This window comes from Nicotiana tabacum, chromosome 3, assembly GCF_000715075.1.
Source record: "Nicotiana tabacum cultivar K326 chromosome 3, ASM71507v2, whole genome shotgun sequence".
In the NCBI taxonomy this organism is placed as follows: domain Eukaryota; kingdom Viridiplantae; phylum Streptophyta; class Magnoliopsida; order Solanales; family Solanaceae; genus Nicotiana; species Nicotiana tabacum.
Window position 1 is genome coordinate 28,377,795 of NC_134082.1, and position 72,089 is coordinate 28,449,883.

The 72,089-nt window shown below is 38.1% G+C and overlaps 1 protein-coding gene and 1 long non-coding RNA gene across 2 annotated transcripts; one reads left to right on the plus strand and one right to left on the minus strand.

The window, feature by feature from the left end:
* Positions 1–29,568: 29,568 nt before the first annotated feature.
* LOC107806924 (uncharacterized) lies at positions 29,569–37,440 on the minus strand. The gene is made up of 3 exons (XM_016631196.2): positions 37,236–37,440; positions 31,954–32,185; positions 29,569–30,078 (listed from the first exon to the last, which is right to left on the minus strand). Exons 1-3 carry the CDS (start codon positions 37,346–37,348, stop codon positions 29,782–29,784), a joined length of 642 nt encoding a protein of 213 aa, XP_016486682.1. The 5' UTR covers positions 37,349–37,440; the 3' UTR covers positions 29,569–29,781.
* Positions 37,441–51,032: 13,592 nt separating this feature from the next.
* Positions 51,033–53,088, plus strand: LOC142174740 (uncharacterized). Its single transcript, XR_012703787.1, has 2 exons — positions 51,033–51,325; positions 52,801–53,088. It is a non-coding gene; the product is annotated as an uncharacterized LOC142174740 (long non-coding RNA).
* The last annotated feature ends 19,001 nt before the right edge of the window (positions 53,089–72,089 follow it).

Here is a 72,089-nt window from a genome sequence, read left to right on the forward strand (position 1 = left end):
TTTTTTTACTTGGCTTCATTTATTGTTGATATTACTGTATTCTGTGAACCTCTTGCGTTAAATGCTATTTGTTTACCGCTTTAATATTGTTTGAATTGTATATAACTGTCTTCCTACGCAACCCTTCTGAGTCTTCTGAAAATGGTGCACAGGTTCGCGTGACCCGCTTTTTGTAAAAATTATACCAAATAGAACGAGGTTGGGCAAGCGACAAGGCCGGGTAGACTTCAGTGCTCCCGGTACGTCGCCCCCTCCTCGGCCCCAGTTGTCCGCTCGGGTAGCCCAAGTCTAGACCAAAACCCCAGGATTTAAACCTAGAAAAACACAACTTCACGTCGGATCCCTAGTAGGAACGTTTGTGTGCATCATGTGCATTTGACTTAGGGGACTCAACACAGGGGTTGGGTCCATCTAGGACAGGTGTGCCCGAAATGACAGACCATCCTGATGCATTCTATGTGCTATGTGAATATTTATTTGTTTTGGCTTGCATGCTGATCGGCCAGGGAAAATAAAGCAAAAAAAAAAACCAAGAGTGATGTAGGGAAGGAAATAAAACCCGGTTCTAAAGAAAACCCTGGTATTCGAAAAACGTCCTGAAACTCTGCCAAAATTTTTCAAAAAGAGTTATTTCAAAAGAGTCAAACACTGTGTTCTTCCAAATGTGTCAAAACTGACCGAACTACGCATGTCTGATTCTCACCGGACGTGGGATACGTAGGCAACCTATATAAGGTTCGGCCTTATTTTTGAAAAACACAAGAAAAAGAGAGTCAGTGGTCAAGTGAATACAATCTGGATTTTGGTCAAAATAAGCCGATCCAGCTTCGGCAATGTCTTAAACCATTCTTGCCGAGATAGCTTTAGAGTATTTTTCAGTTGTCGAAAGGGTATTTTCGTAAAAGAACGGACAAGTTTGTGAAGTGTCATAAATAATCCTCCCCGACCTCAAAGTTCATGTGAAAGTGGGAAGGGGCCATATTTGCAAAAACAGTCATTTGGCTAAAATTGGCATATAGAGGAAGAAATCATGGTCCTTTGATTTGTTTTTTTTTTTCTTCAGAAACCTATTTACAAAAAGGTCTAGAGTCGACCCTAACCTTAACCTTCCACAGGAACAAATGAATACCATCCAGGATCCGCCAGAAGTGGTCAGGGAACAGGCTCAGTTGCACTTGCGTATGTGGTGGAATGATCTAGACGAAGATGGTCAGAAATGGGTGAAAAAGCAATTGGGTGCATTGAGATCAAACCACGGGAAGATCTGATCAAGGCTTTGGTAACTTTCTGGGATCCTGTCCACAATGTCTTTCATTTCTCAGATTTTGAGATCACCCCTACTTTGGAGGAAATGGCCGGGTACATTGAATTTGGACGGGATTTGAGGAAGAAAAAACTTATATTTCCAAGGGCTCCATCGGTGCACAAGTTCTTTGACCTCCTGAATATTAGTAAACAGACGAATAAAGAGCATGTGAGCAATGGATGTTGTGCTTTCCATTTCTTATACTTCATGTTCGGGCACTCTGCTGGTTTTGAAACGTATGAAAAGGGTCTAAGCAACAAACAAGATAAGGGCCTTTGGCAAATTCATCGCTGGTTCACATTTATTGTGGCATTCTTGGGGATCATGGTTTTTCCAAATGAGAAAGGGACGGTGGACATTCGTATGGCTAGAATTGCACAAATCCTCACTACCAAGGAAGATCATACACTTGCCCCGTTGGTGCTGGCGGTTATTTATTGAGCATTGACTTTATGCAAAGCAGGGGCTCAGTTCTTTGAAGGTTGCAGTATCCTTCTGCAAATGTGGTTGATCGAGCACCTTCACCATCATCCCAGATTCATGAGTTATGGTTCGAGCCCGGGTAACTTCATCACCAGCTACGAGGAGAGGGTAAAGGATTACAACGCACCAGAAAGGTTTGAAGCATGGGTCTCTCACTTCAAAGTTCTTAACGCAGGTCAGGTCGAGTGGACTATAGGATGGCTCCCGAGGACAGAAGCCATATATATGACTGCTACCAAGGGCTACTTGAGGTTAATGGGTGTAAGGAGTGCAGAGGGTCTTGAGGCAATTGGGATGGTATCAGATTGTGCCCGAAGATGAAGATCTAAGTACCCAGGTCATAGAGTTACATCCAGAAGCTGCATTGCCTGAGGCTAGTTCAACAGGATTGGAATAGCTGCCGGTACCTAAAAAATGGCACCCAGGTACCAGACATTGCCAAGGGGGAAGTAGATCCAAACTATGTTGCTTGGTTTGAGAAAATGTCTTGTGTAAATAACAAGCCAGAGCCCGAGAGGCCCGCCAAAAGGCCTCATGTTCAAGCCTTTGATGATAAAATTCAGGAAAGGTTAGCCTGAGGGGAGAAGGAAAAGGAATATAAGGCCAACATTCATGATCTGCGAGAAAAGTTGAGAAATGTCACCTTCAACAATGATTTACAAGCACAAGAGGCCGAAGGTGAGAGGAGAAGATTGGTGCGAGAAAATGAAGCTCTCAGAGCCCAGGTTCGATAGTTGAAAATTGAAGCCGAGAACCCAGGCCGAAGCAGGAAAGATGAAAGGCTCATTTATAACCTTACTCAAAAGGTACATGACTATGAAGATGATCTGCAGAAAGCTGAGTCTAAACTAGCAAAAGCACAAGCAAAGTTGGCTAAAAGTGCTGAAAGGTGTGCAGCTTTCGTTCAACAGATGAAAGAAAGATATGAAAGAGGGGTCACAGGTTGGGAAAAGGCAATTGGCAACCTCGAAGGTGAAATAGCTAAACAACCAAAAACTTTAAGACTGAAAGAGAACATTGTTACGCCTTAATGGAACGGTTGGAAGAGGACCTGCGGCACTTGCAAGAACAAAACCACGCTACCACTTAGGTCTTAGAGGCTAGATCCCGTCAGATTGGTCGTATGTTGCAAGAAAAGGGCATTATGAGAGAGAGAGTTCGAAGGATTGCTGACTACATTACCATGAAGTGCAGTGCGTGTGAGGATATGACTAGGTCCATGTTTTTCGCCATTGTAATGATCTTCGTCCATCAGATAATAGAAGAACTCTATCGGCTCCAAGATGACATGGCAAGCAGGCCCGCTGCAAGACCGGTTGGTGTTCCTAGGGCAGGGTTGGAGGCACTAATGTATTCGTGATTTTTACTTGAATCTGTATTTTCTTTCTTCGGGAGTCTGTCATCTATTTTCGAGTCTGTATTTTATTTTGTTGGAGTATGATATCTTATTTTAGAGTTTGTATCTCGTTCTTTCATCATAGTTTGTTAGTTTCTTTCGAGTCTATTAGTTTTGAGTCTTTGTAATAGCGTTTGTTTTTTATGAAAATTAAAAATCCCAAAATATTTTGTTATTTATTTTTATCTCTCCCAGAACTATGCTCGGTCTGATTCATGCGGGGTCATGATACGTAGGCAATCTCCATAGGATTCGACCGTAACCCTAAAAGAAAAGAGAAGAAAGGAAAAACTAGAGAGAGAAAGAAAAGAAAAAGAGAGAAAAATAAGAAAACCAAGAGAAAGAAACAATGGCAAAACAAAAGAGAAATGAGAGGATAAAAACAAAGAGAAAGCAAAGGCAAGATTGAAAAGACGAAAGGAAAAAGAAGAAAAAGGAAAAAGGAAAAGTCGGGATGACGCAAGCAGCCGATCAAATGCATAATAGAAACAGTTAACTGCTTACGTGCATTCATTCCCCAAAATGTGCGGTTACCAATCTGGTAAAGCCCTAATCGCTAACCAGGTTGTTGTTGATATATTGAGTCCGGCAGGTGGTTAGTTGATTGGCATTCTGGCAACTCACTCCTACAACACCCGATCAAAAGACAAGCTGAACATGGCTAACCAAGAACCAGAGGCAAGTATTGTTGATCCGTCAAAAGAGGTGGAAGAATTGGATGTTAATGCGATGAAGGAAGAGATGTATAAGTTAAAGCAGCAAATGGCTGAAATGTACCAGGCTTGGGCAAAGGGGCATCCACCACCGGTTTATCCCGCCAACCCTGCTTATATCCCACCATCGGCCCAACTTCAGGAGCCTCCCACTGTGAACTCATCTCCAGCCTTTCCCCTCTACCAACAATGCTATGGCACTACTTCCCGTAATTCCCAAGATCCACCACCCAAACAAGTCTCATACCCTCCTCCACCAGTCACGCCCGTCTTTGTGGCACCTCCACCTGCTGCATTACAACGATCTTCCTGTGAGCCTTTGTTCCAGACTCACGACAACTAGTATTACCCCCCCCCTGAGCCTACCTTTAAAGTTCCAGAACCATATTCCTGCACTCCTCATTTTGATCTCCCGGCAGAGACCAAGAAGCCACCCAAAAATCCCGAACATGAGGAGATGATCAGAAAGGTCAAAAACTTAGAACAATCGTTCAGAGATATGAGGGGGTTGGGAGGTCAAGTAAGTGTGGCCTATAAGGATTTATGTCTGTTCCCAGATGTTCAGTTACCAGCAGGGTTCAAGATGCCCAAGTTTGATCTGTACGACGGGCATGGTGACCCAGTAGCACACTTAAGAGGATTTTGTAGCAAGATGAGAGGGGCAGGCGGAAGAGATGAATTACTGATGGCATATTTCAGCCAAAGTCTGAGCGGATCGGCATTGGAATGGTATACCAAACAAGATCACAGCAAGTGGTACAAATGGGATGATTTGGCCCAAGCCTTCGCCTGCCATTTTCAGTACAATCTTGAAATTATCCCAGACCGTCTGTCATTGACGAAGCTTGAGAAGAAGCCCGGTGAGAGTTTCAGGGAATATGGATTCCGTTGGAGGGAGCAAGCCACGAGGGTTGACCCTTCAATGAAAGAAAGTGAGATGGTTGATTATTTCTTGCAGGCCATGGAGCCCACTTATATTGGTCATTTGGTGTCAGCAGTGGGCAAGTCCTTTAATGAGGTTGTAAAAATAGGAGGCATGGTTGAGGAGGGACTCAAGACCAACAAGATCATGAGTTATTGAGCAATCAAAGCGACCACCCAGGCCATTCAAAACGGTACTGAGGGTGTACTTGGAAAAAGAAGAAAGAGGATGTTGTGACAGTTGAGTCAGGAGCTTGGGTCGGATCCAGAGGCCCCTCACATTACTACAACCAGCCTCGACCCTATCACCAAACTTACCCCCACACTCCATAAAGCCCACCATAACACTATTACCCACCACCAGATCCCCATTTTTCCATCCATCATGCACAAACATACCCTCAACCTCCTGCCCACGCACAATGGCATGCGCCAATTCCACATAATCCCTACCTAGTTCCACAAAATACCTATCCACCCCCAAGAGCCTACCGAAATCCCCCTGGAACAAGTTTCAGGCCACCAAAAATGAGAGGTTGCAGAAGAAAAAAACTTTCACTTCATTGGGAGAATCCTATACCAGTTTGTTCCACAGGTTGAGACAATTGGGTATGCTAAGTCCAATCGAGCCAAAATTGCCAAATCCTCCCCCCAGGAATCTTGATCACTCTGTGAGTTGCGAATATTGTTCCGGTGCTCCGGGGCACGACATAGAGAAGTGCTGGCAATTGAAAATAGCTATTCAAGAGCTCATTGATACTAATCGGATTGAGGTCCAAGCTCCGGAGGCACCTAATATCAATCAGAACCCATTGCCAGCCCATCATGAGACAAATATGATTGAGATAGTGCATAAGAGAAAGAAGTCTTCGCAAACTGTCATGATGATTCGGTCCAGTGATGTTAGGTCATTTGAAAAGTCAACAAGTGTGAAGTCTGTGATCAAGTTGAACGGGACAAAAAGTGAACCATCTGTGGTGGTCAAGAAAGGGTCCTCAAGTGACGTTGCAGGGAAATATGAAAAAGCGAAAGTGGTTGTGCCAAGAGTGGCAAACAAGCCTGTGGTAGTTGTGGAGGGTGGCCACACAGATCCTGGGTCATTATCAAGCCGGTAACTCAATTACCGATAGTCAACAGCAAGGCAATCCCATAAAATTACGAACGAGTGACGGTGACTTACAAGGGGAAAGAGGTTAAAGAAGAAGTTTGTGAGACCCATGGTTTGACTCGATCGGGGAGATGCTTTGCCCCCGAAGAGTTGAGAAAAGCTAAGATCTCCAAAGATAATCCAGTATTGGCGAAGAAAGCTGTGACCGAGGAAGAAGCGGAGGAGTTCTTGAGAAAGATGAAAGTGCAGGACTATTCCATTGTAGAGCAGTTGAGGAAAACACCGGCTCAGATTTCATTATTGTCATTATTGATCCATTCAGACGAGCATCGTAGGCCTTTGATGAAGATCTTGAACGAGGCCCATGTTCCTGACAAAATCTCAGTAAACCACTTGGAAAAGATAGTTAACAAGATATTCGAGGTAAACAGAGTCACTTTTTCTGATGATGAGTTGCCTGTGGAGGGTACTGAGCACAATAGACCTCTATCTGACGGTGAAATATGAAGATTCCGTGGTTACTCAGGTACTGGTTGACAATGGTTCCAGCGCGAACATTTGCCCCCTCTCCACTCTAAATAAGTTGAAGGTGGATGATGAAAGAATTCACAAGAACAGTATCTGCATTCGGGGATTCGACGGTGGAGGAAAAGATTCAGTCGGGGACATAGTGCTTGAGCTTACAATAGGGCCAATTGAATTTACCATGGAATTCCAGGTGCTCGATGTGGCTGTTTTTTACAATCTGCTATTAGGTCGACCCTGGATTCATGCTGCCAAAGCGGTCCCGTCTACTCTGCATCAAATGGTCAAGTTTGAATAGGATCGACAGGAAATTGTTGTGCATGGCGAAGATAATTTGTGTGTTCCCAATGACGCCATTGTTCTGCTCATAGAGGTTGAACACGATAAGGGGGCATGGGTTTATTAGGTTTTTGACACGGTATTGGTAGAAAGAATCCCAGAAGGGAAGTGCGTGCCAACTTTAAGGGTAGCTGCTGCGTCTGTCATGGTAGCCATTGAAATGTTGAAAAATGGTTTTGTACCGGGCAAGGGTTTAGGTGCATCTCTGCAAGGTATCGTACAGCCGGTTTCTCTTCCTAAAAACTTGGATACATTTGGTTTGGGATTCAAGCCCACAGTCGCAGACGTAAGAAGATCCAGAATAATGAAACAGAGGGCATGGGCCCTTCTAAAACCGGTCCCTCGTCTTTCCAGATCATTTGTTAGGCTTGGTACCAGAAAGCGCCCAGTAACGACGGTTCCCAATTCAGTGGTTGATATGGATGGAGATTTGATTGAAAAGTTCGAGAGGTTATTCGCCGATGTGAATGTGTTGGAGGCTGGAGAGGGTTCGAGTAAAGTGGATGTGCAGTTTATTGGGCCCAGTGCAAAGATTAACAATTGGGAAGCTACTCCTCTCCCCACCAGGAAGGAGTTTTGTTCTTTTTATGCTGGCTTCAATGATATGACATGCATGAGGAACCTCCGGCCCAGTCTTAAAAGTCAATCTAATTCTGAAATAGTAATTCAAGAAATAGAGTGTGATGGTGAATCTGAATATGACGAGGATGAAGCCTTTGATGAGATTAGTAAAGAATTAAGCCACTTTGAAGAAAAACTCAAGCCTAACCTGAGTGATACAGAAGCAATCAATTTAGGGGACCAAGATAATGTCCGGGAAACTAAAATAAGTGTCCATCTTGAACCACAACTCAGAGAGGAGATAATTAAAGCACTGTTCTAGTATAAATATGTTTTTGCATGGTCCTATGACGACATGCCGGGTCTAAGCACTGACATGGTAGTTCACAAATTGCCCACTGACCCGGCATTCCCCCCTGTCAAGCAGAAGCTGAGGAAATTTAAAACTGATATAAGTGTGAAGATTAAGGAAGAGGTCACCAAACAGTTTGAGGCCAAAGTCATTCGGGTCACCCGGTATCCCACCTGGTTAGCCAATATTGTGCCTGTGCCGAAGAAGGATGGCAAGACCAGGGTGTGTGTTGATTATCGAGATCTCAACAAAGCAAGTCCTAAGGATAACTTCCCATTGCCGAACATCCATATATTGATCGATAATTGTGCCAAACATGAGATTGGTTCTTTTGTGGATTGTTATACGGGCTACCATCAGATCTTAATGGATGAGGAGGACGTAGAAAAGACGGCATTCATCATGCCATGGGGAACGTACTGCTATCGGGTCATGCCATTTGGTTTGAAAAATGCTGGGGCAACCTACATGAGGACAATGAAGACCATATTCCACGACATGATACACAGGGAGATCGAGGTTTACGTGGATGATATGATTGTAAAGTCTAGAAAGCAGTCTGACCATGTCATAGATCTGAGAAAGTTCTTCCAAAGGCTTCACAAGTACAATCTCAAGCTCAATACTGCAAAATGCGTGTTCGGTATTCCGTCTGGAAAGTTGTTGGGATTCATAGTCAACCGCCGAGGTATTGAATTAGACCCGTCAAAAATCAAAGCTATCCAGGAATTTCCACCTCCAAAGAACAAGACCGAGGTGATGGGTATGTTGGGGAGATTGAATTACATCAGCAGGTTTATTGCTCAGCTCACGACAACTTGTGAGCCTATCTTCAAACTGTTAAAGAAAGATGTTGCGGTCAAGTGGAGAGATGAATGTCAGGGAGCATTTGATAATATAAAGGGGTACTTGTCAAACCCACCTGTGTTAGTCCCGTTAGAACCAGGGAGACCTTTGATTCTGTATTTTACGGTCTTGGACAATTCATTTGGATGTGTGTTGGGACAGCATGACATCACTGGCAGGAAGGAGCAGGCCATATATTATCTCAGCAAGAAGTTCACATCTTACGAGGTTAAGTACACTCATCTTGAGAGGACGTGTTGCGCCCTAACTTGGGTAGCCCAGAAGTTGAAACATTATTTGTCATCTTATACTACTTACCTCATCTCTCGCTTGGATCCGTTGAAGTATATCTTCCAGAAGCCTATGCCCATGGGAAGGATCGCAAAGTGGCATATCTTGCTCACAAATTTGATATTGTCTATGTGACTCGGACTGCGATAAAAGCACAAGCATTGGCCGACCATTTGGCTGAGAATCCTGTGGATGAAGAATACGAACCTTTGAAGACTTATTTCCCTGATGAAGAGGTAATGCACATTGATGAATTGGAATAGATTGAAAAGTCAGGATGGAAACTTTTATTTGATGGGGATGCTAACATGAAGGGCGTTAGGATAGGATCCGTACTTATTTCTGAAGCAGGGCATCACTACCTTGTTACCGCTCAACTTCGTTCTACTGTACTACAACATGGCTGAGTACGAGGCGTGCATTTTGGGTTTGAGATTGGCTGCAGACATGGGTGTCCAGGAAGTCTTGGTCTTGGGAGACTCGGACCTTCTGGTGCACCAGATCCAAGGGGAATGGGAAACACGGTAAAACTCATACCGTACCGGCAATGTTTGTATGATCTTTGTCAGTGGTTTCAGTCAGTAGAGTTCAGGCATATTCCAAGGATCTATAATGAGGTTGTCGATGCTTTGGCTACTTTGGCGTCAATGTTACATCACCTAGATAAGGTTTATGTTGACCTTTTGCATATTCAGGTCCATGATCAGCATGCTTACTGTAATGTGGTAGAAGAAGAACTTGATGGTGAGCCTTGGTTTCATGATATCAAGGAATATATCAGGATGGGGGTGTATCCAGTACAAGCCTCAGGTGATCAAAAGAGAACAATTAGACGGTTGGCAAGCGGCTTTTTCTTCAGCGGGGGGGTTTTGTACAAAAGGACTCTAGATCTTGGACTGCTGAGATGCATAGATTCTAGGCAGGCCACAGCTATTATGACCGAAGTACATTTTGGAGTCTGTGGACCGCACATGAGTGGGTACGTGCTGGCAAAGAAGATTCTCCGAGCAGGTTATTATTGGCTCACTATAGAGCGAGATTGTATCAGTTTCGTGCGTAAATGTCATCAGTGCCAAGTGCATGGAGATTTTGATTCATTCTCCACCATTTGAATTACACACAATGTCTTCACCATGGCCTTTGTTGCGTGAGGCATAGATGTCGTTGGGCCAATTGAGCCATCAGCATCAAACGGGCATAGGTTCATTCTAGTGGCCATCGACTATTTCACCAAGTGGGTAGAGGCTAAAACGTTCAAGTCCATAACCAAGAAAGCGGTGGTTGATTTTGTGCACTCAAATATCATTTGTCAGTTTGGGATACCAAAGGTGATCATTACAAACAATGGGGCTAATCTCAGTAGTCATCTGATGAAAGAGATATGTCAGCAATTCAAGATTACGCATCGCAATTTCACCCCTTACCGTCCCAAGGCGAATGGAGCAGTCGAGGCAGCCAACAAGAACATAAAGAAGATACTTCGGAAAATGGTGGAAGGATCTAGGCAATGGCATGAGAAGTTGCCTTTTGCATTGTTGGGTTATCACACTATTGTTCGTACTTTAGTAGGGGCAACTCCTTATTTGTTGGTATATGGCACGGAAGCAGTGATCCCCGCAGAAATTGAAATTCCATCCCTTTGGATTGTTGCAGAAGACAAAATTGACGATGATGAGTGGGTTAAAACCCGCCTGGAACAATTAAGTTTGATTGATGAGAAAAGATTAGCAGCAGTGTATCATGGCCAGTTGTATCAACAGAGAATAGCAAGAGCATATAATAAGAAGGTGCGTCCACGGAAGTTTGAGGTGGGTCAGTTAGTATTGAAATGCATTCTTCCTCATCAGGCTGAAGCAAAAGGCAAGTTCGCCCCAAACTGGCAGGGGCCGTTCGTCGTAACGAGAGTGTTGTCCAATGGTGCTTTGTATTTAACAGAAATAGAAGGAAAATGTATAGAAATGGTTATCAATTCTAATGCGGTCAAAAGATATTATGTATGATTTCTTTGTTTAAATTGTATTTGTCCGTACTTGCCATGTTTTGAAGATTGGAATGACGAAGGCATTTTGTTCTACTATCTAAACACTTTATCCTTTGTTACCCCTTGAGCCTTATTGATTTCCTTTCATCCCCCCCCCCTTTGGAATCAGTAGCAAAGTTCAGAAATGCAAGCGCAAAAGATAAGTAAAGGAAGAAGAAAAAAAATAGAAAGAAAAGAGAAAGAAAAGAAGGAAAAGAGAAAAAGAAAAGAAAGAAAAACAACAAAAAGAGAAAAAGAAAGCAAAAAAGAGAAAGAAAAAAAAGAGAAAAGAGAAAATCACAACAACAAAGTAATTTCTATGACATGAACTACGATCGACCTGATTCCCTTAAGGATACGTAGGCAGCTTCACGGTTCGGTCCCATCAAAACAAAATTCAAAAGTCCCCAAGCAAAGAAACTGGGGCAGAAGTTGTGATTGTTGTAGGAAATCTGATTCCAAAAGTTGTAGTTTTGAACCTAGTTGAATTGTTTTGAGCCTTTGATACCCTTTCTTTCTAACCCTATCCAAAAGCCCACGTTACAGTCCAAAGAAAGACCTTCTTATCAGTCTTCGAGAGATGCCAAGTTGAGCAAGTAAAGGCGATTCATATCAGGTGCAACACTCTAGTCCAAGCAGGAAAATCAAAATGAGAGAGTCTTATTGGTGAAAACCCTCACGAGCGCCGTAAGGCGACTGGAGCTGAGAGAAATCAAAAATGAGAGAGTCTTATTGGTGAAAACCCTCATGGGCACCGTAAGGCTAAAGTGAGTTGAGATATGAACAAATGAGAGAGGCTTGTTGATGAAAACCCTTCAGGGCACCACAGGCCGAACAAGGTCAAGGTTTTGGTGAAGAAGTCAGGTTATGGAAATTCCGGGGCAACAAAGTATGGCAGCTGAAAGTTGATTGGCTGGACAGATTGGGCCGATTAATCCGAAATGCATGTCATGATCATTGATGTCAGCTGCTCCACTCAGATAAGTTTCTTTTCTTTTTCCTTTTCAGACAATCCTCCAGTTTTGGATTTTTTCTTTTTCCTTTTCAGACAGTCCTCCAGTTTTGGATTTTTTTCTTATCCCTAACTCTCAAAGTCGTTGCATTTCATTTCTTTTGGGTTTATTTCTCTATGATATTCCCAATGTCAGTTCTGTTTAATCAAATAAGAAGGAATTTCAAAGCCTACTACCAACTTCCAAAGTTGCACAACGCGCAGGGTAGCCAAGGCATTGCTAGAGGTAGTATGACGTGAAATGGGACATAAGGTGCTAGTGAAAGTTCCATCGACGGAATGATTCACAATTTCATGGGAGATGCAGAAGTCTAGTTAAAGGGGTCAGAGGTGAAACAACGGTTCGGATATAGAACATTCGGGTCATCCGAGGTCACGTGGATTGAAAATCAGTTAGAAAGCCAAGCGGTTCTTGGCCAGTCCAGGGGAAGTCAGTCAAAACGAAGCACGACAACAAGGAGGCCACTTTCAGCAAGAATGACATCAGCTAACCACCACATTTTAAACTGACAAGATTTTTCTTTGATTGAAACAGGGGTAGAAAATTTTGTTTGTTCCGGAGTAATCCTCCGTAGGGGAAAGGCAAACACCAGACAAGTTTGATTTTTGATTCCCATGACCCACTTGGATAATGGGGTTCAATTTAAAGTTTCAGGACCCTCCTGAATAATGGGACTTAGTTTTAAGATTTCAATTAGATAACAACATTTAGCGTAAGTTCTGCTATAAGGTAGTATAATTCAGCCGTAAAAGTTGTCACTCTTAAGATACGACTTGATGTTTGATTTTTAGGACCCTCCTGGATAATGGGATGTACTTTAAGACCTTCTTAGATGACAAGATTCAGTGGAAGTCACACCTTTAGAAGATATAATTTAGATTTTAAAGCCATCATTTAACTAGGAGTTTCAGGACCATCATGGATAATGGGATTTAGCTTCCAAATTCATAGAGATATTTGGTAACATGATTCAATTAACACTCACATATGCGCCCAGCACCAAACTGGGGCAGAAGTTTTCTTTGTTTTGTCTATTTTGTAGCAATCAGGCACCCACCTGGAGAACAAGGGAATACATTCACGTTTCAGCAATCAGGCGCCCACCTAGAGAACAAGGGAATACATTCAAGCTTCAGCAATCAGGAGCCCACCTGGAGAACAAGGGAATACATTCACGTTTCAGCAATCAGGCATCCACCTGGATAAAGGGAAAACATCTCAGATTACAATTCAAGGCGGCAACAAGGGGATTCCACCGGGAGAATACAAGTCAACAAGGCAACAAGAACCACAAGAGCAAGTTTGAAGATATAGATAGGATTTTGTAATGCATAGATCATAGTCTAGTATAGCTTCTTTTTATCATGGTGTAATAAGGGGATTCAGTAAGCAGTAGCAGCAGTAGCAGCAGCAACAACAACAGTGAAATCACAGCTTCATGGTAGTCTCAGCTACCAAACATTCCCGAACTACACTAACCTGATTCCTTTATAGCCAAGGATATATAGGCAACCTCGGAAGCAGGGTGCGGTCAAATCTTTCAAAAATGCTTCCCACGGAGTATTCAAACGGGCAAACAATCGCTCGTATCTGCTCACTTTATCTTTGCACGAAATATCTTCGTGTTTCCGGGCAAATAGGGGCAGCTGTGAGCACGTGATTTTTTCCTTATATGAATTACTCCCATAAATTCAAAACAAAATAACTTCTTTTCATTATTTGCAATTTTTGTGGATTTTGTGGCATTTTCTGATAATTATTTGCATTTGGTCTATGCACTTTTATTTTTGTTTAATTAATGAAAAATACAAAAATATGTTGCATTTACATTTAGGATTTGACTTTGCATTTTTAAGACTAATTAGCACATTAGTCGTTTATAAAAATAAAAAAAATATAGTTTAATTTCCACTTTTAGTTTTAATTTTCAATTTCGAGTAGTTTTCTTTTAAATTTGCTTGTTTAATTAATTGCAATAATTAGTATTTAGGCTTAATTAGTGTTTTTGATAGGTTAGTTAGGTTTTAGGATTTGATTTAGATTTTAATTTAATTTTGAAAAAAAAAAGAATTTTTGGAAAATGGATTTGAAAAGAATTGAAAGAGAGGGATGGTCTAGGCCGTTTTAATGAAAATTCCATAGGCCCAATCGAGTTTTCCCCCAAATACCCGCTTAACCCAGCCCAAACCCACGCCCCAACCTGGTCCAGCCCCACTTCCCAACCAAACGACGTCGTTTCCCCCGTCGTTTGCCCCCGGATCCCAGCCGTTAATCTCCATTGATCCAACGGTTGGGAAGTAGCCTCCCCAGGCTATTTAAATGTCCGAACAAACCCACCCCCTTAGAACCCCCCCCCCCATCTCGTCTCTCTCTCACCCTCGTCTCTTCAGAGACCAAACATAAACCCTAACCCGCCGCCACTAATTCCCATCGCCTTAACCCGACGGTGCTACCTCCGTTCACCACCAAAATTACACCCCATGACCACCAAGTCCCTCTCATTCCAAATCCCTAACCACTTTCTTTCGAATCATCCTAGAGCCTCTCGAATTTCAGATCGAAGCTTAACCTTAAATCCCGAAAAGAGTTTATTATCAAGGTTTTGAGATTTTGAGGTTTAAATGGACTTTAATCGTGTGTTTTCAGTTGAAAACATACGATTGAAGTCTATCTCGGCCAAAAGTACGGGATTCTTTGGAAAAGTTATTTCAAACTTGGGTTCGCTTGGCTTAGCGGGTAAGTCCAGTTCTCCCGGTCTTTTCCTCTCTTAGCTTCTTCTATGTTTCCCTCTCTTTCTTCTGTTTTCAAGATTATCTCTGCATGTGGTTCTTTTTAGTTAGAGTTAATATTAGTTATTAGCTTCTTCCAATTTTGTTTAAATTTGTTAGGTTAGGTTGTTTAATTTTGGGACATATTGAGAACATTTGGTTCATGGTGGGTTTGAAATCCGAATTGCCTTTTCTGCCTTCTCATTTCTTCTGAATTTCAGAGTTAGACTTGGGCCCAAAGAAAAGAGTTAGCCCAGGTCCTGTAAGAGTTAGGCTGGTTTTGAGTCGTTGGGTCCAATGGACCCATGAATTTTCTGAGGGTAATTAACAGGGCTCAGAGGGTTATTTTGGATAATTGGCTAAGGGAATATTGTGTAACTGAATGGGAAGCTTCTAGGAAGTTGGGGAAGGGGGACTATTCTAAATTTCTGATTTTTTAGCTAAGGGTATCTGAGCTAAATTGAAAATTCCAAAAAGTTTCAAGTGCCAAATTGAACCCTTTTAAGCTGCCCTAATAGCTTGACTATAAAGGGATCCTAACATGACACTCAAGAGGGATTTTTGGGGGGAGAGGGGAGAGAGCTAAAATTCCAAAAAAGCCAAACGGCTGGAAATTTACTGTTCTATTAAATTTGTCTGTGATCTTGAAGTTTTGGAATTACTGAAACAAGTTCTGGTTTATTTAGTGTTGAGATGGATTTAGTTTTAGTTTTTTTTATCATTGGTTGAAAGTCTGGTGGGTATCTATTCATTCGAAATTGTTTTCTGGGCTGGGTAACTTCATTCCTGAGTCTGAGTTGGATTTCATTAGTTGTACCTGATTGCTGAGTCTTGCTGCTTTGCTGCTTGGCTACTGACCCTACCTTGCTTTCTTTCATTCCATATTACAGGTACAAATTCTAAATCCTTCATGATGAAAACTTCAATTCAAATATGGGAATAAAGTCAGTGTTGAAATTTGGCAGTAGTTCTACTTATGCCCCAGATCTACTTCTTTCAATGATGTTTATACTTTTAGTCACTTTGAATGAAGTTTGTATTAAAATCGAACATATTTAGTTATGTCTTAGTATGAAGTTTGAATAAGATCTTAATTCTATAGCCTATCCTGCTTGAGTGGTTGTTGGATATTTGCGTTTACTCAGCAGATTTCGAAATTGCCTTTCAAGATTGTTAACGGGTTTTTTTCTCGTAATATAGGCTAACAGGATTCTGTTTGATTAGCTGAGTTTTCATGTGGTATTTAAACTATGGACTATTGGAACGTTGCATTAAAGATTTTAAGTAAGTTAAAAATGCAGTAAAGTTGCTTCAAGTTTGGTCAAAGTGGATGATCGCTGCTTTGAGTGTTAGTGTCATGCTTGAACTAGGATCAGAGTTGCTAAGAGTAATCGTGATATTGTTTGATGTATTGTCAAATGGCATGTGAGTTATTTTAGTTTAGAAATGGTGCAGAAGTTGAAATGCTTATCTAGATTGGCTTAAATATGAATACTGAAGAACGAGTGATTGTCCAGTCTCATAGGTTTCAGTAGTTGCAAACATAATGTTTTGTTGATTAGCACAAGAATGTGTTCGGATTTGAAAAGAATGGTTTTTGAACAATTGTCAGTTAATTCCAATCAAGGCTCCAATGTCTAATAATCGTTAGTTAGTTTTGTGGTACCTTATTGTCACGTTTTCAGATATATTAGTGGGTAAATTCCTGCAGCGTTTTCCTTTTCTGAACAAATGGAGGAACAAAAATCTGGGTGTTTTTCTGCAATTGCACGGGTTCGATGTGCGGACCCTCTTGGCATCCAACTTCGTGCGTGCTTCCAAGGGAGCTTCTTGTTTGGGCTCACATGGAATCCTACGTCGGAGCTCACAACATTGCAACCGAAGACTTTACTGGGCCACCGGGCCTCACGCTAGGCCAGGCCCAAGTTCCGAAACAAAATGAAGTGGTTTTCACTTAGTCTTAGCCCCTTTTGATTCACAATTTAAATTCAGTTGTGTTTGTAGGAATAGCTTTAATTCCCTTAAATCTCATTTAGTTAGTTTCATTAGTGGAGGCATGTCATAGTAGGTACCTCAAATAGCTTATGGCCCTCTATTAATTTCTCATGATTTAGATAAAGAATAACAAACGATCGTAGTTTGCTTTAGGCACGTTTAACATACTATCGTGGCTGTGGACACGTTCGCGTGACATGATTATGATTCTAAAAACTAATTCGGAGTATGCGTTCGCGCAACTTCGGCTAAATTTTCCTTAATAATAATAAAGTGTTATTAATTGTGGACACGTTCGCGTGACATGGTTTTTGACACGCCAAACAAATGGGTACACGTACGCGTGACCCATTTCAAAATAATTGTCTTAATTAGAAGCGGTAAGAGGTAAATGCACTTAGGTTCCAAAATGAGTAATTAAACAATTTTAATAAGCCAAGTAGGGTCAAAGCGACCGTGCTAGAACCACGGAACTCGAGAATGCCTAATACCTTCTCCTGAGTTAATTGAATTCCTTACCCGAATTTTTGTGTTCGCAGACTGTATAATAGAGTCAATCTTTTCCTCGATTCGGGATTTAAACCGGTGACTTGGGACACCATAAATTATCCCAAATGGCGACTCTGAATAATTAATCTCGTTTCGATTGTCACTTAAATTGGAAAAAACTCCCTTATACCCCCTCGGGTGTGTAAAAAGGAGGTGTGACAGCTGTCATGTTCTTATCAGTTTCCTCTACTATGTTTTTAAGTTTCTGCTACTTTGTTCTTAATCAGTTTCTTCTACTATGTTTCTCATTAGCTTCTTCTACTATGCTTCTTTTACTGTGTCTCGCATGTTGTTCTTTTACTATGCTTCTCACGAGCTTCTACAACTGAAAGAGCATGCTAAGGGTCTTAGTTCCTTTCTGAGACCTCTGAACCTGTTTCGATTAGTATCTTTTCCTTGATTGCTTGTCCTCTCACCTCTGCACTCGATTGATGGTAAAAACCCTAGAATTTGGGGGTTCATCTGAGTTTTGAGACCATTGGCTATGTGATTTACTTGTGCTTCATCTCTGAACTTGCCTGATTTCAAAAACCCTAATCTTTTGGACCTATTTGAGTTCCTAGAGTTGTTTCATCTACTGCTTCATTAAGTTTCAAAATCATTGTTTCAATTTTGTTTCTTCATATGATTCTGACTTTTGCTAAACTCTATATGACCTTTTACTTGACCCCTTTTCGTATGCCTGATACTTGTGTGCTTTTTATATGTGCTGAACTTTCCTCTAAAAGGGCTTTCAATTTTTGATTAATTTCAGACTTCCTTTTGTATAAGTTTAATTGATTTCTTTCCTTGTTTGTTGACTTCCCTGTTACTCGACTTAAGTTAAAAAAAACTTTTCTCAGCTTTTCTAACTTGGTTCATTCATAGACCAGTGATTACAAAATCTTTGATCCTTGATTTACTGGCTACTAATTGATTTCTCTTACCTTATTTATGCAACCATGTATTTCAAAGCTCTGCCCCTAAAATAAACTTCTATGTATTTACCCCTAATTGCCTACTTTGCACAAGATGTTTATTTGATTTCTTTCCTTAAATAGTTTTACCTTTTGAGTCTGAATTCCTTAATTAAAGGAAGTCTTGTATTGATTGATTCTTAATTGACATCCAGTTCCTTAATTATTTTCTTACCTTATTTTTGCCTATTTTTCACACTATAAATACACGACTCTTTCGTTAGCACACGCATCACTCATAGTCTTTCTGAACTTACACCTACACGCAATAGTATTCTCTCTTATTATCTGCATTGTGGCCTGTTTACAAGACCTACTGCTTTCTCTATTTGTTTCTTTGAAACTGGTATGTCCTGATTTAAGCTTTAGCACCACAACAAAGTGTTTATTTACTACTTTCGTATCTATGTCTACTCACTGTTTCTGTATAGTTCAACACTTACTTTAGCATGCTGATTTCTTTCTGCCTGTTCTATTCTGAATCCCAAACCTCTGTCCCCTATGTGTTTGAGCTATGGTTTAAGGCATGACAATACACAAATTATTGTCCATGAATTAAATTTGATCCCTTGGGATCCTAGCCTCTAAATAAGGCTTATGGGTATGCTGGCATTCTCCATTACTGGGCATACCTACAGCCTGCCCTTGCCTCTTTCAATTTCCCTATTCCCCTTGAACCCCTTATGGGCACTTATCTGTAGCTCTTTCCCTCTCCTTTCCCTCTTTTAGAATTCTGTTTCTGCACTTGCACACTCTCTTAGTCTTTAAGTTCCGCCCCTCTCTTGTGAGTCTTGGCTTGGGACCCTTTGAGCTCCCTCTGAACTGAGACACTTCAGGGCCGGCCCTTCCACACTGCACTTGTCCTAATCTGATAATACATTTGGGTGTGAGCATTGTCCGGAGTCCTTTTGAGGCTTTTAGGGAACTTTGACACACTCGAATGGGAGAAAGGCTTTGGATCTTGATTTTATGGGGTTGGTTTACCTCATATTTCAGACATGAAGTCTGAATCAGGCTCTCCTTTAGTTGTACTTTTATTTACATTTTTCTGATGTATTTTACTTTATTCTAGGTTGTAATAATTTGTAATAAACTCTTGGGGATGGCTAGTAAAAAGGGCGGATAACTATGTATGCAAAGGGTAGATACCATGCCTATAGGTCATTCTAAATTCTGCGACTCTCATATAGAAATCATGTCTATAAGTCATTCTGAATTCTACATATGCATATAGAAAATATGCTTATAGGTCCTTCTGAATCTTGTATATCTATTTTCATCTAGAAATCATGTTCATAGGTCTTAAACAATCAACTGCATATAGATATCATGTTCATGTCTTAAAACAATTTCTGCGAGTTAGATACCATGTTTAGAGGTTAAAACCCGTCTTCAGCACCTAGATATCATGCCTATAAGGTTTCTGCACTTTTACCATGTCTATAAGGCTTCTGACCAACTACGTATAGAAAGCATGTCTATAGGAATTATTAATCGAATCTGAATCGTTTCATTCACGTCTAGAGCTAAACCAGTAATAACAAGGATCATCATTTGCAGAACTCATGACCTTCATAAAAAAACTTTCTTTCTTTAATAATCTGACAACCTTTTTAACCAGTACGTATTCAGTTTATTATTATTGCTTTCTAAATTTAGTAGATACCATGCTTATAGGATCCTTGTCCAACACTTAGGCAAGCCTCAGGGCGAAGTTATAAACTGAATCTGTGCTATTAACTACAACTAGCAGGCAGGCCTGATTCGGGCTTCTTATCTGAATTATGTAATAAATCAGTCTGCCTCAATTTTTAAGTTCTTAATCAGACCATAAACAGTACGTGAAAGTCATGCTAATTATGTCCTTTCTTTGTTCAAGGAGGTACAACTGAGCCTTTTACTTGTTATGTGCTTTCCCCCAACTTGCTATACATGTTTTTTATATGTCGCCTTAGAATTTTGCCTTTGAAACTACAAATAAGCCTAATATCCCTCCCCCTTAGGATTAGTAGTCCTAAATGCCTCTGGGACTGATAGGATTGGGACGGGTAATAGCATACAATAAGTAAACAAGACCATTCCGTGCTTTAATACCTTAACGGGGTGGGAAAGGGTAGATATGGATATGATGACCATGCGATAACATCTCGTGTAGCCCCTAACTGAGGAGTGATTACTGGATGTTGTGTGGGGTGATCCATATTATTAATAAACCTAGGACCCCCATTTTCCCTTTGTTTCTTTGTTTCTTCTAAAGATTTCAAACTATTTCTTTTAAGAAAATCAGCTTCCTTTTAATTCTTTCCAATTTTGTTTGTAATTATTATGTGAAACCCCCCTCTTATTTGAAGTTTTATTTGCCTACATATTATTTGCACCTAAATTCACAACAATAGTCTGGTTGGGAACCACACTAGCTAAGGGGTGTCTAACATCTTCCCCTTGGGATAAAGCCCTTACCCAATCTCTGGTTACTCAAATCAAACTTTCTTGGTGTCCTAATGCACCTATCATTAGGTGGCGACTCTTCAATTCAAACCCAAATTCCAAAAAAGGGAATGAGTTGTCCTTCCAAATGTCATAAACCCGATTTCGCGAGAAAAAAGGGGGCACGACAGGTGTTTTTGCGGATTTACTCTTGGGTTTGACGTCTTGCATGACTTGGTTAAGTTGGGAAAATTTAGTTCTGATGGCTTGGTTATGTGCGGAAGAGTTTCGAAGAGTTCTTGATAGTGTCGGCCACGGCTTGAGCTGGATGTCTACTACTGGCATAAGGAACATGTTGCATGTTCTGATTTTTTTCTCTTGTATGGAATTATGAGTTCTAGATAGTAGTGACGATCTCAGATGTTTAGAAGAATGAAAACATTATTTGATATCACCTGAGAAGGGTGCACACTCCATAAGGCGCACTGTGCTTCGACTTGTGGATACTTGACTAGCATTACAGTAATCTCATGATTGATCGATCGCTGATGTTCAAATTTTTCTATGTGGCACGAAAGAATTATGGAAGTATTTCTTTTAGAATGATCGTGTATGAGGAACATATCAGTCATTTGAGTAGTGTAGTTGGGATCAAATATGGAGATTCTAGTATTCTAAAAGGCAGTATGTTCTATGGTTGTGAACGGTGAAGGTATGTTAAGAGGTAGAAGGCTGGGTATGTGTTCTATGGATATGTTATTGAGGGCTCTCGAAGGTTTTCTACCTATTTCGGGAGGATCGGCATTGATTTGGATGTCGCTGGTAGGCCTAATGAGAATGTGTGTTCTACATCGGGCCAGATTTGTCTACTTGCCACAATTATTGTGGAGGGATGTGTTATTGGTTGGAGTGGATCTTATTCATGTTCTGATGTGTTCCATGTGTTACTCTTCTATGCCACGATGAATTGTGTAATTGTTTATTATTTACACACATGATGCAATTTTGTTGGGGCTTTATGGCAAAATTCGAGCGATATGGCTCCTGGGGTGTTGAATGGTTGATTGTGCCTTGGTTATGGTCTTTCTGTTTGTGGTATATAGTGATATTCATTTCGCCATGGTTATGGTCATGCGATTCGTGTGTTTGTTGATTGATACGCATATGGTTGTTGATTGTGAGCATCATGGCTCGAGGTAATCTATGTGAACCGATATTTGGATTGGTCATGCATTGCAATATAATTAGGTAGGATGCGATCCCTTATGCTTATTTTGTGTGCTTGTTTCTCCCTGGTATGATGGGTTCATAGCATTGCGCTTTGTGGTTGTATTTGTTGGACTTGTTGGGTGGTTCTCTCATTTGGTTCTCTTTCCATCTTCAACTATATCGATTTGTTGCTTGTTTGGTACGGATTGCGTTGTATATGACTAGGTGGAATTTTGTGTAGCTCGTCGCTCTAATAGCTTCCACTAAGTGAGTATTTATGAGTTTCTACGTATTTCTTACATCATTAATAGAGTTGTGAAGGTTTGGAACAAGGTTATGTTTGATATGAGGTATGTTATTTGTATCGGCTTTGGTAATGGGCAGCTATGTGGTCAGAGAATATTGATGCGGACATATGAGCGATGGTTTACCTCGTGTGGTTAGATCTCGAGAATATATTTAAGATTTTCTATAGCTTGTTGATATTGATATAATATGTATATGCGAGAATCGGATCGCATTAGGAATTTCGAGTGTTGGAATTTGGGTCTATAGTTGATAATTAAGGTTGAAGAAACGAATCTTTAGTTAGGTCGTGTTGACGGACTTATATAGGTTTAGGTGATGTGGTATCACTCATGGGTATGTATATGGCAAGTTTATACAGTGATTTGATGGCTTTGGAATGACTCTTAGCGTGTTCGAGGACGAATGTAAGTTTAAGTAAGGGAGAATGTAACAACCTGATCGTTTGTTTTGAGATTTAGTGTTCCGTTCGGTGATTTGAGACTTTGAGTAGCTTAATATGATGTATTATGACTTGAATGTATGGTCGATTTTAGTTTTCAAGTGGTTAGGGATTTATTTGGAAGAATGACTCTTGATTTGAAAGTTTTAAGTTGGAAGAGTTAACCAAGGTTTACTTTTGGATAAACGGAGTTGGAATCAGGTTTTGATCGTTCTGATAGGTTTGTATGATGATTTTGGACTCGTACGTATGTTCGTATTTGGTTTTGGGGGTTCCTAGAAGAACTCGACACTATTTGTCGATAGTTGGCAATTTGAATAACTTAATAGTTCATAAGTTTGACCAAGAGTTAACTTTGATATTATTGGACTTCAATTGGTGTTTTGAGACTTTGGATAGGTCTATATAGTTGAATTTAACTTGTGTGCAAAGTTTGAAACTAATCCAAAGTGTTTGTGTATGATTCGGACATTCTTTTGAAAGAATGAAGATTTAACAGCTTAAGAGAAATTCTATTCGGTCTAAGCCTCGATTCTTTGTTGTGATGTTCCCGTGGGTGTTTTGAGTTTTTGGATAAGTTTGGATAATATGTTTGAACTTTTTGGTATGATTGGATGGGGTCCCGAGGGGCTCGGGTGTGTTTTGGATCATTGGCTGAAAAACTAGTTAAGGATTTGGAGTTTAACCATGGTCAATATTGGGTCAAGATGACCTCTTTTCGGTGTTTTGAGTGCGCAAGCAGGTTCGCAACGTGTTCTATGACTTAAACGCATATATGATTTGTGTCCGGGAGGTTCTGAATGAGTTTTCGGTGCTAAAACCAAGATTTTTTTTCTTATTGTTCGCAACTCAGATTTATTTATATTTCATGATTCCAACCTTAATTTTACTGTTTGATTGATGATTTGAATTGGAGAAATTGTGGATTTTAGTAAAAACTTTTCTAAAACATAAATCGATGATTTGAAGTCAGATTTGAGGCTAGTATTGGATGATTTTGGTATGGTTGGACTCGTATCGAAATTAATGTTCAAAATTTGTAAGTTTTGTCAGATTTCGGGGTGCAAGCACGAGTTGACTTTTTTATTTTAGTTAAAGATCTTAACTTTATTAATCAGTATTGGTTTATCTTGTATTGTTTTACAATATTAAATTATTTTTTCTAGATTTAGCCGAGCGGAGGTGAATTTTAAAGGAAAAGTGATCTTTGATTGTTGATTTGGTCTAATTAAAGTAAGTATCTTGCCTAACTTTGTGTGCGAAACTTTTTCATAAAATTTGGTCTAATTGCATTATTTTAAATATGTGAAAGACATGTACATGAGATGACGAATGTGTGCTCGGGTTTATATGTGGTAATTGATCTGTTTAAACTCTCTAAGGTAATATGCATTTAATTGAAATTGTTATTTCATGGAATATCTTTCATTGCTGAGTTTATTATTTCTGTTTCGTTGTTTTGTTGTTGAAATCTTGTACATATTGTTGTTGAGTCGTGGGCTATGTATTTTTGTGACATTGGTATTGTTGTATTGGCAATATTGTGGCATATGAGCATGTGTGATACGAGTTGATTATTGTGTTGTCATGAGTTGCACATGCGGAAACATAAGGGTGGTGATATTGATGCACATGCAGCGAGATAAGGAAACTAAAGCACGTGAACCTATTTCGGAAAAAATGTTAATGTAAGGCTCACACGGCATTATAAGGAAGATTTGTGATTTATAACTTCTATATTGTGGTTATGAGGTGTGGTACCTCGGGGTGACTCTTATTGTTATTTTTGTGTTGGAACAATTTGTGACTTCTTGTGTGTGTCATGCATTTTACGAGATTTGTTGCGTTGTTTTACGAGCTATTATCTCATATGATGTTGAGTTGTTGGTATCATAATAGATTTAAATAAAGATATTGTTATCATGCTTTACTTTATTTGCTTCTTAAAATAAACTTATTATCTCATTTGATATTTTACTTTATTTGATTCTTAAAATAAACTCATTATCTCATTTGATGCATTACTTTATTTTAACTGATATCATGTTTTACTTTATTTAAAAAACTTTTTGAACATTTTATTTGTAATTGACACTGATACGATATACGTGGTGGCATGAGATTTTTTGTTGTGCCAAAGTGATTGATAATGTGGGAACGAGGTGCCATGTGTATAAGAGTTGTGACTTGTGACTTATGATTTGTGGTTATGAGGTGTGGTACCTCGAGGTGATTCTTGTTGTAAATTCAGTGTTGGAACGACTTGATTATTTGAACTGTTATTGCTTTCCTTAATTCATTTCACTTGTATTTTAACTGTATTTTGATTATTTTGTTGTTTATCACATGTATACTTTTATTGCCTTGACTTTATGTTGTTAGCTTTATATTAATATTCTGCACATGTTTTCATGTCTTGTGAGTGTCTTGACTTGTACCTCGTCACTACTTCACGGAGGTTAGTTTTGATACTTACTGGGTACTGTTGTGGTGTACTCATACTACACTTCTACACATTTTTGTATAGATCCAGATACTTCAGATCGTTTTGGTTTTGAGAGCAGTGCATGTGCGGTTGGAGACTTCAAAATATACATGTTGTTTCGTTCGCAGGCCTTGGAGTCGCTATCTTACTTCATTTATGCTATTGTTCAATTGTAATCCAAAACAGTATTGTATTTTGGAATATCTTGTGTACTCTCCGTAGAGCTTATGACTACGTATTACAAACTTTTGGGATTACGAAAGTTGTATTAGGTTATTGGCTATGTTTTGGGCGATTTGTCTCAGTTTATTTAATATTAAATAATTATATCCGACCTGAAGATGTTGTGTGATAGTCTTACCTAATTGTAGAGACTAAGTGTCATCACGATTCCTAAGGTGGGATTTTGGGATCGTGACACAAGTAATATTAACCTTGTCAATCAGTAAACTAGTTAAATTAATTAAACAAATTAACTTGTAGACTCAACATGTTTGTTAGCTGAACCATAGCCTTGGAATATTTTCTTAATTTACTACTCTAGACTAGTTATAGTTAAATAATAATTGAAGATTATCTTGCAAGTAAGGTGCCGAGGACGTCGCCAACTCAGGTGGGGGAGAATGTCATGGGCGGCTTTCCATCCATGCCCCATGACCCCTTGGGCGCGCCCCGTGGCGTCCTAGCAAGCCTCCCAATGCCTAGCGCCACGGACGGCCCTGTGGTCTTGGCCGCGCCAAGTGACAAGCGTGCATGTGCCTCTGTCGCCTCACCGATATCCCTCGCCAGCGCCCAACCGCAGGCCGATGCCAACAGCGCCGCGCGTGCAGACAACGCCGCGAGCGCAGACCCGGATGCCAAAGACTATGCTACTGACAACGGACCTGTTTCTGCCTTGTAGAAAACTAAGTCCTTTTCATTGTAAATATAGAGTAGTTTTATTTCATGTACTTCCATTATGTTTCTCTAGCTTAGTCAAGTCTAGTCTTGTAGCTTTGGATTATTTTTTTTAAGCATTATTTGGGGGGATCAAGCAATCAAACTTTCTAGCAAGCAAACAATTATCTATACTGGCGTCTCTCTCCCTCGACACCGCGTTGCTTTTTGTAATAGCTTTCATTAATGCAATCAAGCTTTCTCTCATTCTCAATTCTCATTTATGTTCTCTCAATTGCTCTTGATATTGGTTTTCCCGTACGGCATTGACAATCTAGTCTAGCATACGGAGGGGACCTCAGTTGGCGGACAGTAACTGCACTGACATCAGTTGCTTAGCCTTACGTCGCCCTTCCAAGGAATCTCAGGAAGGCGCCGCGTAATAGTTGGTATCAGAGCCTAGGTTCGGCATCGGACGAGGGAACGCATTGCCATTACCACCATTTCTGACCATGGTGAATCATAGGGACCGCATTGCGGCCCTTGAACAGACGGTTGACGGATTACGGCCCATCGTAGATACAGTTCCTGAACTATGAACCAGCCTAGGGCAAACGTTGGACGACTTGGACCGCAGGGTGCTCCAGGTCGAAGTTGACATAGAAAACATCAGTCGCGACTCCGAGGGAGACCGGCAAACGGCAGCCATAGAGGCAGCCGAAATTTTCGGCAAATTCGAGGGACTCCAACAGGAGCATGCCGAGAATTTAACTAAAGGGCACAAAAGGCTGACAGGGTGACTGCCATGCAACAAATTATTGATGACTTGACAGACAAGCTCAATGTTGTCAATGCTGCTTTACAGGGCCTACTTCGAGGCGGTGGAAACCAAATCGGGGGCATTGCGAACCCCACTTCCGCGACACAAAAACTTAAAATTCCTGAGCCAAAGCCATACAGTGGAACTAGGAATTCCAAGGAAGTGGAGAACTTCATCTTTGACGTCGAACAGTATTTCGATACCGTTGGGGGCCTAGAAGAAGCTAAGAAGGTAGCAATTGCTGCCATGTATCTTCAGGATGATGCTAAACTCTGGTGGCGGATGAAGTACGAAGCCATCAAGGCCGGTGAAGATGCTCTCGAGACATGGGCAGAACTGAAGGCAGTCATACGCCTACAGTTCTTCCTCGAAAATGTTGAATACAATGCAAGGAGAAAGCTACGGGAGCTCCGCCAGACCAAATCAGTGTGGGACTACGTGCGGGAATTCTCCACGCTCATGCTAAACATACACGACATGGGGGACAAAGACAAGCTCTTCACCTTCCTAGAAGGGTTGAAACCTTATGCCCGTGTAGAACGAAGATAAAGGGTAGATACCCTGCCCAAGGCGATCCAAGCAGTTGAATGCCTTGGGGACTATCAAATGGAAGCTCGGAAGGATAGGCCTCAACCGCCTGCCCGAGCGGGATTCAAAGGGGGCCAGCCTAGCAATGGTGGCCCTAGTAGAAGTGGGGGAGATCGGAGCTCAAACAAATCTAAGGCTCCATCCTCAGGTAGCAACAGTGTTGCGTCAAACAACAATGACCAGGGGAGAAAGCCTCCTTCAGGATGCCGTCATTGCGGCGGATCACATTGGAACAATGAGTGCCCACATGCACAGATGAACGCCCATCAGGCTTTTGATGATGGGACTAATGACGACTCAGACGATGCGGACCAGACTGAACCAATAGGTGCCTTCAATGCAATTGTGGGCTCCATTTCTGAGGCATTAGCGAAGACCAGTGCTGGTATCCGTAAGAAGAAAGACCCATGTCCAGTCACCAAGAAACGGAAAAAGAAGGCGGATGAGAAGACTCCTCTTAAACAAGAGAGGACCTTAATGTTCGTTGAGATGAATGTGAATGGCAAGCCCATTCGGGCTATGATAAATACGGGTGCTACCCACAACTACTTAGCCTCGACTCAGGTGGCGCGCCTTGGTCTAGTTGTAGGAAAAGGTAGAGGTCGTGTCAAGGCTATCAACTCACCTCCCCAGCCAGTGGGTGGAATAGCCAAAGAGGTACCGGTGAAGCTTGGCCCTTACGAAGGAAAATTCAACCTGCGAATGGTGATCATAGATGACTTCAAGTTGATAGTTGGGTTGGAATTCCTAAGGCAAACCAACACCATGCATGTACCATTTGCAGACATGCTACTGATGATGGGAACCAATAGGGCCAAGCCCTGCATTATCCCGTGCATGCCCATGAAGATGGCCGTTGAGAACATCTCGGCCTTGTTACCGGACAGCAACCGCTACTCCCACACACTGTGAATGCACCAAATATGTCTAAATCTCCTCAAGCTGCTAGTTGCTCAAAAGAGTGGAAGCGAAATTTGGAGATAGTGCGGAGCTATCTTGTCAAAGGTCAAAAGCGGATGAAGAGGCATGCTTATCAAAATCGTCGCTTTGTTGAATACCAAGTAGGAGACAAAGTGATGGTCAAAATTCCAAAGCGGTACTTATTTGCGGGGGTCCATGACCCTCGCCTATTGCAAAAATACATTGGACCCTTGTCCATTGAAAGGCGCATTGGGAAAGTTGCATACCGGGTGGATACCCCAACTTGGTGGAAAATTCATCATGTCTTCCAAATCAGCCTCCTGAAACCTTTTCGGGAAGACACGGAGGATCCTTCACGAAGCCAGCTCACAATACACAGTATTCGAGGTCCCAATTCAACAGGGAAAAGGCGTGTTGAAGTTATTCTTAATGATATAGTGATTCATGCCTCAAGGAAAGATCACCAAAAGTTTTTGGTGAAATGGCAGGGCTGTGATGTAGAGGAGAATACTTGGGAGAGGGGAACAAACCTCAAAGCCTACAAGAGCCTAATTGAAGATTATATTGCAAGTAAGGTGTCGAGGACGTCGTCAACTCAGGTGGGGGAGAATGTCATGGGCGGTTTTCCCGCCATGCCCCATGACCCCTTGGGCGCGCCCCGTGGCGTCTTAGCAAGCCTCCCAATGCCTAGCGCCACGAACGGCCCCGTGGTCTTGGCCGCGCATGTGCCTCTGTCGCCCTACCGATATCCCTAGCCAGCGCCAGCCGCAGGCAGATGCCAACAGTGCGCGCGCAGACAACGTCGCATGCACCGATCGTGATGCCAAAGACGCTGCTGCTGACAACGGACCTGTTTCTGCCTTGTACAAAACTAAGTCCTTTTCATTGTAAATATATAATAGCTTTATTTCATGTACTTCCACTATGTTTATCTAGCTTAGTCAAGTCTAGTCTTATAGCTTTGGATTATTTTTTTTTAAGCATTATTAGAGGGGATCAAGCAAGCAAACAATTCTCTGTACTGGTGTCTCTCTCCCTCGACACTGCGTTGCTTTTTGTAATAGCTTTCATTAATGCAATCAAGCTTACTCTCAATCTCAATTCTCATTTATGTTCTCTCAATTGCTCTTGACATTGGTTTTCCCGTACGGCACTAACAATCTAGTCTAGCGTACGGAAGGGACCTCAGTTGGCGGACAGTAACTACACTGACTCAGTTGCTTAGCCTTACGTCGCCCTTCCAAGGAATCTCAGGAAGGCACCCCCTATAAATCCTCATGGGAACGATACTCTACTCACTCTTTATTACTTGTCGACCGCGTATACTTGCGTGTGCGTTTGGCCGCAACACATAGAAACCCTCTGAATTTCTTCATATGTATTACAGTAATACAGTAAGTACATTACAGGTCCAGACACTTCATCAACTCGAACACACATTTCTCAGGGAAAACGAAAGAAAGGAATAAAACCTCTGCACTGCATAAGCAGTAAAGAACTATGCTGACAAAAAGAGAGGATATGCATGGTGTGCTTGTATCACGTCAAAAGCATGAAAGTTATGCTCATTTCAGCTTTGCTTTTGAAGAACTTTTGAGAGGTTTTGCAACAGGTCTTGCTGGGGCACCTCTTGTCACTTTTTTTATATCATACTTGACAGACAGGAAAGAACAAACCAAGGCTAGTAACATTGTTGGGTAGACATACACTGCCTTTGCAGGATCCACTTTTGTCGGCTTGTTAAGTATCCCTTCCTTAATAAGGCCCCAAACAACAAGTAGTGTGCCAAACATGCTCATCCTTCCAGGTTTTAAAATACCAATAAGAGCTCCAGCCACAGAGAAATAGCTTCCGGCAAGAACCTAATCAAATAAAAGAACATCATCGCAGATGTGAAGAAAAGTCGGACAAGCTCTCATTATTCTTCCAATGTTACACGGGCAATTCATTACTTCTTTTTCTAAAAAATTCAGTGGCATGTGCAGTTTATTAGTTATAACATTTATTAACTAAAAATAGCTTAAATGGGATCATTTTCATGACCACTAAGGCATCACTATCTGGTCCTCTAGCTGATAATAATAAATGGAGGATAAAGGAGAAAGTATATGTTCTTAAACCGCACTTAATGTAAAGCTATTACTACCTGAAGATTGCAGCAGCCATTACCCAGTTTAGAGAAGCTTAATAAAACACCCCCAAAATGAACCCAGAAAAAGAAAATAACAAAAATGAACATGCCATTGCTTCCAAGGAAACTAGTATTCATACCCAGCGTGGAGAATGTTAAATATAATTTTTCATAAGAAAATATTACTTGAAAAATACGATACACACAAAGAAGCATGTAAATGCTATTATTTTATAAACATGTAAATGCACTGGATATTCATACATTCAAGTCTATCCAAAATTCTACTATTATTTTTTGAATTACAATTTTATTATTTAATTACCTGAAGAAATTGAAAAAAAAAATTCAGGACAAAGTTTGCATTTAAAATATTTATCATCTTTTTGTTTTCTTCATGAAATAGTAAATAATACCATTATATAAACCCGTCACTGATAAGTGTTGATGCAACAATATGAAAATAGATGAATAAACTTCCACATAACTTAGCAACAAAAATCATTAAAAAAAATCCACGGTTAATGTAATTAGAAATGCCGCATTTCACAACCATATTAGCTAAATTAACCACACTAAATTATTTCTTTATTTTATCCTAATATTGCCAATTGCCTTAAGCAATGCCAAGTGACTTATTATTAGGCTGTCACTTTGCTTAATGTGGAGACTTGAAAGAAAAAATCGCATAAATAATCATTTGCGTGGATAATAATCAATTATAGAGGCAGGTTAGAATTGTTGCTCCAAATCCACGTTTGAGAAGACATCAGTCGTGGGGTTGAACTTTCGGGTGATTTATTTTTTTCTTCTCTTTTTTTTCTTGTTTTGTGTAAAAACAAATATTAAGTACTACAACAACAACAGACCTAGTATATGTCTGACCTAGTATATGTCTGGGGAGGTTAGTCTCTACACATACCTTACCCCTACCTAATAAAGGTAGAGAAGCAAAAAAACAAATATTAAGTATATAAATGAATTATAAATTGCAGGACAAGAAAACGTGGGAGAAAATATTTATTTCTTTTTGCATTGAAAGATGTAATAAAGAAATCAAAAAAAATGCCAAACACACGCGAAAGGAAGTATTAATTTTTCTTAAACGTGGGAAGAAGTATTAATTTTTTATTCAAAATTGGCAGGTTTAATTTTTTTATTTTAATTTTCTATCTTCTATTTTAAAATAATTTTGAAATTTTTGTTAGAGTTTTATCCTAAAAATTTAAATTTGACATGTTATAGTGATGACACTTGACTTTGGAAATGGTCGGGACCTGTATTAATATAAAAGTGGGTCCATGCCACCTTTCGAGAAAAATGTGGAAATAGTATCAAATGAGTGTAAATGGACGAGTATAAGTCAAAAATATTAAACACAGACATCCTGCTTGAATGTATGAACAAGACCAACAAAAATCATATAAACACTCAGGGTATCCACAAAGAGTGGCAAATTCATGAAATTAAGAATGAGTCACAATATAGAGAGGTACCTCTAATATTCAGGTTTAGTGTCTCTCTTTTATATCTATATCTATATCTATACACACACGTGTGTGGGGAGAACACATTCTTAAAGAGAAAAACAGATTTAACGCCATACCTCCAAGCGCTGTAGGTCAGTTACAGCTGATGCATTCTTCACATCAGTCAGGTTGTAGATGTTAAGCAGATTATCCCAGCTTGGAACAGTCCTGCTTGTGATTAAGCCATTAGCAACTGCACCAGGATAGAGCATGGCCTTCACTAATGGTAGAGGAAAGATCTCACTGGAAATCAACTGGGAAGATGTGACCTGCATAGGTGTTGAGCACATACCAGATCTGCATGGCACCCTGGAGGAAGACAGGTAGAGCCAAAGGAGTAAGCAATAAGGAGAATTCTTGTAAAACGTGTTTCTTTTACAATTACTAAACATGTTGAAAGCTGCTAAACATTCCGAAAAACTTTTACAAAGGAGAAGAGAAGAAATTTGTCACACTAATCTGTATGATCAGAGTAAAAACTTAAAGATGAAGACTGAACTTTATTATTCTTCATTCTGTATTTTCAGAAAGCATGTTCATGAGTCTAATTAACCCATCCAACTACTCAGTTTGATCTCTGTGCTTTTGAGCAACATGTCACTCCTCTAACCCCTTCAAAAAAGTGTCACCTCTCAACTTTCCCTAGGTGGATTATCTGCAAGTTCCTATAAGATTGCGTATCAATCAGCAAATTAATCACACAAAATGGAATATGATAACGAATTGAGTATTGGTGGACCCTACTATTTCATGAAATTTACTATCTACTGTTATCATTATGATTCTTGGTGATCAACATGAATTAATTAATACTGAAGTTTGTGACTCTTATAACTTGAGAATAGCATCCCCACAGTGGCATATACAAGATCTACACAAGCGACATCGAAATTTATTGTCACAGTTCCAGTTGTACACAGGTTCGGCCCTAGGACGGTGCAGTTCTAAGGCCTTAATTCCTACCTCAAAGATGTCTACTTTACATTATTTTTCAAGCAGTGACGCTCTAAGGCATTATTGTTTTTTGGAAAAATATTATTTGCACACATGCACAATTTTTTTTTTTTTGGAAAAACGGTATCACATGACACTTGATTGAAGGTGTCCCCACCACTGCATCCCGATGATAATAAGTCTCGTTTAACATATTAGAGTTGAACTATTTTGGTAACGACGCCAACCAGCCCATAACAGTAAGGTCAAGCATGTATGGCAAGCGTTGTCCGAAAGAAGAAGGAAAAAGAGGAAATTTCTTATTGGCATGGTTTACTAATGATGCACAAGAGCGACTTCTTATAGCACCCCAGGATGTGGCCTAGCGAACAATAAAGTGGAATGAAAAACTTGGGAGACCAAAGTTGAAATCCCAACAGAGGCAAAGTAACTAGCTGATTTCCTCCCATCTGCCTAAGCATTGATCGGGAGAGGTAGTCGCTACATGTGCTAGTGAGATAGAATAGTCGAGGTGCCCACAAGCTTTCCTGGATACCACCGCTATCAGAAAAAGAAAAAAATAAGCAGGACTTCTTATATAGGAGTTTAAGGCTATTTATTATATGGTAAATTATTCTCAATGTCTTAGTATTAGATATATAGGAGTTTAAGGCTATTTAGTAAATTATTCTTAATGTCTTGTATTATTCTCAAGGTAGTAATTATCTTAGTATTAGATATAGAATATTCTTCAATGTCCTATATAAATAGTCTCTCATATTCTTCCAATGTGGTTCAATGAAACGATATTGTAATTCTCGACTGTCAATACATACATGTTACTTCCAACTATAACTATTTCAAAATAAAGTGCTACTTTTTCTTGTTATTCATAAAATGGTACTATTATCCCTGCCACACAAAGTAGAGGAAGAGAACCGTAAGAGCGAAGGAAAATGAGTAAAAGGATTGACAAAAATAGACAGGTTCTATTGTATAACTAATAATTTTTCTTTTACCAAAATTCAAAATGTCCCTTCAAACTCAAGGTGGTGAAACAACTTGAGTCAACAAATCTCAACTGGGAAATCAAGTTGTGCGCGCTGAAAAAGGTCAATATTCGATTATGTGACATTGCGTGAATAAAACAGTGACATATCATTGACCGACAGATAGGCGCTGACATGGTGCCCTGGGGACATTGACGTGTCCTTGAATGGAAACATAGCATTGATGTTGCACTGACTAAATGACACATTGAGAACAGTGACATGATGCTATTAAGGCACTAAAGTAAAGTGATGTGTTGTTGGATGAAGTGATGCTGAGTCCAGAGAAGAGCGAGAAACGAGTCACTGGACAACTTGGTGTTGACTGAAACATAACGAGTTGCTGAATGGTGATGTGGTGTCAATGAGCTGCTAGTACAGTAGTAGAGCAGTGATGTGTCTTTGGACAATAACTTTGCTCAGGAAAAATGTTGATTGGAGAAGTATGTTGTGCTTGATGGCAAAATGGCACGTATGGTACGGCAGTCATGTGGCGTTGACTGGAAACTGTTAATAAGTGGTGCTTATTGGAGTTGACATGTCACCAGACGACAACGGTTACATGTCAACTAATGACACTAACTGGACGATGTTAGTGTCAATTGACTGGCACTAACTTATTGGTAATGTTTCAGCTGACTGGAGGATGACGTGTTAGCATGCTAAAGAATAATGTGTCAGTTAATTGGAATATGGTACATACTGTCTAAACAATGACCACAAAAGTGACCTCAAACGGCCAAAAAGACGGCATAGGCCCAAAGAATAGTCAAAAGAGAAAGAAAAAGCAGTACCATTGGAGCAATCACTGGATAGACAGTCACCGGAAAGGAGTCGTGGTGCTGTTGGAGCAGTCATAGAAAATAGATTGTACTATTAGAGTTATGGCAAGAAAGAAAACATTTTATTGGATAGACAGCATAAGCCGCTCGCTATTAGGCAAAAGCTCCTTAAGTCCCTACTAAGATTGTAAAGATTCTAAGAACAATTGAAAAAAGCAGGACTAGAAAGGAATCTTCTTATGGACGTTGTTGAATGACGTACAAAAGGGGCTCCTTGTATAAGAAACTTCTACCACATATAATACGGTAAGTAATTGATCTCTATGACTCTACACATAACAAGGTATGTTAGTATCCCATAATTTCAAGTATAAGATATTCTCAGCTTTCAAGCAACAATATGGAATATTCTCCATTATTCCACTAAAGTTCAAGAATCTAAACTTATTGTGAATGCAGATGTATTCTATTCTATAACTACATTGATTTTTCTTGATTTTTAACATTTTACACAAGTATAGTTAGGCGCAAATAACGAAAAAGATTAACTAATAGAGGATATGAGCTCGTGCACATATAAGGAGTCAAAAACATGATTAGATCCAATCCAGATAAAATGATCGAATCCAATTGGCCACTAGTCTAAGCATCAAAGCTTCTTTCCTTTCGACTATTCTGATAGAGGCGAATGAATAAAGTGGACAAAACATACTCGCATCTCTCATCAAATAAAAACTGGTAAAGAATCATATCAACAACTTTCCAACCAAACTCGATCTGACAAAAGCCATGAAGGTCATTAGTTTCTTTTACTGTAGTTGCTCACCGAGCTCATAAAATAAGCAAGTCGAATTTTTGAAACTTACATAAGGTTGCTTCAATTTTGTCCAAGACCTATTACTGAAGCAAACTCTTCTTTTTTTACAAGGTAAAGTTTAAGAGGGAACCAAACTCAAAATAGTCTCTAATTGGTAACCCACAGAAGTGAACTAGGTAAGAAGGCTGAAGTCCTAAACCTTTCCTAAATTTTCTGAATGTTACTATATCAATTTATGGTGACTTTGTAGTATACATTAGGATTGCAGTGATAATATTGCTTGTTTTCTCCAGATGTACAGGTTAGGTTTATCTATTTATTTTTTATTTCATTTAGAGTTAAATTATCATTTTAGACTAAATTAGATTAGTACAAATTAATTAGCGGTAAATATCTATACAATTAAAAATAAATATATCAATATAAATATACATTCCATGCTGGATACAATGATAATTGCCATAAATTTTTTAAAATTTGGAATGAGCTAATATGTTAAAGTTTGAATTCAACTAAGAATTTGCCACATTTACTGTCCTAGATTTTATGAAATTTCTTAAATTCCTGGCCTTCTAAAGTTAATGCATGAACAGGTCAACAGCATAAAAAATTCTACAATAAGCAATATGCTTGCAGTATGTGTGATGTGGTGGAAATATACAATCAGAGTCTGGATTATTATCAGAATTGTCATGCATATCATGAATGAATAAGACGACAAGCAGTACCCTCCATAGTGGTCTTTAATGCACGACTTGGGAATTTAGCAACACAAATAAAGTATGAGTTGAACAGGTAATTAACATCTAACGTCAAACTGCAAAAGACTTCCTGAGAATTCAACCCGCTAAAGTGCTGCTGTCTGAAGACTAGATCTGGAGTATTTTAAGACATTCCATTTCATTTCTGTCCTCTGCCCCTCAACAGATTAACTTACAGTCTCTTGCCAATTAAGATAGTCTCTCTACCAAAGTTATGGAGTTACATCCAAAGATTCTACGAACTGAATTCTAACAGCGTAGTTGATGGGAATGACAATAAGAGTAATCAACTATAAATAAATGCATAGAACACTTATTGAATCCAGATATTTCTGTCATAATTGAAATTCAATAATCTTAACTTTGTCAGGAATCCCCATAAATTTGGAGAAATAAACAATAACTAACCTAGACCAAAATAATTTCTTTGAAGCTCAATTTTTTTCCCAAATGAAGTTAAGCAAATCAGTGGTTAATGTACAGTATAAGCTATGGGCTCGGCTGAACCCAGTATTTTCGACTCTGACCCTGTATAAGTGTTAAGAATTCTACTAAATATATACAAATATTAAATTCCATACCCATTAACTCAAGTGGTCAATGGGTTCAGTGGCACCCATATTCATATCCTGGATTCGCCTAAACAAATAAATCATGACTTGCCATAATAAATGTACCAAATCAAGATCTAGACGACTTTATTAGTCCAAATTCAATAACATTAATGCAAGATAATTAGGAAACACTTAGTCACTGGAAATCTCACAAGTCAACATCACAAAATTAGCATCAACTATAACTACTACAATCAACGACCACTTATGACAACAAAAAAAGGGAAAGAAGAAGCTTCATTCAATTCAACGAACCCAGATCTAACATAGACACGAACTTTAGTCGCGGCTCCTCAGTACATAAATCGATGTATAGTATCTTATTGCATTGGAATCACAATAATATGGCATATGTAAGTATCTAGGAAAATAGGCTATTATTTTAATGTAATAGCAGAAATACCTGAACAAAGGGACCTGAAGGAAGATGAGGACAAAATAAATTCTAGAAGCGTATTTGGAGAGGTTGCTCCATCTTCCTTTTGATGATGTTGAAACTGATGCAGCGTTCGCCATTCCCAATTCGCAGAAAAGCGAAGTCTATGGAAGGAGACAATGAAGGGTGGAGGGCTTTCTGGGACTTCTAGGAAATAGATACTTACACTTATGGCTTGGCCCAGCTTCTCAATGACAATAAAAGTGTTTTTTTCCCAAAACACTTTTTTTTCTTAATTTGAGGTGTTTGGCCAAGGTTATTTGGAAAAAAAAAAGTGCTTTTGAGAAGAAGTAGAAACAGTTTAAAAGAGCAGAAAAAAATAACTTCTTTCCAAAAGCACAAGCAGAAGCAATTTTGGCTTTCTTCTTACCTAAAATATCCTTAACAAAATATAGTATATACCAAAATAACCCTTAAACCTAATACTTAGGATATTAATTTATAAATATTTCTTCTTATTTTTAGAAAACTTTCTAATATATAGTGTCTTTAGGGGTGAATGCTTTTATATTTGTTGAAGGAATTTTAATATATTTAACTTATATTAAAAGAATTAAGTACTTTTAAATTTTATTTTCATATTTTACTTAAATAAAATGAATTTTTTTAATTATTGCATGTAATAACAAAATTTTGATATTATTTATTTACTTATAATATTAATTATTAAGTAAATCTATTCATGTCCTTATTCGTAATTTGACACTTAAAAGCATTTTCTAAAAAGCTTGGCCAAACACGAATTATTTCTCAAAAGTGCTTTTCAGATTGATTAGCCAAACACAAACTGATTCTCTCCAAAAGTACTTTTTTCAAAAGCACTTCTCAAAATAAGCTGATTTCTCCAGCTTGGCCAAACAGACTATTAGTGGGGAAAAATTTTATTTTGTGTGTTGACACGAGCGACACTACTTGTATGAGGCAACTTTTTTATCTCACAGTTTTATGGACCCAGATTATCCAGAAGTATAAGATTGGGGTCCACAAATTTGTGAGACAAAAAAGAGCCTCATACAACTAGTGTAAGTTGTATGAGACACAAAATAAAACTTCTCCTTAGTGGGTGTTTGGACATAAGAATGGTAAAATTCAAAAAAAGGAGAAAAAATTTGTAAGTAAAAATGGTATTTGAAAAATTAGAGTTGTGTTTGGACATAAATATAATTTTGGGTTATTTTTAAAGTTTTTGCGAGTGATCTGAGTGAAAAATTTGAAAAAAAAAACTTTTTGGAGTTTTTCAAATTTCGAAAAATTCCAAAATCTATCTTTAAGTGAAAATTGAAAATTTTATGTCTAAACACTGATTTCGAAAAAAAAAAGTAAAAAAACTCTTATGTCCAAATGGGTTCTTAATACCCTAAATTATACAACTTTTGTACATGCCTACCTAAACTATTACCTATTATCAAAACTCACTCTCCTAAACTATATCACCCTTCGTACTAAAACTCTCTTGTTGTTTATGTAGCATAATATGTATAATAAATCACTAAAAAGCGCATGAAAACTGATAAAAGTCATAAAAATAGTCCACCTAACAGTGTCTCACGGCTAATTAACCCTTTTTAAAAATATATATTTCTTTTTATTTTTCCTCTTTTTCTGTATATTTCATCTTTCTTCTTTATTTTTTTTATCGTTCTTCTCCATTTTTCACATTTCTTCTCCATTTCTTCATTTGAATCCATCTCAAATTCTCTCTCTTATTATTTTTGAGTTTATCTATCTATTTCGTTTTATCCATCCTTCATTTCTTATACAAATTTATTTGAAAGAAGGAACACTCGTTCAAGTATTTGTCGAGTATCAGGTTTAATGTCTTTTATAGTTGTGGGCAGCCTGCATCTGTGAGAACATCAACAACAAATACTAATCCAGAAAGACATTTTATTGGATGCAAATACTATTGGATATTCATCTTTCAAATCATTATATGTTATGTGATATATTCTGGCCAAGATTTTATTTTATTTTATTCCTAATGGTTTGATCAAATTTTTCGAGCTAAGGATCGTGTGGCTTGTGATATTTTCAGTGGTACAATCCGAAATTTTCAAGCCAATCAAAAGTGTTAATTCTTAGTTTGCGGAAGGATAAAATATTAATTTGAGGCTGAATTGAAGAAGGGGAAAAATTTGAAGATGTTGCTTATTATTAGTTTATGTCTCAATGTATATTTTTGGTTGTTCAAATGCACGAGGTGTTGTTTAACCATCAACCTTATTTTTGTTAGGTAGAATTACTCCATGAAGTTTTGGAATTATGTTTGTGGTATCTAGAATTAGAGGGGGCTGATTTTCCTTTAGTTTCTATTTTTGTATTCATTTCTTTTGTGTGATTTGAAGAATTTGGTTTCATGTTGATTATGAGTAAATGCTTTCATTATGATTTTATGTTTCACAATCGCAATTAAAGCTAGAAATAATACATCCAGTTCAAATACCTAGAACTAATCAGTTTTACATCAGAACTTGCATCCCAAAAGCATAGAAATAGCACAAGTTTAATAGTTTACATCATAACTTGCACCCCAAAAATATTGTTCAAACCACAATCAAAATATTATTTTACATCAGTTTGCAACCAGAGTAGAGTAGTGTCGAAGCTCAAACACCTCCAGTTTTATCACCAGCTTTTGGTGAATTTGACCTTAAATATTGTAGTAATGCACTTTTGTGTTGAAGTTGTGATTGCTTGCTTTCTCTTCCATTTCAGGCATTTACTTGATTTAAAACCAAGATCACTAGTTACCACAGTTGAACTTTCCATTGCTCCAGTATTGGTTATCCTATTAACAGACCTTTCTTGCTGAAAATCAAGTGAAAAAAAGAGATATCAAACAACTAAGTTAAATCATCAACCTCAAACTAGCACACCAAACTGCTCCTTACTTCAACATATGTAAAGCCATTTTTCCAGACAAGCACTCCATCTCCCACTACTCTTGGCCTCTTAAATACAGTAAGAGTACCTCTGTTGCTTGCCTGAGACTACTGAAACTTGAGATTTCTGGATATCTGAGGTTTGTGAGCTCTGCACCATCTTGCCATTGCCTCTTCCTCTATCAGTCTTGTTTTTAGCATTCTTCTTACTAGTATATGCTTGTAAGTCAACTTTTGATCTCTTCCTAGAGGTTGATGTTTGTGAGTGAGCCACTCCCTTTTGCAAGAAAAAAAATTACATTGTTAAAGTAGTGTCAATATACTATGTAAAAAACAAAAACAAAAATAAAGTAGTGTGAAGTGCACAGAGGTAACATTGATTATAACATGTGATTTATTAGTTTATAAGAGCAAAACAGTGTCCAAAACCACAAAACAGTCAAACTCATCTACTTCTCCTAAGCAGTAAGTAACTTAATTATACTCCTACTCTACTGAAGCAAACCAAGAAATTTACTTACCAAGATCCTATACGAGTTACTCCACTAATAATTTATAGTCAAAGTTGTCAACCCAAAAATAAATTTTGAAGAAACCCCTATAACTCCTCTTCACTTTGGGTACAAAAATAAAGAATTAATCAGTCACATAATTGTATAAAGGGAACTAGAACAATACAGGACACTAGTCTACCGTAGTAACTTCAGTAACCTAAAATCAGTTGTTCATTTATTACATAATTATTGCTAAATATCATTATTCATGTGAAGTGGATAACGTACTATGTAAAAAAACATAAATAAAGTAGTGTGAAGTGGACAGAAAGTACCTCTAAAGTACTTTGAGGTGTGTTTGGACATTTTTTTTTTATTATGAGATGTTGACTTAGGAATTGAGCAACTCATTGATATCTCCCTCTTTGTAAGCTTTCCACTACTTTTTATTTTCCGAACTTCTTTTCTTATAGAGGGGAGGGGGGCCTTGCAAGCATTATTCTAACAAGAGGTAGTTCAACCTTTTTATTTGTTGATTCAGGCCAGATCTCCATACATGGTATTGGTTGTATAAAATGAGAATAAGCTTTTAGGTAAGTCTATTTCTTGTACCATTCACAAATGAAGTCAAGTGGATTAAGTCTGTTGTGATGAATTGTTGCTACATCATGTGCACAAGGTATCCCTTTCAGTTGCCAAGCTCTGCAACTACATTCTCCCTCAGTCAACTTGACAATGTGTTTAACCTTTTGTAGCTCCCTAACTTTATATCCAACATCACCATTCTAGTGTATTATGAACCTCATTGATCTCTCTATATTTGTAACCAATACCGTCATTTTCATTGGGGATATGTCTTCATTCTAAGTATCTGCAAATGCCCTTACTCTAGTGAACGTGTTCATTACCTTTGTCCTAATTTCTTCAAGTATGGTAATGATTGTCTTGTGCCTAGGACCCAAAATCCAACCATTGAAGCTTTCAGTCATATTATTACCCACTCTGTCATACTTGAAAGATGTTCTAAAAGGTGCTTTGCTCCATTTCTCAAGATAATAACTTACCAGGTCTTCACATATATTGTGTCCTAGCTTACTTAGATTGTCAAACCATAAACTCTCGAACGTTCGGAATCAACTCTCTCAAACCATCAAAGTTCGGAACATATATCCAACCCTGAAGTTGCATAACACCATCCTCTCCAATCACAACCTTCTTCACGCCACCATGTTGCACCGTGTCCTTTAGTACCGACAAATGGGGATCATCAAAATGGCGAGCCTTAATGCGCTGCAACAAAGAAGACTGTGCCAAAACATAAGCAAGTGCTCTACTTGGCTTAGAAATATCCAATATCACAAATCTGTTGGCCAAGGCCTGAACATTCATAGTCAAAGCCTCTCCACGACTGGAATAGATGCAAAACTAGCCATGATCTCTGCTTCCTACTCAAGGCATGTGCTACCACATTCCCCTTGTTCGGATAATACAAAATAGTGATATCATAGTCCTTAAGAACTCGAGCTATCTCCGCTGCCATAAATTCAAATATAAACCTCACACAACATGCTTTACAAATGGTGCCTCCAAATCTTAAGCGAATGAACAATAGTTGCCAACTTCAGATCACAAAAAAGATAATTCATCTCGTGGATCTTCAATTATCAAAACGCACAGGCAATCACCCTTCCGTCCTGCATCAAAATTATGCCAAGCCTAGAAACATCACAATTCACGGTATAAAGGCCCTGAACCTATAGGCAATACTAACATAGGGTTGTAGTCAAGGCAAACTTGAGCTTCCGATAACTCTCGTCACACTCATATGACCATCTGAAAAGAATACCCTTCTAGGTCAACTTGGTCAATAAAACTACAATAGATGAAAATACCTTAACAAAGCAATGATAATAGCTTGCCAAACCCAAGAAACACAGAATTTCAGTAGCTAAAGTAGGTCTAGGACAAATCCAAACTGTCTGAATCTTCTTAGGATCAACTTTGAAACCTTTGCTAGACACAACATGACCCAAGAATACAACTGAGTTCAACCATAACTCACACATCAAAAACTTGACATACAGCTGAAGATCCTTCAAAACCTTAAAGTTGATGGAACATTGGTCAAATCAAAGGACATAACCAAGAATTCATAATGACAACAACAAGTCCTAAAAGTTATATTAGGGAAATCAGAAGCCTTAATCTTCACCTGATGATAGCCAGATCTCAAATCAATCTTGGAGAATACCTTGGCACTCTAAAGTTGATCAAACAAATCAGCAATACGAGGCAATGGATATATGTCCTTGATGGTGACCATATTCAGCTGCTGATAATCAATACACATCCCCCATACAACCATCTTTCTTCTTCACAAACAATACTGACGAATCCCAATGAGAAACACTCGATCTAATTAAACCTTTATCAAGCAAATCCTAAAATTGCTCCTTCAATTCTTTCAACTCAGCTCGAGCCATACAATAAGGATGAATAAAAATAGTTTGAGTACCCGTAACCAACTCAATATCTCTATCCCGCGGTATTCCTGGTTAGTCCACTAAAAAACACCTCCGAAAACTCTCTCACAATTGGTACAGAGTCCATGGAAGGAACCTCCACAGTAGAATCACGAATATAAGCCATATATGCCAAATACCCCTTCTCGACCATATGTTGATCCGTCAAAAATGAAATCTCTCTACTCGATGAATGACCAAGGGTCCCTCTCCACTCTAATCTAGGCAATCCCAGCATGACTAAACTCATAGTCTTGGCATGGCAGTCCAAGATAGTATGATATGGCGAAAACCAAACCATACCAAGAATGACCTCAAAGTCAACCATATCCAACAATAAGAGATCAACCACAATATGAAAACTAGTAAAAGTAACAACACATGACCGGTACACCCGATCAACAACTATAGAATCCACAACCAGTGTAGATATAGAAATAGGAATATTAAGAGAATCATGAGGCATACTCAAGTGCGAAGCAAAATATGAAGACACATAAGAATATAGAACCCGGATCAAACAACACTGATACATATCTATAATAAATAGTGACAATACCTATAATAACTACATCAAACGACTGCACCTCAAACCTTCCTGAAAATGCATAACAACAAGGTTGAACCTTAACAATATGTCCTCATTTGCTAGGATGACCTCTATTTGGCTGACCTCAACCTCTAACTGTCTGACCCCTACCCCTGGCTAGTTGGGTGGGTGATTGTAATGACCCGGCCGATTATTTTGATTTCTATCATTTTGTTCTAATAGCCCTTTTGAAGGGAAACTTTCGTATCTATGATGTAGTTCGCTTTCTTGGAGTCTCTTGCTATGTTCTTTATATTATAGTATCAGAGCCAGCACATCCGTTCAGAGGGAGGAATAATTTACTAAATTTGTCTGAGTCATTTCCATCATCCTCTTCTCTTGCAAAAATGAATATGTCCCCTACTCTAATATAAAATCTTGTTCAAAAAATATGATTACCTTTATAAAGTAGATATCCTACCCGATGAATAGAAAGTATCCTCTACTGAACTACCCCTCATAAACCCTTACTTAGCTTTTGCTAAAACATCATTTGCACCCTGGACCCAAATTCGTTCCTTAGTCCAACACAGACCAAAAGGAGTCAAAGAATATGTTACTGCCTCAAAACTTGACCAGCATCTTATTCTTGCCACTCTAGAGGAACAATTTATTACCCTTCAAATCCCAGATGATTTTCCCAGACAATGGAGAGATCATGGTTTTACCCATATCCATTTTGGTGCTATCCGAATCACTTTAACATATCACGAAAGAAAAGGTCAACCTATTGTTGCTAGACTTTCTCTATACAAGATACTTGGAGTACCAACATGCAAATTTGGGTACTGCAGAAGTTACCATGAATGTTGGGACTGTCATTATAATTATCTTTCCAAATTTCAACATGTCCCTTTATGACCCATATTTAACTAAAGCACTAAAAATCCAAGTCCAAATCTAGGGAGCCCCACAAGCCAAAGATTCCATCCAAGCCACTCTTCATCACCAAATGGCGTGGCGGGTCCAAAATTATGCCATGAATCTCTGCCTTCTCGGAGGAGAAAATTATTTACTCTTGAATATTGATGCTCCAAAGGAAACACCATCCCAATAACACAGATAAATTTTCAGAGATGAGCTTGTCAAAATCCTTCCTAATTCCTGGATCACAAATTATGAGAAGTTAAGGAAACCAGAAAAATCTTTCCAATCTAGTGAGCCAACTTTTACCAAAAGAATTGACAAAACTGGTTCCATAAGATTTGACCATTCCCATCTCAAAAAAACCAATAAAATCATCTTTTCTTGCCAAATGATCCAACCCAAAGAAAAAAACCTTAACCTTGAAAATGAACCCTTTTAAAATACACAAACTATCATAGAAGAATATGACTGGTGTCAACATTTTAACAAAGAAGGTAAACAAGTTTGGTGGTTCAAGTGCCCCTTCACGGGACACTGTCCATGGGATCTTGGTTGTGACTGTCAAGACTATTTGGAAGATCCAATTGGAGAAACTGATGAACACTACTTGCGCCATTGAGAAAGATTTGACCTCAACAAAACCAAACCTGAAACCAAGATATAGGGGAAACCTACTGAAAAGCAATTTAGAGCCAAACATGAAAATAAAGATCCTTTAATTGACTCATTAAGCCGACCAAATAAATATGAATTTCTTGTCAGTTATAAACCCTAAGAATGGCCAAACTTACTAGAAAAATTCACTCCAAGCTGGGGAGATAGTGAAATAACACCCAAATCCAAACCACTATCAGCTCATCCCCAAAAGTCCAAAAGGCTACCTGAACCTAAAATGCCATCAACCCAAAAGTCCACACAACCACAAATATTCATGTTATGCCCTTCAAGTTTCGGTCATGCCCAAGATTTTCATTCACTTCAACCTTTTGAAAAAGAGGATATCAGTCATGCTCCAAAAATCCCTAAGAAAAATATAATACTACCTACTGGAAAAAAAAACCCAACAAGTGACATCGAAGCAACAACGAACTGGCAATCAGAAAATTTTATCTGTCAAAACAAAAGTGCTCAACAATATTGGCAACATCATAAAAAATGTGGCCCATACACAAAACAAGATGATGGGCAAAGTGCAAAAAATTGAGAAAAAGGTGGAGCAGACATCGTCTCACCATGCAGGACTAACTAAAGCCTTGGAGCTAAGGTTGGCAAATTTACAATATGAGATTTGTCCGCCAGGAACTTTACTTTTCCAGTTCTTCCAACAATAACAAAAGGAGATGATTTCCATCAGAGAACAAATTCAACTTTTGAGAAATGGACACTTTGAGTCACAAAAGACCCCAGTTTTTCCCTCAAAACCTACCTTCTTCCCTATGTCACCACAAGCATATTCCCCTCCTTAATTGGACTACACCTTTCTACTTTTCCAACTACCTCACAAAATCTTATTTCTTTCACCCAACCCTTAAAAAAAGAACATGATTTTGATATTGCAAAAATGGTTTGGGAAAGGAAAAATGCTATTACGGCCCAAAAACAAACCAAGAAAATGTGAGATCATGGTGAAAGTTCAAAAGGGTCCAACCCCGAAAACCTGATGATTTCTGATCAAAAGGCTCTGGACCTATGTATCCCAACCAAGAAACATGTCAGAAGGAGATACAACATGGTCAGAATCTCTTAATTCATCAGATGATGATACAATGGAAGACAACTTTCAATCAAGCACTGAATCCGCAACAAACTCTTTCGAAGAAGACGATCTCCCAATATTTGTGAACCAACCAAGAGACCCAGAAATATCTGGGGTAGATGAGGATCAAGAAGGCATGATAGATGAACCAATCTCAGAAAGAAGATATGAGCTCATGACATCAAAATAGTTGGAACTAGCTTTCACAGTTTCACCTTAGATGACGTCAAAGTTTCAAAATGGCCTCAATGGATCCAAGACTTCGATACATGGATGGTGACCAAAAATTTGGTGGAACGAGAAAGGTATATCATCATGTCAGAACTCACTTCACGATTCTCAGGAATCCTTAAAGATTGGTGGAACTCACTTACGATTCAAGACAAAAATACTTTTCTTACTTTCCAAGACTTTGCCTTCAATATCAGAATCCTACATGAAGTTTTCTGTGGAGATACTGGCCAAAGACAAGAGAAATGTGAAGACAACTCTTCGAGATGAAGTGTGTGTCATTCGACAGAAATGACATTGACAAGCATTTTCAAAAAATGGCAAAGATATACTTTGAGATTGGCAGAGACATCAACCTAAAGCAAGCCTTTGTCTCTTACCTTCCAAAATTATTGGCAAGCCAAACCATGACTATCATTGAAGAAAAGTTTCGGTCCATAACAATCCCACAAGTCGGTTACATAAGGAAAGCTATTTTTGTCGCATTGGATGACATTTGTACGAAGTGCTCTACCCTAAAATAAATTATCCAACACAATCCAATGCTTGACAAAGCATGCCGCAAATTTGATTTGATCACCAGATCAGGATGTTCCTGTCACACATCTAGGTGACGGAAATGATTTAGGATGTTCAAATGGACAAGAATTCTAGATGGGAAATCAAGGTTCAAAAGGCGCACAAAATATTTCAAACGAAGGAGGCCAGGAAATTTTCATAAAAAAAGAACATATGTTTTATTTGCCACAAGATTGGACATTTCGCAAGAAATTGTCCCCAATCGAGGAGATATGTCAAACTCCTAGAAGAGATTGAAGATTACACTGGCATACATCTCAGAAAAGAGGAGGACCTCGAGTCCATATTCTCTATGGACGATGAACCCACTAAAGAAACTTTATTCTCTCTTGATATAGACAAAGACCATGGTGATGACCACTACCAAATTTCAGAACCGGTGGCCAAAGCGCGAAAGGAGATCAACGCTCTCGTAGTCATCCCTCAAGTGGAACTCAAGGTTTATTCATCTAAATAGGATAAACCAATTAAAGTTATTGCTTTCATTGACACTGGAGCTGCTTGTTCACTCATGAATCTTGCTATTCTCTCTGAAGATCAATGGGTGCCTCACTTTAAGGATTTCAATATTGCATCAAATGGAATACTGACTACCACCGTCATTACAAAGCACCCGATCACAATTGAGTTCTTTCTAGGATTGAAGTACAGAACCAAGCTGATAGGGTCTGATATACCAGGAAAAGATTTTATTGTTGGATTCGACATATTCAGACAACTAAAAGATCAACTCCAAATCAGGGCTAACGGGATAACCTTTAAGAAGCAATTTAAACTTTATTATGAAATTCCAAGTTTATTCCAAATCACCAACGACGAACAAATCAAGGAGATTGAACAAAATCTCATTGAGCATTCATATGCTGAATCCCACAAGAATTTTATGAAGAAAGGGAAAAGCCCATTATGGAATAACAAAGAGTTTTTTATCAAGCTCCCTTTCAAGAAGAATGAAAACATCAATCCAACAAAAACCAGTCATTCGGTCATGAATCCAGATCATCTTCAACTTGAAAAGAAAGAATGCGAAAAACTCTTGGAATTTGATCTGATAGAGCCATCAGATTCACAATGGGCATGCGAGGCATTTTATGTCAACAAAAGAGCTGAGCAAACAAGAGGAAAACTCAGGTTAGTTATTAACTACCATCCACTTAACCATTTCTTCCAAGATGATAAATTCCCTATCCCAAATAAACTCACTCTTTTCTCCCACTAAGCCAAGGCCAAATATTTTTCCAAGTTTGATCTTAAATTTGGATTTTGGTAATTAGGAATCCACCCTAAAGAAAGACCCAAAACGGGATTTTGCATCCCTGATCATCACTTCCAATGGAAAGTCATGCCCTTCGGATTAAAAACTGCACCTTCCTTATTCCAAAAATCCATGATAAAAATATTTCAGTCCATCCTCCATACCTCTTTAGTTTACATTGATGACATCCTATTATTTAGTGATACATTGGAGGAATATGTCAACTTGCTTCTGCAATTTGAGGCATTGGTAACAGAATACGGGATCATGATTTTAGCAAAAATGATGGTTCTTGCTCAAAAGCAGATTGATTTTCTCAGAATGCAATTTGTAAAAAGACCATACAGTCCAGGACCATATATATGTTACGAACTACTCAAATTTCCTGATACCGGCCTCATAACAAAGCAGATCTAACAGTTATTGGGTGTAGTAAATTATGTAAGAGATTTCATCCCAAATATCTCTACATACATTTCTCCGCTCACATAGATGCTCAAGAAAATTGCTCCATTATAGGGAAAGAAACAAGATGAAGCAGTCAGGAAAATAAAGGAGATATCTAAAGATGTCAAGTCCTTCTACATCCCTTCAGAAGGTAAGAAGATACTACAAACCGATGCCAGCAATGAATATCGAAATGCTGTTCTATTTGAAGAAAAAGATGGCCAGAGAAAAATATGCGGATATGGTAGCAGGAAGTTCAAAGATGCCGAGCAACATTATCACTCCACTTTCAAGGAAATTCTTGCAGTAAAAAAAGGAATCAAGAAATTTATTTTTTTCCTGATTCATACAGAATTTCTGATAGAGATGGATATGAAGGTCTTCCCAATGCTGATCCAGATAAATGAAAAAAAAATTCCCAATCCTCAGATTCTCAGATGGGCTTAATGGTTCTCTCCATATAAGTTTCAAGTCAAGCACATGAAAGGAAAGGATAATATTCTCGCAGATTTTCTATCTTGACCGGAATAATTTTCAAACAAATTTTCCCCAGCAAAGATGAAGTCAAAACAAAAGCTAATCAGCCACATCTTCATATTTTCAAATGTACTAGGAACGAGTTTATTGAAGCCAACCGATCATCCACCGGAGTTGTTCAATCTCATGGATTCTTTTGTTCCATCAATAATAATGGAAAGGATAACTTATTATGAGCTCCAGGTTCTCAAGACTTATGGGGTCAATCCAAAATATCCATTCTGCCACATATTCATGGCACAAGCCAAGGATTTTCCACAGGAACTATTATGATTTTTCTGGCACATATGCCATCAGTGTTATCATTTTCATAGAATTCAAATGCAACGTCTTCAAAGAATTTTACAACATTGAAGTTGCTCTTAAATTATTTCTATTATGGTTCAAGCCTAGAAAATATTGGATAAAATATTTCAACGATTCCTACAAAGCAAAGGTATTCATGTTCCATAGGCCAGTGAAGATTATTAATGGAAAAGTCCAGGCGCAAGCAGAGGCATCATTCTGGTGGAAATTTCCTCAGTCCATTTAATAGTGAAGCACAAAGAATTATCTTCCAGCAAAATAGGTGCATCCCGAGAGAGATATGACCAAAAGATTGGGCGAGCTGGAGTTATACCAGCAGTCATCCTCACTGGGAAAGGGTTCGAGAAGCAACAAAAGAATATCAAACTCCGTACAAAGTTATTCAGGAAAATATCACTCAAGATATCTCCAAATTAAGGCTGTGGATCACATCCCTCAATCCAAAGGAGAAGGAACACAACGAAGAAGAACCGTCAAGTTCCAAGCGTTACTACACAAGATCTTTGAAAAGATGCCTAGAAGAAAAACCGAGAGAATTAATGAAAGATAATTATCTAAATCCCTGCTAATCTCACCATAATCCCACATTACCTACCAAAAAATCCTAGGAAATCATCTACCCATGCCAAGACAAAATTTCACATCTTTCCATACTATTTGGGCCCCACTTTCACATGCTTCCACTGTTACATCCCGTGAATTTAATAATATTGACACTGCTATATATGTCTGATATGGTATTTTGAATGGAACATTTTTATATAGTTATTAATATTACTATTTTCGGATATGGTAAATTATACGCATAATATGAGAAAGTTTATAAAGAAGATTTTCTTTATTGTAAAGATAGAAATTATTATTTTTTCACAAGAAAAGAAGGTTATATTTTTACCATTTTAAGAATTAAGCGTATGAAAATTTGTACTCTTTATATGAGATTAAAAAAATTAAAAAAATATATGTATTTTTACATGGTTATTTTAATAAAATAATAATGTATAAATTAATTTTATATGGTACCATAATTTATTAATATCTTAATATTTTAATAGTAGTACTTTAGGATGAGGAAGAGATTTCTAAGTTTTCTTGACATTATCCATGCTAATTCACGTGATAGTGTCTACTCAATTAAACATCTATATATTATTTTATTAATAAAATTGTTAGAGGAGCCAATGTGGATAAGATCAAAGTCCATTTTCTTTAATTTAATGAATGATCCACCTTTTATATGCCTATAACCTATGTGACTCATCATTTTGGATAGTTGATGTGTCTTCTTGAGAATTAATAGCTAAGGCCTTTAGAAAGGAAAAGTTTCTGCCTTATACAAGACCCATATGTAATAATGTTCTTGTCTTCATCTCTATATCAACTTACATTAATTTAGTTCACGTTTTCCTCCTCCTTCCAAGATCAAATATTGTAATCTTCCTATATCGATGTCATGGTTATCACGTCGATGTCCTCTGAATCTTAGCAAGCCGAATATTACTTTGTAATGAAGTAAGGTGCCGGGAAGCTTTAAAGAAGTTGATCTAGGTTCGTAGACAATAATCTTCTACGAGCTCATACGAGCAATTAAGGTATATTAAGGTTATCCCTTCCTTCTTTTGACATGATCCAAGTAACGATACGTAAACGTAATGTTATTCCATAAGTGATTCTGCTCTTAGCAGTTAAGGATGCCTATATTATTCATTCCGATAAAGTGATATTCAAGCATGTCTACACATATCCCTAGTCCCTATTGAGGTATATGATAGAGAACTTGTGTTATAAATATATTTGTTGGGATTTGTTTATAAATATAGTTTATATAGTCTAACCAACGTGATTATTTGTAATATTAGACTTAAACTATTATGTCATTACATGATATTTAATAGCACAGTAGTCATATTATAATCAATAATTGATTGTAGAAACATATTAATATTATAGTTTGCGGTTGTTTGTGACAAGTTACACTTGAAAATTGATTATGACCTATAGCATAATAAATTATAATATAATATACATTGTTACAACACCAAATGTTATAAAATATCAATTTGAATATAATATATCATTAGATTGTTGTAGATTGATTTTGAAGTAATGATTCATGCATAATAAAGGTTTACAATGCATTTTTATTTAGTTGTATAGGTAGTTTGACGTTGTGATATGTATGATTGTATAAATACTATGATGAAACTCATTCAACTTAATGTAAGACAATTACCACATATTGTCATAGACTGATAATTGCACTGTTAACAGTGGCTATCTTGACAACTTTTGGGTTACTAACATAAAAGATATATGATTGTGTATATAGTTCAATATAGTATAATTATAATGTGTTAAGGCAGTAGGTTATTAATAGAATTAGGTGTTTTTTGGTGTAGTTTTAGATAATTGATTTTGATTAATAGTGATAGTAGATAATGACGTGTAATAAGTAATAGAATTAATGTTATAATGACGTGTAATAAGTAATAGAATTAATGTTATGAAATAAATATGATTAAAATGTTGAATGAAGTTGTGTAAGGTATATGATAAAGATATTAATGTTTATAATATAGTGATACATGTACATGCATCTTCATGCATTCATCACCATGCTACGGCCGGTCGGGCAGTTACTGCCGGTTGGGTAGTTATGTATCATTATTTATCGCCGGTTGGGCAGACATGCATATTCATTTACCACCGAGCTACGGCCAGTTGGGCAGTTATACATTTACCACCGAGCTACGGCCGGTTGGGCAGTTACATATTTACCACCGAGCTACGGCCGGTCGGGCAGTCATGCATTTACCACCGCGCTACGGCCGGTCGGGCAGGTACCACTAATCAGTTGGGCAGTCATGCATCATACGATATGGATAATAGAAACAGTCAAGAGAAGCATTATATATATAAATATGATAAATATGTATATATGGTGGCATTTTAGAGATTCGGGTTGATTCTTATATGCTTTTAAAGAAATATTGACTTATTGTTATGTTTCAGTTCTTCCTTACATACTCAGTACATTATTCCTACTGACATCTTTTTGTTGGGAAAGCTGCATTCATGCCTGTAGGTATAGATAAATAGTTTGACGAGCCCTCATAGTAGACGAGATTGGCATTCAGCGAAGGATCGGTAAGACTCCATCTCATTCGGAGTGCAGCCAAGTCTATGAGTCGTAGTGTCAAAGTTTTGCTATAGACTATGGGTAGGCTGGTACCCTATTCTATTTGATGTCGCATAATCTTAAAGGCTTTGTATATAGAGGTTCATTTTGTACAATATGTCAGAGGCCTTGACGACTCATATGTATTCATATTTTAAGAACGATAGTTTATTGATATAGTGTTCGCCCACTTACAGTTGTACATTATGAGTTGTGGCCATGTTGGCCCATGATAGTTACAAAAGGAATAAGTTCAGCCAACTCGACCTATGTATATTCTAGTTTTGGTCAAATGATCATGAGTTACAGAGTGGTTCGCTCAGGCTAATGCGGCACCGGGTGCCAGCCACGCCTCCCCAAGTTTGGGGCGTGACATCCACATGCCTCCACATGCTTCGTCACATGCAGCACCCTACTTTCATATGCTTTCACATGCTCCTACATACTTTTACATGCTATACCATGTATATTTCACCTCTTTCACATGCTTTCAGGAGTTTTTTTAGTTGTTTTGCCTAAGGTCCTTCACATGTAAAAAGAGACCCACTTGTAGATAGGTTTACCATGTAAGATAGGTTTATTTTATAATATAAGTTTGTCTTGTAATAACCTCCTAGTCCTATATAAAGGAGGCCATGTAGTAGTTGTAAGATCATCTTGTAACCTTTGTAAATTTTTGTGATATATTTCATATGAGTTCCTTCTAAATTTCCCTCTTGTTCTTTCTTTCAAATGGATGGAAAGGTTGGTCCATGTATGAAAATTGAGTAAGAATACTCTAAGAAAGTTAGCTTATTGTAGTGCGAAAGTTTTCTGAGTTATAACAGCTAAAGTTGGTTATAGTACAAAATTTTTTTGAGTTGTGTAGCTTGATAAGCCGTCCCTTATGGGTTGTTGAAGCCAACCCCCTTTGTAGAAAAACATTTGCGACTATAAGCAAATTAGCTGTTAGTGTAGCTTGGCAAGTCGTCCTTATCGGTTGTTGAAGCTAGCCCTTTTATCGAGAAACTTTCATATCTATGATGTAGTTTGCATTCTTGGAGTCTCTTGGTCTGTTCTTTATACTGTGGTATGAGAGTTAGCCCATCCGTTCGGAGGGAGGAATATTTTATTAAATATGTCTGAGTCATTTCCATCATCCTATTCTCTTGCAAAAATGAATATGTCCCCTACTCTATATAAAACCTTGTCCAAAAAATATGATTACCTCTATGAATTAGATATCCTACCCGACGAACAGAAAATATCCTCCACTGAACTACCCCTTATAAACCTTTACTCAGCTTTTGCTAAATATTATTTACACCCTGGACCCAAATTCGTTTCTTAGTCTAACACAGACCAAAAAGTGTCAAAGAATATGTTGCTGCCTCAAAACTTGACCAGTATTTTATTCTTGCCACTCGAGAGAAATAATTTATTACCCTTCAAATCCCAGATGATTTTTCCAAACAATGGAGAGATTATGGTTTTACTCATATCCATTTTGGTGCTATCCGAATTGCTTAAACATATCACGGAAGAAAAGGTCAACCTGGTATTGCTCGACTTTCTCTTGTAGATACAAGATACTTAGAGTACTAACATGCAAATTTGGATACTGTAGAAGTTACCTTGAATGCTGAGACTGTCTTCATAATTATCTTTTCAAATTTCAACATGTCCCTTTATGACCCATACTTAATTGAAGTACTAATAATCCAAGTCCAAATCCAAGGAGCCCCACAAGCCAAAGATTCCATCCAAGACACTCTTCATCACCAAATGGTGTGTCGGGTCCAAAATCATGCCATGGATCTCTGCCTTTCGGATGAAGAAAATGCTTTACTCTTGAATATTGATGCTACTAAAGAAAATACCATGTGAACCAAATACCCAGATAAATTTCCAGAGATGAGCTTGTCAAAATCCTTCTTGATTCCTGGATCAGAAATTATAAAAAGTCATAGAGCAGCATGCCACAACAGGGTACTCGTGCCATGGTTCCAACACTAATTTCTCCATCACCCGCTCAGCTAGTTAGAGGCAAGGGTCCGGCAACCCGAGGTGGTGGTCAGGCCATTTGTCATGCCACAAACTTGGGGAGGCGTAGCTGGCACTCGGGCCGTACTGACCCGAGCAAACCATTCTGTAACTCATTCTTTCTGTGGCGATTGTGGGCCAACATGGCAACAACTCGTAGTGCATAACTGTAATTGGGCGAACATTGTGTTAGTGAACCCTCGTTCTTTAAACATGAATACATATGGGTCGTCAAGGCCTCTGACATACTGTACAAAATGAACCTCTGTCTACAAAGCCTCTAAGATTATTTGACATCAAATGGAACAGGGTACCGCCTACCCATGAGTCTTTAGCAAAACTCTAACACGATAACTCATAGACTCGGCTGCACTCCGAATGAGATGGAGTCTTACCGACACTTTGTTGAATGTCAATCTCGTCTACTATGAGGGCTCGTCAAAGTGATTATCTATACCTGCAAGCATGAATGCGGCGTTCCCAACAAAAGAACGTCACTACAAATAATGTATTGAGCATGTAAGGCAGAACTGAATATAACAATATGTCAACATTAGTTAAAGACATATAAAAATCAACCTGAATCTCTGAAGTACCACCGTATATACATACCTATTATACTTACGTATATACAATGCTTCTTTTAAGACTATTATCCATATCGTGTGATACATGACTACCCAACTGATCAGTGGTAACTGCCCGACTGGCCATCGCACGGTGGTAAATGTATGACTGCCCAACCGATGGTAACTGCCCGACGGGCTGTAGCTAGGTGGTAAATGCATGTCTACCCGACTGGCCGTAGCACGGTGGTAAATGAATATGCATGTCTGCCTGACCGGCCGTAGCACGGTGGTAAATGAATATGCATGACTGCCCAACCGGCTGTAGTACGGTGGTAAATGCATATGCATGAAGATGCATGTATTACTATATTATAAACATTAACATCTTTATCAAATACCTCAATAAAGACTTAGGTACATACTTAAACATGCTTGAATATCATTTTACAAGAACGAATAACATAGACATCCTTAACTGCTAAGAGTAGAACTACTTATGGAACTTACGTTTATGTATCGTTGCTTGGATCATGCCAAAAAAAAAGGGATAATCTTAACATACCTGAACTGATTCCCTTGAGAAAGATTGCACCGTACTCCCTTATAATTGCAAAATCTTACGTTGCTTATAAAATCTTGTTTGAATTGTTGAAGATCTATTCTTAGAGTTTGATACATGCACTTCTCTTTACATTAGAGAGACGTGCATGGAGTATTAAAAAAGAAGATCAACTGAAGATTTAATGAATTTCCTCAAAGCAAAGGTTTACTCTTGAATCAAATAACAACTAAGGAGCACTTTGTTAAGCATCCAGCATACAACTATCCTTGGTACACTGGCAAATGAACGAAATTTACTCTTCATTGGCAGTTGAGTAACATTATTGGTTACACAAATTTGGAGGATTCATAGATGAGTATAATTGAATAAGAGCACACTGACATATCCCAAGTTGGATTGGAAAGTACAGTAATACAAGAAAAGAAGGTGAAGATAAAGCAACTCCCTTAAAAGTATGCTTTTTGGAATTATTAAGTAAGGAACAAAGACAAAAAGCTTAAAAGCTTAAAAACAACATTTGATATGGTATAATATGACTTTCAAGATTTTGGATAAGTTTAAGTGAAAAATTTGGTGCGGCACCAAGTTTTAAAGCTTCTTAAGTTTGAGAATCTCACGTGGCTTAACCACATAACTTTGAATACTTAATCTTTGCCACATAATCCATAAGTTTTAAGAGTCATAAAGCCTGGGGTGGCTTGTTGCCACGTGGGGTTCTTCAATTATCCAAAGATTTTAATTAATCTCCCAATAAAAATTATTATTTACCCAACTATCCGCATAATTAAGAATTATTTTGACTTACATAAAATACTATTATTAAAATATTAAAATCTTAATAATTTATGGTACCATATAAAATCAATATATACACTATTATTTCATTAAAACATCCATGTAAAAATGCATATATTTTCTCAAGTTCTAATTTTCCTAATCTCACATAAAGAGTATAAATTTTTGTATGTTTAATTCTTAAAATGGTAAAAAGATAACCTTCTTTTCTTGTAAGAAAATAATTTCTATCTTTACAATAAAGAAAATCTCATAAACTTCCTCATATTATGTGTATAATTTAAAATATATTCGAATTTTTTAGCAAACAGGAAATAGATATATTAATAACTAAGGAACATCTAGTACATAATCAACATAAGATGCATCACAGAGGATGCATTGGTTCCCTAAGCTTGCTAACAGTTGGCAAGATTCATTACATAGCAGTTTTTCATGGGTAGTGGATTCAAGTCTATCACTATTACATCAAAAGGTGGTTCAACAAAAACTTTTTTACTGGTCTTCTGTGCTTTAATTCCTCCTGCCACTCCAAAAACTTGATTGTCCCTACCTAGGGTCCCTTTTGCTAGTTGATGAGCAATCCTATTCCCCTGCCTGAAAGTGTGTTGGAGAGTAACCCTCTGCTGGTGCATTAAGGACCTGCAATCATTAACAATTTTATTAAATAATTTATTACCAACTTGTATTGCCTGGATTACCTCTGAGCAGTCTGTCTCTATTTCAAGTGGGAAGAGATTCCACTCCTTTGCTGTTCTTAGACCTTCTCGTAGAGCTTTTAATTCTGCTGCTAGTGAGCCATTTGCATGTGTTAGTTTTGTAAAGCCAACTACCCAGCTACCTCTTGAATTTCTGAAAACACCACATAAACCACAATTTTGGTTATACCTGTGAAAACTGGCATCCACATTCAGTTTGAACCAACCCCTAGGGGGTTTGAACCAGTTGATTTTTATAAGTAATTTGGGAGGGTGAATAGAGATTTTTTCCATGAGTAATTTAAATTCAGTGGCACTTTGCAAGATTTGATAACCACTGATTTGGTTGGAAGTGTTATTGTGGTTGTTACTGTTTCTATTAACCCAGATGTGTCAGATGATGAAGGGAAAGTAGGTGTTCCATTTTAGGAAATCATGTTTAAGAGGAAGGTTGAAGTCCTTTATTTGGAGAAGCCAATGTTTTCCATTTTGGTTAATAAGGTGGTTCCCTTGAAAGTCGGTCCAGAGTTTGTTGACAGCTTTGCACTCTAGGAAGATATGCTCTATTGATTCTTCATAAGGGCTTTTACAGATTGGACAGTTAGGGTCAATGTTTAATCCAATCTGTGAGAGGTATTTTTTGCAAGGAACTCGATTGTGAAGGCATTGCCATAGGAAAAATCTGATCTTATTGGGACAGTCCAATTTTCAAATTCACTCGAAGTCTAAGTTAGTATTATTAGGAGATTCCAGCAGTGTATAACAAGATTTAATAGTAAAAACCCCCTTAGTGGTGAGAGACCAAATAGGTAAGTCAATTGAGGGACCTTTTTGATGGATTTTTGTTTTACTGATATTAGCTATCAAATCCGGAGGAAGAGAGAAGGTTAAGCAGTCTAAATTCCAATTGGTACCATCAAAGATACCTTTAATTTTTGTGGAAATATCTTTTGCTGAAGGAGGGCCTATAACAAGGTTCCTTAGGTTACCAAAATTTGGAATCCAATTGGTCTCCCATAGATTAAGAGTGGATTGGATCTGGGGGGACCATATGATGCCTTTGGAGCAGATATCTCACCCTTTACAAATGCTTTTCCAAAGGTAGGAGGATCTATTCGTAGCGAAACTATTGCAATAGTAAGAGATGATAAGCTTTGCCCATGGAGTTAGTGCACTTGTGAGAAGTCTCCAACTTAAGCTAGCAAGAGCGCATAGATTTTTATTAAGAGTATTGTGGATGCCTAATCCACCATATTTTTTGGGCTGGCATAAAGTGGGCCATTTCACCATGTGAATTTTTCTTTTCTCTATTGTACTACCCCATATGAAGTCCCTTTGGACTTTATCAATCTCTCTTAGGGTTTTTCTGGGGAGGAGGGTGTATTGCATGTAATGGTTTAGGATAGAATTAAGGCATGATGCCACAAGGGTTGTTCTTCCTGCCAAACAAAAGAATTTTATTTTCCAAGAGGCAAGTTTAGTTCTCATCTTATCAATGAGGAATTGGTAGTCCCTAGGTTTTGGGCTATAGTGGAGGATAGAAAAACCTAAGTATGTGCCAAACTATTACTTTTTTTAATACCTAACAAAGTGGTAATGTCACTGATAATAGTGTGGTTGCAATTTTTTGAGAAAAGTAATTTTGACTTTGTAGTGTTGATGCTTTGACCTGATAGAGAGAAAAATTGGTCAAGGCCATTTTTAATAGCTTGACAAGACTTAGCATTAGCTCTAGCCATTAGAGTAAGGTCGTCTGCAAATAATAAGTGGGAGATTTTTGGACATTTATAACCTAAAGATATAGGGTCCCAATTCTTGATGTTCTATATATCTAGTGAGCATTTCTAGGCAGAGGATAAAGATATAGGGTGAGATGGGGTCACCTTGTCTATTCCTTTACTTGGCTAAAAGTAATTTGTAACAGAACCGTTGACTGAGATTGCTATTTTACTGGTAGAAATGCAACTCAGCAGCAATTTGGAGAATTCTGGAGGGAAATTAAAGAAATCCAGGATGTGACGAACAAAAGACCATTCAAGACGATCAAAAGCCTTTTCTAAGTTGATTTTAAGAATCATATGGCCCTGCTTGCCTTTCAGTTTATTAAACGTAGAAATCATTTCCTGGATGATGATAGCATTATCAGACGCTCTTCTGTTTTTTTATGAAGCTAGCCTGATATGGACTGATCAATTGATCTAGGAAAGGTTTAAGATGGTTGGCTAGAATCTTGGTGATTATTTTGTAGATAGTGTTGCATAAGCCAATGGGTCTGAAATTTTTAATATTGTTTGCATTATGGATTTTGGGAATGAGGCATAGAAAAGTTTTGTTAATTTTCGGAGGGATTTCCTGATTGTTAAAAATATCATGACAAATATTACTAAATGAATTTCCTATATGGTACCAATATTTTTGAAAAAAGAAGAGGTGAAGACCATCTGGACTAGGAGACTTAAAAGGTTTGAACAAGAAGACTGTTTTTTAATCTCATTATCTAGAAGGGGGATATCCAGATTATCTAGGTTAATCTTATTACATCTGGATTGGGGATTTAGGGGTTTGCCCATATAGAGTGAGAATGAGAAGAGGTAAATGTAGAGGTAAAGTAATTTTGAACATGAGACATAATATGGCTATGGTCATTTATCCAATTTCCTGCCTCATCTTTGAAATAATTAATCTCGTTTCTTCTTTTCATATTAGTGGCTGAGACATGGAAGAATTTTGTATTTGTGTCTCCATCATTAAGCCACATGATCCTAGACCTAAGTTTCCAGTAGTCTTCTTCTATTTTTAGAATATCATTGAACTCATTTTGAAGGTCTAATTCTAATTTTTTAAGGAAAGAGCTGGAAACATAGCTATTAGAAGATTGGATGCCTTGGAGTCTAGCTAACAATTTTATCTTCCTTCCCATGATATTGCCAAAAGTACTGTCTTTCCAAGGTTTTATCTTATCTACAAAATTGAGGCTAGCTTTAAAGTAATCACTATCATTCCAATTATTTTTAACAATAGTCTGAAATTCCGGATGTTTACACCAAAAAGTTTCTAATCTAAAAGGAACTTTATGGGGAGGCCTATTCCTTGGAATCAATTCTATAAAGATAGGATTGTGGTCAGAGTGGGTTCTAGGCAAATGAATAATAAAGCTTTTAGGAAAGAGTTCAATCCATTCCTCATTTCCGAAGACTTTATCAAGTCTTTCTAAAATAAGACCCTTCTTGTTACGTCTATTATTTGTCCAAGTATATTTGCTTCCCTTGAAGCCTAGATCAACCAAGTTGCACTTATTGATTTTGGACCAAATGTAACTAGCTCTACTATCCTTAATGGGTTTGCCACCAAATTTCTCACTAGCGGCTAAAATGTCATTAAAGTCACCACCTACTAACCAAGGTCCTTTATAAGAATTGATAATACTTTCTAGGTGATCCCACATGATATTTCTGTTATGAATATTAGTACTAGCATAAATGGAAGTAAAAAGTCATGGTTTACGTATAGGATTTACCTCTATGGTTGCATGGATCTCCTGACCCCTACGAACAACATTTTGAACGTTGATTATGTCATCCTTCCACATCATTACCATACCACCTGACTGTCCCTCCGATGGAACTTCAATCATCTCAGTGAACCCAAACTCATTGAGCATGGCTGCATGGTTGCCCACCCTTGTTTCTAACAAAGTCACCAAACACTATCTATGGGTATCTAGCATCTCCCTAAAGTTTCTCCTGAAGTTATCATTATTCCCTCCTCGTATATTCCATATTATGAAATTAGTGGGTTGATTCATGGCTAAGTTAGAATCAGTGTTGATCATCTCCTCATTCTCCCTTATCCCCCTGCTTGGACAGGATTTCTTCTCATTGATGGAACTAGGATCATCGCCTTGTAACCCACAGTTGGGTCGTGTGGAGGACGAATATCCATCGAGCATTTGTATAGGCCAACGGGCAGCTGAGCACATACTTCTTCTCGTGCCTCTCCATGAAGAGAATTTTTTTTATTCCGTCTAGGTTTGAGAGTTCTAGGGTTGGCCCTAAGTGTAGGTTTAGGGGGACATCGTCCTCTTCTATTTCTGCCTCCACTGGACCTGGTATGAGGTCGCCTTGTTGTTGAGGTGGGGGTACTGGAGGGGATGGAGGGGGGTACCATCTCTTGGTTCCCCTGATTGATATCCCAAGGGAGAAAGATGGGGTTGAGTTGAGTATACATCTCTGTTGGAAAAAAAGGGAAGATCCAATGGGGCATTTTGATGGTTATGGGGTTGAACTGGGGTGGCATGCTCTATTGTTCTCTCATCGTTTGAGCCATTTGAGGGTTCATTGATGGAGCCATCGGGTGGATAATGTTGTTGAGCCAAACTTGATTGAGATAATTATCCATGGCCAACCTCATTCCATCCGTAATGAGTTGTGCTAGATATTGAGTGTTGTGGAGGATCACAATGGCCTCTTTGACATTGATCGGGACTGTGAAAGATAGTGCATGGCCCATGACACCTAGTTCCATCCAACTCGAGGGTTGGTAGTCTTGGGCTTAGGGTGATTGAGCGTAAATTATCTGGGGTTGTTCTTGGGGATGGAGGGGGGAACGTTTTCCATGTTGAGAGTACGGTGTTGCCTTAGAATTTGGATTAGACGAGTTCTTCTTCTTAGGATTGAAGGAACTCTTGGCATTTTGGGTAATGGAAGATGTATTTAATACACTGGTAGAAGGCGTGAGATTTTAGGTAGGAGAAGGGGTTATCCGATTGGCTGGAGAAACAATGATTGTTTCTTCCAAGTTATGTCTTTTGGTTGCTCTAGGTCTTGATTTATAGTACACTTAATAGCTTTGTTTGGGTTTTCTAAGGAAATGTCCATTTGGCTACTTTTTTCTATAGTCGTTTCCATTTGGCCAACATGCATGGAGGGGGGATCTTGCCATATCTTAGGGAAGGATATTGTGGAGATCCTTTAGATAATAAAATATTTTGGGTAGATTTTTGATTAAGGGGAAGATTTAGGGCAGTAGGGGTAGGCTTAGAGGGAGGGGCAGAAGCGCCCATGCTAGGGTCAATTTGCATGACATTGTTAGTATCTAAGGATTTGGTAACACTAGATGCCACATTGGAATCTTTCATGCAAGTGTCTTGTATGTCAAGAGCCAAGTCATCACTTAATTGATTGAATTTATTTTCACAAAGAAAATTAGCATTATCCATAGTGGCTTTTGGCAAAACCGTTTGCCTCTTATCTAATTGGTGGTTTTTATCAAGGGTAGTGGTTTGATCAATAGCCATGTTAGGATGGGTATTAACTGAAGAGCTATGGTTATTAGGGGAATAATTTTTAATTTTGTATTGAAGAGTTTGATTAACCAAGTATTTACATGTGTTTGCATTGAATAATTTAATTGGAATACCTGGACCATGATTGCCTTTTGCTTGGATGGTGGCCGGTTGGTTAGGATTTTTTTTACCTTGATTCTTCCTCTTGTTGAATGAAACAGTTTTCCATTCTGTTTCATTATCTTCCTTTGTAGCTTCTTGTTGGTGTTCTTGTCCTGTATAGTGAGGATCTATGCTTTGCTTCTTGATATAGGTGCACTGCCTTAGCGTGTGACCAAAATGACCACAGTTGTTACAGAGAAAATCTTCCCCTTCATAGTGTATATCTTGCTTGTGGTTTCCAACAAATAGGAAGGGTTGAACTGGGATTTCCAAAGGAATTTCAATACAAATCCTTGTATATCGACCTCTTAGGGTTGTTGAGGTGCATGAGTCAATTTTCAGTAGGCGTCCTATTGCATTACCAATTTTTTCTAGGATTTTGCCATCATAAAATTCCGTTGGTAATTGAGGCAGCCTAATCCAAACTGCAGAGGTAGTTAATTTTTCATTTCTAGCCACAAAATTTGGTTTCCATTTGGAGATAGATAGGAAATGGCCATTAATGAACCATGGCCCTAGGTGGATAGCTTTGTCCATGTTTTATTTCTTTTTGAATTTTATGATATAATAGTCCTCACTAAGATCAATTAATGAGAAGTCTTATGTTGGTTTCCATAGATCTTGGATCTTCCTCTTTAGGTAATGATGCATCATACGTTTACCTACTAACTTGATTATAATGGAGTATTTCCATGGCTCATAGATACATTGTCTATCTTCTAATGAAAGGGAAATTTGTATGGCATCTCCTGCAATAATTTCTGGATCATGCATAGTTTCCTTGGCTTCCATTACATTTGTTGTGTCGAGCATATCCTCATGTTCTATGGAAGGAGTGAAATCCATTGGGTTTGATTCCAACAGTTTATCCTTGAAAGATGTTATTTTTTCAAAATCATTTTGTAAAGGAATGTGATGGACTAAGTCCGGTGGTTTTGAAGGAATAGTGTCTTGTTTCTCAAGGAGTTGGGAGTTCATTCTAGAGAGAAGTAGGAGCTTCTCTCACTATCCACTCCTTTTTAAGTTAACGCTTTTAATTTAAAATATATTCAAAAGTAGTAATATTAATAACTATATAAAATCATATTTTTCAAACTCTTTACAAAAATGTTCCACTCAAAATACCATATCCAATGTATATAACGGTATCAAGGTTGTTAAATTTACAGGGTCTTACGGTCACAAATCCTCTATAGAAAAAGTACGGGATGTAACACCATTAGAGGTGGAGGCCAGCTAGGGAGAGGTCGTCCGAGAGGTGGAGGTCAGAGTGGTGGGCTCAGCCCTATTTTTATGCATTTTCAGCTTGACCAGAGGCAGAGTCATCTGATGCAACAGGTATTGTTCTGGTTTTCCATAGAGATGCCTCAGTTTTATTTGATTCGGGTTCCACTTATTCATATGTGTCATCCTATTTTTCTTCATATTTGGATATGTCTCGTGATTCTTTTAATACTCCTGCTTATGTGTCTATACCTGTTGGGGGTTCGATTGTGGTAGACCGTGTTTATCATGTTTGTTTGGTCACTATCGTGAGCTACGAGACTAGGGTAGGCCTTCTATTACTTGATATGGTGGATTTTGATGTGTTCTTTGGCATAGATTGATCGTCACCTTATAATGCTATTATGGATTTTTACGCCAAGACTGCGACATTAGACATGTCGGGATTGCCTCGATTGGAGTAGAGAGGGACTCTTGACCATTCTACGAGCAGAGTCATTGCTTATGTAAAGGCTCGGTGTGTGGTCGAGAAGAGGTATCTGGCATATTTGGCCTATATCCATGATTCCAGTGTAGAGGTTCCTTCCATGGATTCGATACTAGTTGTGTGCGAGTTTCTAGAGGTGTATCCTACGGATTTTCCGGGAATGCTACCCGACGGAGATATTGACTTCTGCACCGAGTCACTCAGCCTATTTCTACCCCACCATACCGTATGGACCCAGTTGAGTTGAAAGAATTGAAGGAGAAATTGCAGGATTTGCTTGACAAGGGATTCATTAGACCAAGTGTCTCGCCCTAGGATGCATCAGTGATGTTTATAAAGAAGAAAGACGGCTTTATGAGGATGTGTGTTGACTATAGGAAACTAAACAAAGTCACTATCAAGAACAAGTATTCGTTGTCGATGATTGATGACTTATTCAACCAACTTTAGGGTGCCAAGGTGTTTTCGAAGATCAATTTAAGATCTGGCTACCATCAGGTGAAGATTACGTCATCGTATGTCCCTATAACAGCTTTTAGGAGTCGGTATGGTCACTACGAGTTTTGGTGATGTCATTTGGCTTGAATAATGCCCTAACAACCTTTATGGATTTAATGAACCGGGTGTTCAAGACTTATTTGGATTCTTTTGTGATTATCTTCATTAATGATATCTTGATTTACTCACGCAGTCGAGGGGAGCATGAGCAACATCTTCGGATTGTACTTCAGATTTTGAAGGATCGTTAGTTATATGTCAAGTTTTCAAAGTGTTAGTTCTGGTTGGAATCGGTTGCCTTTTTGGGCCATGTTGTATCTTCTAAGGGTATTAAGGTGGTTCCTATGAAGATTGATGCAGTTCAGAACTGGCCTAGACCTACTTCAGCTACAGATATTCGGAGCTTTTTGGGTTTGGCAGGTTATTATCGCCGGTTCTTAGAGGGGTTTTCACCTACCTCAGCCCCACTGACCAAGTTGACCCAAAAAGGTGCTCTTTTAAGGTGGTCCGATGAGTGTGAGATGAGATTTCAGAAGCTCAAGACTGCATTGATTACAACCCATTGTTGGTATTTCCTACAGGCTTGGGATCTTACACTGTGTATTGTGATGCGTCACATATTGTGCTTGGTGCGGTATTGATACAGGACGGTAGAGTGATTGCCTACGCGTCTCGGTAGTTGAAGGTTCATGAGAAGAATTACCATGTGCATGACTTAGAGTTGGTAGCTATTGTTCATGCGCTGAAGATTTGGAAGCACTATCTATACAACATTCCATGTGAGGTCTATATCGACCATCAGAGTCTCCAACACTTGTTCAAGCAGAAAGACGTTAATTTGCAACAACGGAGATGGCCAGAGTTGTTAAAAGACTATGATATCACCATATTATATCATCCGGTGAAGGCCAATGTGGCGGCTGATGCATTGAGTAGGAAGGCTAGAGAGCATGGGTAGTTTGGCATATTTACCGTTAGTGGAGAGGCCACTAGCCATAGATGTTTAGGCTTTAGCCAATCATTTCGTGATATTGATTATGTCAGAGCCTAGTCAGGTTCTTGCTTGTTTTGTGGCACAATCATTGTTTTTGGAGCGTATCAAGGCTCTCCAGTTTGATGATCCTCACTTGTTGGTGTTGAAGGATACTGTAGACATGTGATTTTTGACCCTCCCCGAAATTTCACCCATTTTAGCATGTAAATATTTAATTTAGGCCTAATATCGCTATTTCAGCTAATTTTGACATTTTTACTTTATTTCGTCACAAAAAAATGAAATGAAAATTAAAAAAAAATTAGTTTACGTATCTTTCATAAATTTAAATAAAAAAATATACAAAGATAGTACCTTATCTTTATTTTTATATAATCTTGAAAACACAAAAATAGTTTTATGTTTTATAGTTTAGTTCAATTAATTAAAATTAGTTTTATATTTTTATATTATAATTGTACATAATTTTAGAAGGATGAATTAGTTTTAGGTTGGTTTATCCCGTCTTTATAAATCTTTTAGGCCTAATTTTGGACCTAGCCCATAATTTCCAAGCCCATAATTCCTATGCCCATACCCCTAACCTAATCCCTACCCCTATATAATAGTACCTAATGCCTAAATAGTGAGGGACACCTTAAAAATCCATTGAATCCACCATTTGTAAAAACGAGCACCCCCATCAGATTTTCATTTCTTCCAATTGTCAGAACCTAGAAAGGTGAACACCTAAGAAAAACGCACGGGAACAGCGGAATTTGGCCATTCTCTGGTTGGCTTTTCTTTCTCGTAACAGTAGCTCAAAACCTTTCTTCCCCATGTAAAAAGCAGCTCTAAAAGCTTCAGAACCCACATGAAATCTAGCCCTTAAGCACCATGAAAACAAGTTAGAAGACAACTTCATTTTTAGCCAAAAACGACCTCAATAAGTTGTCAAAAACCAGGTGAAAAATCCACCCCAAAACAGCCCCGAAATACCTCAAAATCAGCCGGCAACCAAGCCTAAAATCCATCCAAACTCAGCTGAAAAACAGCCCTGCAAGACCAACAAATACAGCCCGAAAACGTTGCCCTCAAACACCCCAAAACCAGTCCCCTTCTCCTTCATCTAAAGCCACCCAAACCAGCTCTCAAACAAGCCCCAAACCAGCTGAAAATCAACTCCAAACAGCCAGCCAAACACCTAAAATTTCAGCGCTCAACCACCATCCAAACCCGGTCGAAATAGTAAAGCTTTCAGTCGAGGTCGCGGCGAGTTTTTGATGCTCCGTTCGAGGTCTTCGAGTGAACAGGTCTGTTTGATTCAACTTCATCGCTTTGTTCCTCTTGTAAGCCAGTTGGAAGGTCTTTGATAATTTGAAAAGTTAGTTCTTCTTCTCCTTTATTGATCTACTTTTCTTATGCTTTTTTTTCTTCTTATTTCTAGGTGTTGTTTTTCTTTTCCGTCATATTTTTGTTTGGTTTGTTTGAGAATATGTTAGTTAGACTAATTTTTTATTCTATTTTATGTGTTGCCTTTATTCTATATAATTTTAATGTTTAAAAACTTTCCATGTGTTTAGATCCATCTTAATTCTTAAAGAATAATTTGATAGTTAAGAATAGAGAGACAGAAGGATTTGGGAACTACGTGGAGTTTCCGGGTCAAGATTAGTGAATAAACAAATTGGTCTATTAAGCTGAAATGTTGTTAAGCCCATTTCTATTGAATAAATATCAGTACGTTGGCCCAATTATATTTAATTAAATAAACATTATCACCCCTTAACCAAATACCATCGCACTCATTGTTCCCTTGTAGCTATAGTACGAAATAAGCATAGATATTTTTAATAATAATAATAAACAAAGCGTTATTAATTGTGGACACGTTCGCGTGACATGATTTTGACGCGCCAAAAGAAAAGAGTATACGTACGCGTAACTCAATTCTTTAATTACGAATAATTCAAGTGATTTAAAAGCGGTAAAAAGATAAATGCACATAGGTCCTAAAATAAGTAATTAGACAATTAAGCCAAGTATAAATTGCTAAGCGACCGTGCTAGAACCACGAAACTCGGGAATGCCTAACACCTTCTCCCGGGTTAACAGAATTCCTTATCTAGAATTTCTGGTTCGCAGACTTCAAAAGGAAAAGTCGAAATTTCCTCGATTTGGGATTTAAAATAAACCGGTGACTTAGGACACCATAATTTATTCCAAGTGGCGACTCTGATAAAAATAAATAAATAATCTCATTTCGAATAATGTCACTTAAATTGGAAAAACACCCTTGTACTACCCTCGGGGTGTAAAAAGGAGGTGTGACAGCTCTGGCGACTCCGCTAGGGATAAGAACCCAGAACTTCCGGTTTTGGGTTGAAGAATTCGAGCTTATTAATGGGATTTTTATTTGGCTTTATTGTTGATATTACTGTATTTTGTGGACTTAATGTGCTAATTGTCATTACCGCTTTGATATTGTATGAATTGTATATAATTGTCTTCTTACGTCACCCCTCTGAGTCTTCTGGAAATGGTGCACACGTTCGCGTGACCTACTTTTTCTGTAGAAATTATACCAAATTAATGCTGTATTGTGGTCCGGGCCCGGACCAAACGGGCCGGACCAAACGGGCCTGGGCTTGAGGCGGGCCGGGCTGAGGCGGTCTCGGGCCAAACGGTCCCAATATGTGGAACCGGCCCACGCCCACATGGTCTCGGGCTAAATGGGGCGGGCCCACGGGCCTAACGGGCTTTTTTCGTTTCGGGCTATTTTTTTTATTTTTTTTATCTAAGGCATTTTCTTGTAAACTATATATGTATATACTAGTATAAATTGCTTATATATAGCTATATAAATATATATAGTATATATAGTATGTATATATAAGGGTGTATTATGTGTATATATAATTATATATTGCCTTATGTAATATATATTGCCTTATATATATGTATGTATGTATGTATGTATATATAGGCCCACGGTGCTCCTAAGCCCACATGGTCCCAGGCTAAATGGGCCGGGCCCGCAGGCCTAAACGGGCCTAACGGGCTTTGTTCGTTTCGGGCTATTTTTTTTAATTTTTTTTTATCTAAGGCACTTTCTTGTAAACTATATATGTATATACTAGTATAAATTGCTTATATATAGCTATATAAATATATATAATATATATAGTATGTATAGTATGTATATATAAGGGTGTATTATGTGTATATATAATTATATATTGCCTTATGTAATATATATTACCTTATATATGTATATATATATATATATATATATATATATATATATATATATATAGTTTATATGTATTAGAGATATATATAGTGCCTTATATGTATGTATGTATGTATGTATGTATATATATATATATATATATATATATATATATATATATATATATATATATATATATATATAGTTTATATGTATTAGATATATAATATATATACTATATCAAATTTAAACACAAAATAAATTGCAAAGAAATATTCAAGGGAATGTCTTAAATATTTTACTATTACGACATTAACAAAGAATGACAATATCTTTCTTAGTCTTCCTCCCCCCAATGGAATGAGCACAACAAAGTACTAATACCACCATTAAAAGGAAAAAAAAACTAAGGAAGATGTGCCAAAATACAAGTTACATGTTAGTTTATGTATTATCTCTAACAAATCTCATAAATCCTTCAAGAGATGGAGGAATTTTCGTTGGTGGTGGTGGAAAAGAAGCTTGTTCATCACCGCTTCCGGGCGAAGCAGCATCCTGCGCAAGTTCCGCTAGCATTTCTTCATAAGCTTCATCTATCTCCGGTTGTGATTCTGCAATTCCAAAATTTCTTCTTTCGGAACGGATCCAATATCTAAAGAGTACTGATTTTTCCAAGCTCTCCCTCATAGACGCTCTATGATCACCGATTTGAAGCCTCGTTTGACTGAATGCGCTCTCCGATGCCACTATTGAAGCTTGAACACCTAAAATATCTCGAATCATCCTTGAAAGAACCGGATAGTATTTTTGTTTGTCCTTCCACCATTCCAAAACATCGAAGGAGCCGTCGGGATTCTCTGATTCAAGTCCCTGCGACAAATAAACTTGAAGCTCATTTAGTTGTGAACTATCACCAAAATTATCACCTTGAGAACCCCTGAACTCCGTCCAAGAACTAAGGGCTTTTAGGCCCGCAGTTCTTTTAGATGCTTGCGAACTAGACGAAGTAGGAGTTGGAACATTTGGTCTAGCTTGATCTAAGGCAAGTTGATAAGCATTATAAATAGTTTGAGCATTTATTTTAATTGAGGCTTTTGCATCTCCAAGTGTAGCAAATTCCTCAGCTGAAAGTGATAAAGCGTTATAAATTTTTGAATACCAAAAGTGAGGACCTCCTAATTTCATTGTAGGATTTAACAATGCAACAACAACAAAAATAGGGGGGATAGGGAAAAAATATTTTTTAAACTTAGCTTTCATAGAATTAATAGCTTCTTCATAAATTACTCTACCCTCTGAAAATTGAGTAAATAAATCTACAAGTGCTGCAATATAAACTAAACAGTTAGAAATAGTAGGATAATATTGGTCAGATAATTCATTTGTAGCAATATGAAATTGTTCTAAAAAGTCTACAAGCATTTTAACATTACTCCAATCTTGATTTGTAAGGTGCTCATCATCATCATCATCATCACCATCACCTACACGAACATTATACGTTGCGCTTATTGAGTTCCTATATTCATATGCAATAACTAAACTTTCATACATGTAATTCCATCTAGTCGGACAAGGTTTAGGAACCTTTCTTTCTCTAAGGCCAAATTCATCATATTTTTTAAAATAGTCTCTAAGTCTACTTCTACGGTTTGAATAAAAAATCCAATTAAGAGCCATTTTAACCTTTTCAATTTCTACATTTAAAACTTTCATACCAGCACCAACGACTAAATGGTAAATATGACAAATACATCTAACATGAAAAATATTACTAAATGCAGGATTTAGTGTAGTTGTAGCATTAGTGTTACTAGAAGCATTATCCATTGAAATCGACATAATTTTATCTCTAATGCAAAAATATCTACAAATATCTGCAACTGTGTTAGCAATAAACTTACTTGTGTAGCGTGAATTAATTATTCTATAAGCAATAATGCGCTTTTGCATAATCCACTCCTCATCTATCCAATGACTTGTAACAGTTAGATAATCACAGTCATTACCACTTCTACCAATATCAGTAGTAATAGCAATGCGACAATCTATATGAGTAAATAAATAGCGCAAATATTGTTCATCTTCATGTTTATATTTATAAATATCGCTCTTTACGGTTGCGCGAGGCCATCCTTTATAAGTAGGATTAAAAACTCTTCTAATATAATGAACAAAATGAGGGTTAGAAGGAAAACTATAGGGTAAGCACATAACAGTAATCATTTTTGCCAATTCTTCACGATCTTTATTTGGATCATAATATAAAATGCCACCGGTAACAGTGTTAATTCCCGGTTGAACTAGATTTGAACCTGTACTAGGGTTAACCGTACTATCTACACTTGTCCCCTCTTGCGCAGCTTTCATTTGTAAAAATCTAGCTTTATCTCTAGGGTGTTTCAATATGTGTCTAGTTAAACTGCCCGTATCCGCTACGGTCTTCAGTAAATTTATGAACTAGTTGAGACCCACAAGTGTTACACTTAGCCTTATTTTTTTCTCTTAGTTGAGTAAAAAGATGCCAAACAAGAGATGTTTCGGGCCGTTTAGAAGGTTGTCTATTAAAAGTAGGGGTTACTACAGGAGGGTCAGGCGGCGCATCAGTTGGGTTACTAACAGGACTAGTAGGTGTATCATCTAAATCCGGTTGCGTTTCATCTAAATCATCA

Excerpts from the sequence above, each read along its gene's own strand:
- LOC107806924 (XM_016631196.2), bottom strand. The coding sequence starts at position 37,348 with ATGGCGAACGCTGCATCAGTTTCAACATCATCAAAAGGAAGATGGAGC. Across the intron at positions 32,186-37,235 it reads CTTCAGGTCCCTTTGTTCAG|GGTGCCATGCAGATCTGGTA; the intron begins GTATTTCTGCTA and ends GTCTTCCTCCAG. Across the intron at positions 30,079-31,953 it reads CTGACCTACAGCGCTTGGAG|GTTCTTGCCGGAAGCTATTT; the intron begins GTATGGCGTTAA and ends TTATTTGATTAG.